We start from the raw sequence: 72,089 nt of genomic DNA on the forward strand, positions 1-72,089 counted from the left end.
TTGCCTCCCAGAAACATTTTTGTTGGTGAATTTTTTGATGCCCACATAACATAAAAAAGGGAAATATGATGTTAACAAGGTATGTATAAACACCTTTGTTTAAAAACAATATAGACACTATAAGCATCTGATTCACTTTATAAAATGTCCAATACTAAATAATAAAATTAAAAAAGCACATGTCCTTATAATGATGCTGTCATTTTGCCTCATTAAAAATTAGACCAGATTATAAATTCATTTATAATGATTGCTGATTACATGAAAATGCATGTAGCATTACTGTGATGCTATAATATTATAGAATTAAAAATTAGTACAGTGTTATTGTCATTTATAATGAACGCCATTATTGCCGCATGAGGTACACTGCTGTACTGACTACAACAATGTGCTTAGTGTTCTTAGTATTCTAAAGTTAGTTAAAGGGACACTATAGTCACCAGAACAACTACAGCTTATTGAATTTGTTCTGGTGAGTAGAATCATTACCTTCAGGCTTTTTGCTGTAAACACTGTCTTTTCAGAGAAAATGCAGTGTTTACATGACAGCCTAGTGATAGCTTCACTGGCCACTCCGTAGATGGCTGTTAGAGAGCCTTCCTGGGTCATAGCTGCCTAAATTGCATCCAAACATTCAGTGCATGCAGACACTGAACTTTCCTCATAGAGATGCATTGATTCAATTCATCTCTATGAGGAGATGCTGATTGGCCAGGGCTGTGTTTGAATTGTGCTGGCTCTGCCCCTGATCTGCCTCTTTGTCAGTCTCAGCCAATCCTATGGGGAAGCATTGTGATTGGGTCAAGCTACCACTTCTGATGATGTCAGCAGGCAGTGGGCAGGTCTAAAGGAAACAGGGACAAAGTAAGCATCTGCAGACTTGAATACAAGTAAGATTTTACTATATCTAGGGAGGCATGAGGAGGACAGGGGGGCTAGATGGGGGTTTTAACCCTATAGTGTCAGGAATACATGTTTGTGTACCTGACCCAATAGTGCTTCTTTAAGCTGAATTTTAATAATTGCTTTATTTGCTTTATCTAATAATGGCATTGATTTACTAATACAGTAATGTCAAAATATGATGAACTGTTTAGTGTATCTAAACTGTGTCACCAAATGAAGCATGCAGTAAAGCATACAAACCACGTCTGTGGTTCCCATTCACTAGTTATGGTAAAAAAAACTTCACAAGTTTCTGAGTGGTTTTCAAAGGGAGAAGATGATGCATGGCCAAATCTGACATCTCAAAATGATTTAACCCCCTCAAAATAAAACAATAAGACAAGATAAGTATAATATAAATTTTCTGTGGGAAAAGCAAGTCTTATGGCTGGTGTGTGTATTTGTGTTTAGCAATGTATTAACTATATATATATATATATATATATATATATATATATATATATATATATATATATATATATATAATTTGGAATGATGGTCCCAGACACCTGGAACCCCAGGACCGTCGGGCCTGTGACAACTGGCATGGTTGTCTTGTCAGGTTCTGATAGTGGCCCTGTATACAACCCTACATTCAAACACAAAAACAAATCTGCATTTATTACCAACACTACACATAAACTCACCCCGGCATTCACACACACATGTTCAATAAAAAAACAAGTCTGCATTCAAGCAAACAGACCCTGCACACATATACAACATGGCAAGGATGGTAAACAAAAGATACTCAACATCTACCCACATGCCTACACATAACCCGATATTTAACCGAGAGACACCGATCACACCTAACCAGAACCTGAAAAAACAGAAGTTTATAGGCGCTCTCTATAATACAACAAATAAGTGAGGGCTGCTGTATACAGTACAAGGATTCCAAAAACCTTGTGTAATAGTGAAACAGAAAAAGAATATGGCGTATACTGTGCCCAAAATCATAAGTACATACACCTGGAGAAGGCAGGGCTGGTAAATACCTCAAAATAATAAAACAGAAAAACAATAATAGTGCAATACAATTTGATAAAGTGGGAAATATTAGCTAAATAGCTGTAGGAAAACCACTCACGTTGGATAGAGCTATATAAGAGCTCTGCTGTATTGCGCGTGGAAGGTATGATCCACGTCTAAGGATATAGGATGATAGAGATGGTACTGATCCTCCAAATGCGAGTGCAAATAAAATATGAAAGTAGAAGAGAGAAAACTCTGATAGTATAGTAAGTACTATAAACTGGGATGTTTTTTTAAAAAAGTAATGTACTTACAATTTATAGAGCAAGACCTGCTCTAGTTTTCACAGCATGGGTGGTACTATCCCCACCTAAGGATATGGTGGCACCAGGTAGCAAACAGGATACAAAGTGGAATACAAAATAGTTAAAAAGTATTAAAATGAACTATTTATTATAAAAAACATATATAACATAAAAAATATGTATAGGTACAAATAAATGTCCAAAAAAGTCCCACTTGCCGCGTTTGACGTGAGTGGTTTTCCTACAGCTATTTAGATAATATCTCGCACTTTATCAAATTGTATTGCACTATTATTGTTTTTCTGTTTATTATTTTGAGGTATTTACCAGCCCTCCCTTCTCCAGGTGTATGTACGTATGAATTTGGGCGCAGTATATGCCATATTCTATTTCTCTAACCCAAACCTGACTGATAAAGAACATCCAGGTGACACATTGAAACAGACCACTTGACTGAGTAACTGAACACGGTTAACCGAAACAATACAGAATACACATTGATTAAACAGAACCTGGTGAGAGTCATTAAACAAACAAAAACGACTGACTCTGCAAAAAGGCAAGAATCTAAAACTTCCAGAAACGAAAATGCATAGCGCAAACTAACCAGGTTGGACACCACAGTTAACCCCGTTATCTTCCTTTCTGTATACCAAGTAAATTGCAAATATACTCGTATAAGCAAATGCGATTTCACATGTATGTACAAAATTATAAACCAGGCTAATGAATATGCAATTTCCCCCTAACCCTCCTTACCTTTTGTCTGTACCATAAACACAATAAAAATTGTCAAATTAAAAAAACAAAAACAAAAAAAAAAAGATACTCAGTGGGCAAAGTATTATGGTATTAAGTATTAAGTACAACATTTGAAAATATAGTTTTTGGCCACCCCTGTAATAGAGTAGGACCCCCGCCCCTCCCCCCCCCCAAAAAAAAAGTGCACTGGGGTTCTCCCTTCATTAGTTACACCCAGTGACTCCAAGCCGAATGTCACACATCAGGCAAACGTCACCCTGGTTGGTCTTCGCTGTAGTAACATTGCACAAATGTTATGACTAAAGACGTGTCTCTTATTTCAGACTTCTTGGCTTTTGATATGTAAATGAGCTAAGCTAAGTCAACACCTCCAGCTGAATTAAAAGTGGGTTTCTTGCTTTATGTAGTTTGTGTGCCAGTCATTAGCATGCCACTGCATGTTTTTTCTCAGAATAAATATTTTTTTTTAAGGTCGATCAACCTGAAAGTTTATTTTCCAATTGGTATTTAAAATGAAATTACATTTTGGAAAAAATACAAAGACTTTACAACTAACAATGTCGATTTTAATTGTTCCTGTAGCTTATCTACTATACTTTTTCTAATGTACACTCATGTCTCCTCTCTCTACTGTACTCTTTATATTCTAGAGCAGTGTTTCTCAACCAATGTGCCATAGTATATTGGTGTGTCTCAAACCACCTCAAAGTGTTCCATGAACATAATGTCTTTAGGTCAGTGACATATTATAAATGCAGTCCTTAATGTGTTTTTTTTTTGTTTGTTTGTTTTGTTTTTTAATAATGAGGTTTTTTTTTGTTTTTTTTTAAAAAGGGAATTACTTGAAACTAATTTGGATACAAGCATGCATATCTCTCAAGTAAGATTTCATATAAATTTGACATTTATGATGAATGCAAGAATAAAATAAAAGTAGATGCATCTCTCATTAAAATGTGCCTTGAACCAAAAAAAGATTTGGAAGGACTGCTTTAGCACGATAAAGAGGTTAAAGGACCACTATAGGCACCCAGACCACTTCAGCTTAATGAAGTGGTCTGGGTGCCAGGTCCATCTAGGATTAAGCCTGCCTGCTGTAAACATAGCAGTTTCAGAGAAATCCAGCCTCTAGTGGCTGTCTCATTGACAGCCGCTAGAGGCGCTTCTGCGCTTCTCACTGTGATTTTCACAGTGAGAAGACGCCAGCGTCCATAGGAAAGAATTAACAATGCTTTCCTTTGAGACTGGCTGAATGCGCACTCGGCTCTTGCCGCGCATGCGCATTCAGCCGATGACGGCAGAAGAAGGAGGAGTTTCCCCAGCGCAGAGGGAGCCCAGCGCTGGAAAAAGGTAAGCGATTAACCCCTTCCTCCCTCCCGGGCTGGCGGGAGGGGGGCCCAGAGGGTGAGGGGGACCCAAGGACCCCATAGAGCCAGGAAAATTAGTATGTTTTCCTGGCACTATAGTGGTCCTTTAACATAGGAAAGGTGTCACTTATTGACATGGATGTAGTCTAGTTTTAAGCGACTGTTAGTAATGTGTGTGTAATTTGATTGTGTACGAATTAATTGGCACTTTGGGAGAGATATATCAAAGCAAAATAGGTGTTATTTTTAATGCAAAATGCTAAGTGTTGATAGACATTTTATTGGTTTCTATAGCGAATGGGTTATATTTAGCACTTTCCCCAGAATAGCAAGTCCTTGATTTGCTGTTTTCCCTTAATCTTGCATGTGTCTTTATCAACTTGAATGTGATTTATGTTAGTGTATATAGAGCGATTCAAGTTTTCATGATTTCCACCAATACTTTAGACCTTGACCACTGAATTTTTTTCATGGCTTCTGAGCCTAACTTTTCTGATGACTTGTACAGCTTTCTACTATAGCTATTAAATTTGCCCCAAAAGGGCCACACTATTTATTTATTTTTTGTAAGAATTTTATATTGTATTTTAATTTATGCGAAGAGCATTACTTAGAATTCACCAGCTTTCTAAAATAGATGTAGAAAATATGTCTCGCCTTTACTTTGCAGTTTATATTTACTTACAGTTTAGTTTGTCTAGAGTGTACAGATACATGTTTGAATAAAAGTACCTGTAAAAATTGTTAATGTTTAACTACATGTAACTTTTTAACCATATTGTATTTTTTAATAGCCCTGTCCATATTTGAAAGCAAAGTATCCTTGTGAGCAAAACAGTAAGTAAGAAAATATATTCAGCAGAAATTCAGTGAGGACTCAACTCGCAGTAAATTTATCAAACTGTCACAGAGCTGCTGTGTTAGTGCTTCCATACTTGTAGATAAAACTCATGGTTTAGTAAATATTAAATATTTTTTTTCAATTTATAATTCAATTTTGAATTAGCTTTGTCTAAGCAAAATAACTTGTTAATCAGGCCAAAACCAGAAAACCATTGAATGACATAAAGGAATGAACGCTACGGTAGATAGAAACACAAAATAACAATGTAATTTTTCATGGAGGTTGTTCCAAGGGGTTTCTAGTAAGTAAATGATGTGCCTCGTTAAATAGGTGGGCTTTCAGTGAACATGTATTGTTAGGATGCGTGGAGGAAAATTTAGAGCAGTACAGCAGGGAATGCCATAACCAGAGTAGCATGTGAGATGGTTTAAAGATATGACTGCAAAAAATATTATGAGAGGAGAGGAAAAGAGTAGGTGAGGAACAGAACGTACAACATGTGTTAGGATGTATCTGGGGATGAGGGATGAAATGTAAGAAAGATCTACATCGTAATGCTGTTTGAAAACTAAAAAATTCTTGAAAGTAATGGAAACTATTGAACTGTCCTGCCCAGTGTGGCAGCTAATATGAAACATTATGAGACAGTTAGTGCTCTAGAAGAGATGATGGAAAGTTAGAAAAAAGTAAATATTTTTAAGTCTGATAGGCCAATCTTTTGCAGAGATCAAGTAATACCGGTATATCAAGGGTCAAGAATTATTTTTATTTTATTTTGTTCTAATTTCAGTCCCTTGTTATTTTGATATTTCATTACCTGCTTGTATATACCTCCTTTCTTTATTGTTCCTCTCCTCTTTATACCGACTCCTTCTACATTCTATATTATAGTTCTTTGTTTGAACTCATTCCACCCTTCCTTCCTGCTGGTTACCAGTCCGCTTAGTCCCTCACCTCCATGCCAGGCACTCAATAACTTCACCTTTCTCTTCCTTGTCCATTTAAAACTCAAAAATTACCTTCAACTTCTCCATTCAACTCTTTTCGCTTCTCGTATTGTTAGCACCCTATTGCCGCTATATACCATTCTTATTCCCTCCATACCGCATGCCACGTCTCCTCCACTAGTGTGGGCCTCCAAGACTTTAGTTGACTACCTTGGAGGCATGCACAAAGTATCACCTCATGGATCTCTGAACACTGATTGTAACAATGGAATAGAGTCACCATCACTTGATTACATGTAGAATTGTGAATGTGTGTGTTTTAGTTACAGGGACAGACTCAACTTTAATGTGAAGAGTGTAATACTTGCTTTGCTCATTTAAGTGATGCTTACAAGTTGCAAACGTATAGGCCATTTTTGAGTTTCTCTGATAATTTTCACCATGTCCAATTTTTTTATGCCAAATAAAACAAAACAAAGAAAAATAAAATCTATCAGAAGGTTTAATATACTCAAATATACACCATTTCTTACTAAACTTCAGTGCTACATTTAAGCAATATTAATGCTTAAATAAGATTTATGTAATTGCATATCTATACTCTTTGTTTCCTTCTCTATAAATTGTTATGTATATATTATGTGTGCTAGATTTATATATGTCTGCTGATATAATTTTTGTAATATACATACCAATTCCTTCTGTTTAATGGCTCAACTTTCATATGTAGCAAATAGAGCAACTGTTTCCAAAAATAATTAGCATTGAGTATGTGTTGTTTGATGGGATACGGTTTCATTTTCATGCCTCTGGTTTGTTCTGAACATTCTCAGCCTTGTTAAACCTTCTACAGCCGTTTTGCCAGTGTTGATAACCCCCCATTTACACTAATTTTCAACATGCAGATTGCATATTTTCCCTTTGCACACAGTCTGTAAATTAATTAGCTCACACGATAATCATGTTAATGTTTAAAGAGCAGGGACTGGAATCACAAATATTGATTTAAATATAGCTCAGCGATCCTTAAGAACGTTTAATCACTCTATTAAATATGCATCTGCTACAGAAACATATCTGAATTATGTACAAGTTATCACAATTCTTTTTGCTAAACCCCTTCATTTCCAGAATCACCGAAACACTGCTTTACTAAGATATTAGCATTAATACGGATCATGCAATGGATGTATGCATTAAATTTCTGTAAACATACTAAATTTCAAAATCTTTTCCAATGACGCACGGAAAATAGGCAACTTTAAATAAAGTTCTATCCCTATCTCCATGGAATTAACAATTGCACGGCCAGTGAGTTAATAAATTAAGTTATTCACTAAACTGCAGTTTGAGAAGAAGTTACAAAGGAATTGCAAACATTAGTACAAAAAATATAAACCAAGTCAGCACATTTTTCAGCTCATTGGGCATGTTGGGCCTAAAAAAAATTATATTCTTATCAATTCTCCATAATAGTGAATTACAACCTTTACATTATGGAACATTAAAAGATTTTTATAAGTAATTGAATCCTTCTTAAACATGTGAAAACATGGTAATGAAATCTAGGGTTTTCCTATAATAACATCTGCAATCCTGGCCAAAGAATAATTGGGAGGTCTATTCACTAAACAGTGAATTGGCAGCTGACATGTAGAACAAAATAGAAAATCAGAAAAAAAAAATAGCCAACTCGTCCATTGTGGTCTACATTTTTCAAGTCCATATTAAAATCTAGTCAGTGTTTAGTGAATAGACCCCAATTTGTTTTACGTAACAGATTTCCTAGTTATTGAAGAATGGAATGTGATGAAAATTTATTGCCAAGCTGGAGAGAGAGAGTTTACCTAACTTGTCTGAAGCAAAATTTATGGAGTGGGTTTGACTAGTAAAAGTACATAATATAGCAAGGAGTTATAGTTTTAGCTGAGACTAGTTAAACCGGATCTATCAGCAAAATAAATGTTTTATTCATTCAGGGTATTAATATTGTATACATTTGCCCAGGTCGATCTTCAATGTTAAAAAAAGATTATATGCAGATGTTATATTTTTCAATAACTAATAGTGCAGTCAATCTGCAAATGCATTTGTCCCATCGTATTTAGCACCAAAAATCTTTTTTTTTTTTTTTATTAGTGTTCTTGGTACAAATTTTCTTGTGCCTATCACTCTGTGATATGCAATGGGTAGTACAGGCATACAAGTAGCTGGTGACGTATCAAGTTTAGATATAATGGTGGAAGTCGAACAAGCATAACAGCAAAAATAACTCTACTGCACCAGATATGTTACTTATTCCATATGTTCCTAAATGTTACTAATTTGGACTCAGAGTGGATGGTTAGATTATATACATACGTGAAATCAAATCTTCAAGTGTAATGAGTTTAAATATAAGCAAGTTAAATTGAAAACAAAAAAAAGGCAATTTATATAATTCCACGAAACCATCTGTAAAATGTATTATAGTCGAGGGTATATATTTGGCCTTCTTACTCTGTATCAACCTGAGATATTTTACATTTGTTTGGTTCCTTATAGAGCGTATACATGACAAGCTGTCTTTCCTTCTAGAAAAGGAACATTATCTCTTGTGTAATGAGACCCCACTTCCACTAGATTGACAGCTCACTTCTGCAGGGCCCTTTTCACTTATTGTTTCTGTTTCTATTAACTATTTGTCACAGTTAGCTTGGTAGATTTTTTTTCTTTAAAAAAAAAAAAAAAAGAACAAGAGACAAAGAAAAACAAACAAACAAAAAAACCTTTTGTGTTCTGCTGCATATTTTGGAGCCCTATAAATAATCCAGTGTCCCTTTCCATTCTATTAAAAACACCACTACAATAGTAATATTATGCTTTCTGCATATATCTATATCTGGTATGGTGAAAAGAAAACACACACTCTCTCTCTCTCTCTCTCTCTCAAGAAAGGTAGATCATTATATGATGTATATTTACATACACAAAGACAGCCTCTACAATGGTCGCATAAAATAAAATAAAATAAAAATTGGGTACAATCAGATTTTCTTTAAAAAAAAAAAAAAGGTGCATTAGATGGCATTGTTAGTAAAAATCAATAATTTCTAACATAAACCTAAGAATAACTGCTGAATTAAAAATACAAAATAACAATAACTTTCTAGCTTGTTTTTAATTTAGAGCTTCCTCACTTGTTTGGTTAGTGTCGAAAAAGCTAGAGCTACTAAGTCAATTTTAGTATAAGTAACTATCCCTTTAATGCAAATAGTTAAACTAACCCAGTTGAAGAAAACACTTCTCAGAATACATCTCCGCACAGAAGACTATATTTACACTGTACCAGGAAACATACAGCTGGACTATATCCACTTAAAGTGACTAAGTCTTCTACGTGAAGGGGAAATTCCTAAAAACAACAAAACCAAAAAATAAAACACAAAGCTCATCATATGAGCATGTAGTTGTCGGTATTTTAAAATGGTAAATAAAAAATTATATGTATAAGCACATAAACAAGTGAATTAATAAAAATACACACATATGCATGCGTTTAATGGAAACTTGTGAAAAGCACTGAACAAGGATGACATCACACAGAACGTGTTTTATTTAACCCTTGAAAGTGAATGTTTAACTCCTTAAGGACACACGACGGAAATCTATTCCAGAAGTTGTGTCCTTAACCCCTTAAGGACCAAACTTCTGGAATAAAAGGGAATCATGACATGTCACACATGTCATGTGTCCTTAAGGGGTTAAGGGGTTAAAGTTTGTCAGTTTGAGAGCAGCTTACATATTATCTGCATGTTATGCCCAGTAACACTGATTTCTGTTTGCACACAATGATGTTAGTGTGAGCGACACATTTACATAACCGTGACAATTACATTATCCATGATTATCCTCCCTTGCACCCTTTTGCAACTTCCTGCAGAGTAGTAACATTTTGACCATGTGATGTCACAGGACATTGCTTACTGTTTCAACAATGCTTTATTAGTAAGAACAATTTCAAAATGGCAGTATGACACTTAATAAAAAAAAAGCAAAAATGTACAGCCACAGCTAAGCATTGTATTATTTTGTCTTTTATTTATAACAATAATATATGTTGTTAATTATAATTTAAAAAATATATATTAACATTTATCTTCTATTTTCTGATAATCAGAAGACACCAGTCAGTTAGAATACAACGTTGATGTAGAGACTTTTATCCAAATTCTGTCTTTTTCATTCACCTGCTTTCCACAAAATGCACTGAACATTTATAATAAAGTTTAATGCCCTAATTACTTTCAGTCCAATTCCCTCTTTCTTACTATAATAAAGAACATTAATTTACAATATTAATAGCCTTTCTCATTTGGGTCCTAGGATGATAAAAATAAAAATAGACCTGAAGCCTATTTTCTTTAATTGAAGATACAAAATGAATCTTCTTGACTATTCCTGTTCTTTTGAGTGTAGATAGCAATCTACATTTTCCATTCCTGAAGGGGCTTCAGCTAGACAAGCAATAATCTATTGATGTCAGATTCACAGCATTTAGTACTCTGGCGAAGAAATATTTTGACAGTATTTCTTTTAAGTAAATGCACCTACATATATTGAATTTGTAGCAGCTGCGGTGTGATCTTAGTAGCTAGGCCTCAAAGCGTTACAACAGCTGTAACAATAATTGTTTTGTTCCAATAGTAACTAATTACTTAATATAATTTTCACTGTATGACTGAGTTAAGTTCAGAGAGTGTGTTGTTGCATTTAGTGCTTAAGGAATCTTCTAAAAACGTTAATAGCAATTATATTTAAAATTACATTTTATGGGCTGAAATATTGAACCACAGTGCATTTGAAAGTCAATTAGGATATGTATTGAAGTGGGTTTACATAGTTATTAACTAAACCGTGAATTGTCAGTGCCAAAATAGCCAAAATAGAAAAAACAAAACAAAAAATAAAACAGTCAGCTATGTTTTCAAGTCAGCTATTTGGGGTTTCCAGTTGGAATTCCCCTCTGAATTCCTGACCATTTACACTTTAGTGAATATATGAGTAAATTTTACCACTACCAAGAACATAATGGTTTTAAAATGTATCCAAGCTGGGATTAGAGAAACAAAGTACCTTCACAGAAATGATGTCCTGACCATTGCAAACAGTTTAATGAAAAGAGAAACTGTATGCTGTCCTTTAAAATAAATAATAATATGAATAATAATTTCAGATTTAAACATAAAAAAATTCAAAACATATCACTATTATGCTTGATCAATTTTGCAAGGATATATAACACGCTACTTTTATTTTGAGTGCAGACACAATGTTCAGAGAGGAAGAAGTTAAAATGAAATGCTATAACATCAGTGATAAAGGCGTATTCCGACACCCATTTGTTTATTTATTGTTTTGCTTTAATATATATATATATATATATCAGAAAAAAAGAGATGCACTCTGCGGTCTTCAATAAGTAAAATGGTGTTTAATCCATATAAGGGGTTACATATGTATCAGATTGACGTTTCGGCCCATTCGGGTCTTCCGCAAGATCTTAAGGAAGACCCGAATGGGTCGAAACGTCGATCTGATACATATGTAACCCCTTATATTATTGAAGACCGCAGAGTGCATCTCTTTTTTCTGAGATATATATCTTCAACGTGTGGTTGCACCAGGGCAATATTTTCTAATTTTACATTGTAAGAAAGGGTGAGTGCCAAGCTATCAATATATATATATATATATATATACACACACACACACACACACACACAGTATATTTAGATGTGATAGAATAACATAGAATAGACATGAGCTCACCAGTTTGAGACATCTCCCAATAACCCTCATCCTCACTTAAAACAAATTTGACGATCAGGGTATTAGTATAGAAATATGTACTCAAGTAACCTCCAATATATACTGAAGGCAAGCAAATACTGGTGCCTGTTCATCCCTTTGTCTCATTTGCTCTGTCAAACTAAGTCTATTCTCTGGGCAGCAAGTTTTGCAGGACTGATGGACAACTTGCAACTATAGGTTAAAAATATAGTTTGATATTTTTTTTTTAAATTGTGCAGAATATGAGATCCCCTCCCCTCCCCTCCCCCTCCCAACTTTGCTATTTTAAGCCAACATGTTGCAGGTCGATCTCAGTTCTCCATAACTATTGCCTATTTTTAAGGTAAAAAGACCGCAAGGGTTTTAATTAGCATAAAATCCAAAAGAGTGATCCAGTTCTTGAAACAGAATTCACAGTATACAAAATGTTGATCCGAAAGGATTTTGCGACCCATAGAGGGCGCTCCAAACTCATACTGTATTTTTTTTGTCACTGTTTCTACCTCTTGTCCACCACTTTAATGTTATCAGATGCATCTAATACAAGTCTATTCACAGTTAAAGACCTTCTAAATAGCTCTCTCTTTAAAGAAAGCACAATAATGCAGCGTTTACAATCAATTAGCACATTGGATTGCATGATTAACTCGAACTTATTCTATAAAATGAGAGCTCTTTTTGGTTCCCATAGTTAAATGCGCTATAGGGTGGGCATTGCTGTTTAAGCTGTTTACTGTGATCATTTAATTAGTAACTGATACGTCCTCTTAAACTCTTCAAATTCTTTAATGTTTATTTTTGAAACATGTATGTAGCAGCTGTTGTCTGTGTAATCATTTAATGCCAAAAAGTATTGGATGAGCCAGAGAGATGAATAAAAAAAAAAAAAAGTACAGTATACCTGCAGGGTAATAAAAAAAAGTTAATTCAACATCTACCCCCAAAAGAACAGGTCAACAGCACAATTCTTAATTGAAGTGGCAACAATTCATTTATTAACCAAAAATATATACTTTCTTGTACAATTTTTTTTAAGACATATGTACATTTTATGCATTACTATATACACCACACATACACAGAGAGAGAAAAAAATAATAATAATAAAATTAAAATCCAAAATGAAAAAAAAAAGAAGTAACAATTAATCATCACAGGACAAAACCATGAAGTCTAAAACTAAGCAGCATGGGAGCATAGAAACAGTTTGGGTTCAGTTTTATACACAGGCATGCAACTGTCCGTGAAATATTTTACAAGCATTGCAACAATGGTTAGAAAAAAAAATAATAATAAAATAATAAAATATATATATATATAAAAAAAATAATAATAAACTGTTATGAGGAAGACAATGCCGAAAGGATCATAGCAGCATCGATTTGATTTTGAGACCTGAAAATAAATAAAGAATACATTAACATACACAATAACAGTACATAGCCACCCCTTTGTGCAAAATTTGATAATAGGGATTTGTATTATATATTAAAATATTAATCTATGACACTACACACACATAATATATATATGTATATGTGTATATATATATATATATATATATATATATATATATTATATATAATATTTATGTATTATATATACACATTTTTATTTAACCCTTGAGGCCAGAGCAACAAACCAATGCAGAATCACTTAAGCAAATGGGAGTATAGAGTAATAGATTAATATTTTACTATTTTAAGTAGCAGTATGCACACACACACTTCATTACAGTTTAAAACACACACACACCGTGTTTAAAAAAAAGTGTATATTAGCTACACGCATATTTTAAAAAATAACTAAATTCGGACTCTCAACCAAAAATAATTAAATGCTAATTGTTCTAGATTATTTAAGCATGTGATAACCTTAATAAAGATTCAATTCGGATCGTAACGTATCTGGTGTGTAGTCATGATTAAGATTTCCAAAGATATGTGAAATATACAACGATCCAGGAAAACGTCAAAACTGAAATTCACGTTTCGCATGAAATATATTTAGGATTCTTCGCACTTAACACTGTACATGCATTTGAACAGGTCCCAGATACGAGTTACAATAAAACCACTTTCTCACCTTCTCTGCACTGGTTGAAAAGCTGTAATTTTTTTTTCTAAGTCCAACGTATTCTGTCGATCTAGGTAAATAAAAAAAATAAATGTTATGATCCTGATAAAAATATATATATATTAAGATTTATTTGAATCTACCTTAAGACACTTTATAACTCACATTATTTAACATATTCTCGGCAAAGTTTGAGAAGTATCCATTTTAATTCAAATGTATTTCCTTAACGGCAAATATTTGCAAATTGTTTTTTTTTTTTGTACTTTAGTATTTAAAAAATATTTTAGAACAAATAACGCGTAAAGAGTCAAAACCTCATTTTTTTTTACTAAATTGTCATATTAAATAATAGATCTGTGCATAAATCTCCACTATTCTTTTGTATTTTTCTACAAATTGTACTATAGCAAAATAAAAATATAAAACTAGCGCGTTGTATTAAAAGGAAAAATACTTAAGAACTATTTAAAAAATAAATACTTGTGTAGAGCAACTTGACATTTCATTACAGATCGAAAAATTCAAACGAAAGTACTGGAGTGTGGAGGGTTAAAGGAATGAAAGCAAAAATCATAGCAACTAATATTTACAGATCTGTTGTTTAAAAATGCAAAAAACAATATATAACAAAAAGAAAAATGACCTAGAATAATTATCTGAAACACTATGCAATTTTGCGAGGTGTTTAACTATTGAAAAGGTGTACAGATGAACAATATATTTAGAACATATCAGTATACTATCATTTTTATTTAGAAGACAATATGTGTAATTTGAATGTAACTACTTTTTTTTTTACATTTTACATAATTATGTTCCATAATAAATCCTGGTGTAACCCCCTGATTTTATATCATACGGCTAATGTATTTTTGTGAACTTGATTGTAAAGACACACATTTACACACACAAAAATGGCATAGCAGTCACCTGTTACAGTGTCTGTGCTGTGGGTGTGCTCCCCTAGTTTCGTGAAAGCTGCATTGCCCGCACCGTTGGCTGTATTGGTGACATTTAGTCCGTGAAGAAAGTGAGCAGAGTTCAGTAAGGATAATTGCTGGGCAGAAAAGGCCCTCCCTGTCCAAGACTGGAACCTGCTACCTGGGCAGGTGATGAGTTTATGTTGTGGGATTAAGCTCTGAGTGCTCACTGTTCCACTGCTGTGGGGGGACTTGCGTGGGTTATCAGGAGCCGTGGCAGTCTCTGCCAAGGACCAGATTTTGGGTTTATGGGCCACCATTAAATTGTTCTCCTGGGATGGGCTGGGAGACACATTATCCAGTTTGATCTGTTCACAGGTAGGCTGAAGAGCTTTGGGATCAGGAGAAAGGTCACACTTGTCCTCCTCCAAAACTCTGTCCCCAACCACTGTTTTGAGGAACCTCTCCTCAGTGGTATTCAAATCCTCAAAACCATCTGAACCCTCAGAGTCACTCCTAATGTCAGTTTTGCAGTCAGAATGGATATCAGTATCCTGGTCATCAAGATCTTCTTTACTCTCAATTTCCTCAGTGTCTATGTTCTCCAGATCTATTTCCTCCTCATCCTCTCGTTTATCTTCTTCATGGTCACTTCCATAGGAGTTCCCCTCCTCGTCTGTCCTGCTCCTAGGGGTCCAGGTCATTTTATTCTCCTTTTTAAGCCTCCTCCTTGCATTGGCAAACCAGGTGGACACTTGGGTGAGAGTCATCTTGGTGATGATGGCCAGCATAATCTTCTCACCTTTGGTGGGATAAGGGTTTTTCCTGTGCTCATTGAGCCAGGCCTTCAGGGTGCTGGTGCTCTCCCTTGTGGCATTTTTTGGCCTTGAAGGATCTCCAAACTGGTATTGTCCATAGGGATAAAAAGCTGGGTGATGGTGAGAGAAAGCTGCATGTTGAACTCCTGGGCTATCCTTCACCTCATATTGGGAACCCTTAACAGAGAAATAAAAAAAAAAAGGGGGGAGATAAATAAATGCATTAAACATTGCTACAATAGACCTTGCACGTAATTCCCCACCGAATTTAGCGTAACTTGCATTTATTACTTAGACAGACACATACTTTCACGGTTTTCTCTGGTGTAAAAAAAAAAAATCAGTTTCACATTTGCTTTTCATCCCGAGCTCAGAGGAAATAAGTTAAATTCCATAACATGATGTTGTGTTTCTTTCCTTTAAAATATTTTACCCTCATCTGTTTCCTTTCACAACTTTGCTATCTGGATCTGTCAGTAAATCACAGCTAATTTTACAATGAAAACAAACTTTTTGTTTAACCCTTGAGGCCAGAGAAAACAGTCTTAAACGAATTACATATATACGCACAGCCATGCGTACATACAGACACACACACACACACAAACACAATTATACACAACAACAAATAATACACACATACAGTTCCATAACTCCTGTAACATTGTAACAGCAACATTTACAAACAGCAAAGACACAGAATTTCATTTTGGTTTCCCACAATGAACAGGAACAAAAGCAGCAACCAACCAGTCCCTGGTTCTAAAATATCCCCACACAGCTCTGGAACACACGATTCGAACACAGGGAAAGTTTTGCACAGCTAAGGAACACAAGGAAAGAAAGGGACAGGGCAAGGGATGGGTTAAGCAGGTAAAGAAGATCCAGGGAGCGTTTGAAGGGGCTCTTACCAGCTGTGGGAAGATGGGCAGCTCCGTTGTGTAGGGCAGGAAGGCTCCATAGGCTTGGGCTGCAGCAGCTGCAGCATAAGGAGCCCCATACATGGAGGATAGCACATTAGACAGAGTCCCAGCCGGGGAGAGGTCTGTGCCATTCCTGGTGCTGCTTCCCACACTCTGCCTGTCAGAGGGGTACAGGGGTCTCATATACTGGTAGCCCAACTGTGGGAAGGACATGGTGGAGGAGCAGACACAGCACAAGGGTTACTGGGTTCTGTGGACCCCCCTTCTAGGACTTTGGTCTTTCCAGGTCCCTACACATCAAGCAGGAAGAGAAGGGGGTCCAGACTTGAAGGGTCCTCTACAGGCTCCTGGTGACTCTGTCCTCTCCCTCTGGTGCTATTGATCTGAGTGGACCCAGGTCAGCTCCTAACAGATTGCTTCAGATCATTGGCAATCACCCTCTGATTGACATTTCAAGTCTAGCTCAGGCTCCTCCCCGCTCTTCCAGTCTTTCAGTGCTTTCTCTCTTTTTATCCACCACCCCTTCCTAAATTTCCTCGCTGATCTCTTATTAACCCCTGCAGTGCAAAAAGGGGGCACAGCAAAATGCTGTCAAAGTGGCGCCTGGCCACACTGTTTGGCAGTGAACGGGTTAACCTTTGTGAAGGTGCCTCAAATTTGCAAGAATGTTTTGTATTGTTCACTCAATATATTTTTCTATACGGAAGGGAGAGACATGGACAGGAACATAGAGAAGTCTCACAAAGTGCATGTGTGTGTAAGATATTAAGTTAATGAATATTCTATCTATCTATCTATCTATCTATCTAATCTATCCCTAGCTTTTACTTTGGGTGTTTAAAAAAAAAAAAAAAAATATGTTGCAAGGCTTCATTTAAAATCATTGCTGCCTTGCAAAATGATTTTTTTTTTCGATGTATCGAATTAAAGGGACAGTATGGATCTTTAATATAAGTATAACAATAAACTGATACAGCATGTCTGAGTATGCATTTAAATTATAAAAGTATTTTTTCATATCCTGTCTGCACCTTAATGCATATTTTCTTTTATCTATGCCACACTCTTTTATAAATACATAGACTGCTTCTGTTAATAATCTATTGTAGATCATTTCTCTCCTCTCCGGCCCCTTAGCTTCCATATCAAACGTTAAGGTATAAGCAAAGTAGAATTGGGAGTCACTGGATAATCTGTTCCTTTTCTGGGTTGGTCTGCATGGCATTTCACACTTTCTTTAAAAGGTAACTAGAAATTAGCTCAGGATTTAAGCTGTCAGTAGGCAAAATAGGGGGTTAATTTTCTCCTAATAGGGGACTTCAAAGACTTGGAGGTCACTATTTTACATCAAAGAGCGTAAAAAAGAGGCAAATTGAAATTTTAACAAAGGGAAGATTGGGCAGCCCTCTGGGCGGTGTGTAAATATGTAGTGAGAGGGGGGAGACAATGAGAGGCCCTGGGATTAAACCCATTAACACCTTTTTGTTTTAGTGTTAAACTGTAATTAGGACATTTATGATCGTTTCACCCTCTTTTTTTTAGTTGACACATGCAAAATACCTGCTACCAACTGCGGACATTTGATCAGGATTTGCAGGGTCAAAATGGTACAAATTTCACTTGCTGTGGCTACATATAAAATTAGGCCACTATCTTATAAAATGCAGAAAATTAATCCAGGCTAGTATTAAAAGGGGTGATTTAAAATTAACATTCAGAACAAAGATATGCAGTTTAACCCTAATGTTACAAATGTCCTGAAGTCAACTCAAAGTGTATCATCCTATTCTTTCATATGGAGAGCTAAATCAGCAGCTGTGCTGATCTATTAGCACAGCCCACATTATTAGTTTTTCAAAGAAATAGTCCATATTCATATTACATTTCTCAGAAAGCTATTCTACAAATGAATTTAGCATAACTAGTATTATAGTATTTAATGCAACGTGCCTTCATTTAATATTGTTCTCTGTAGTAGTGGAGAATTGAGAGGAGATTGTTGGTATCCCTGTGGTGGATTTATATTTAATACATCATCAAGTCTATAGCTATCACACTCTCTTATCCTCAATTTAATCAGTAAAACCTGGCCGAAGGACTTGTGTTTTATTTTTATAGAAAAAAATAAAAAAATCTGCCCTATTTTGCTCTTGTTAAGACAACCTTCATAGCAGCTTATGCTAAAGATGTTTCATCTTGTAATAGATACAGATTATAATATAACAAGTTTCAGAATTAAAATTCCCTGAATCAATATATGGAAATCTGAAAGAGACATCTCTAATCGTATTAAGTTTATCCAGCTATCAATCCCTATATGCTAATCTATCTCATAATAATTCGGGATCTAGTGGGATTTATAGCCCACTATATTGCTGTACATTGTGAACTCGAGAGCCAGATAAATTGCAGTCATTTAATTGTTTCTTGTTAAATCATCCTTCAAAAGAAGATTCTCATCGTTATAATATTTATTGGAAATTTAGATTTACATTTTTTTTAATGTCATGGACTTTGAGAGTCAGTCACAGGTGAAATTCTACATCTTACATATTGCAATCTGTGTATATGCATATAACTATACATATCATTAAAATGTGAATATTAGTTATAAATTACATTATTCACTGTCAATCTATCTATCTGTCTGTCTGTCTGTCTGTCTATCTATCTATCTATAATCTATCTATCTATCTGTGTGTATTGTATGTGCATATACATATATCTATGAGCATCTATTTATTTAATATTTAAATTAAATATATATGTATATTTATGTGTGTGTGTGTGTATACAATGCAGATTTGTTTAATAATTATCTTATCGCATGCTTTTGTTTGCTGTTGTATGTTATTGTAATGTACAGCATTATATCTGAGAAGTAAATATATACTATAATATGTACTGTACATAGTTGTTGTTGTGTATGTATATATATATATACACAACAACAACTATGTACATATTAAAAACATGTTAAAATGACCAAGTGTACAGCAAACATTGTCTGGGCACAGTTTGTGAGAATTGTGTCTGTTCATTTTTTATTAGAATGCGTCGTACTTTAATGCCCTTTGTTGTAGATTTTAATTCCTAGTCTTCTAAATTGTACATTTAGTGCACGTGATCACAGCAATTCGTACCCTAGTCCTGAACGATTGCTACATTGTCGTCATTTCATTTGCTCTCCCGTTGCGTTTGCCTTTAGAATTGTACAGTGTTTCAGTCTATGACAGTGGCAGAGATAGGCAGATAATCATATCAGGCAGTTAATGTGAGTATCATAGCATTTAATATATTCGATTATAAAAAATACTAGTTCTTGGTGGCAATGACCTTATATAGACAGTTTATCACACTTCGTTTAAATTAAGTTAGCTTATCCTGAGTAGATCTGACTCTGAGTAAAAAAAAAAAAAAATAAATCTGAGTTTACCATGCTAACAGCTAAGTTCATAAACCCCAGGTGATGAGTTCATTATCTGGGCTTGCTGTCTACTGTCATGAAGATAGATTCTTAATGAACAAACAGAATCAATAGAAAGTCACCGTTCACTTGGAACATTACAAGTGTTTACATGAGCTGAAGAGAGGATGCTGGGTACAATAGGGAAATGGGGGGTGGGGAGGGGGATTAGCTTTAGAAGAGAGCAACTTTTATATTAAAAGAAAACAGCACTAGAATTGAAAACACAACACATGAGGGATTGTACAGGTGAGGCACCATCAGAGGGTCTGTCTCAGTGAAAATGTACAAGCCAGAGAGGCTAAAGTGAGCAAGTTAGGTGAGAGAGGCTGGTCAGGAACTTTCAAAACAAGGGGGGTGATACATTTATGAGAAAGCCTGGGTTCAGGTTAGTATGAGGGTGAGTAATGGTTTATTAATGGGAAAAAAATGGACAGGAAATGCAGACAGATCTGGAGGACCAGAGGAGAGAGAGCAGAAAATAGATGTCTCTTAGCAGGAGTCAACGGAACCCTGAAGGAAATATATTTCAAACCTTTTCAAAGAGGTCTATAATGAAATAAATGTGTGGTGTGGTGTGCAGTGCAAAAATACAACTAGGTAAGTAAGTTATGGGAAGAGCTGGGGACACAGATTTAACAGGAGGTGCTGGAAACAAGGTGACAGTGAATTAGGGAAGAAAAGATAAACAGGTTTTTACATTCGAGATAGTTTGTTACCATTACCTTATTAATCCAGTGTCCATTTTAATTGGGGAAGACCATCAAAGCATCCTTAATAAAAGCAAGTACAAATATATATAGATTTCACTTTGGAACAATGCTTAAGAGTTCTGTCATTGTGTTGCCTAAGATTTTGAAAACATTTTTTTTTCACACAGGGTAAATTCACTAAACTGATCATTTATGAACAATTGACAAGAAAACGAGCCATCTCAGACCATAATAACCAAACTGAAAACAATCTTAAAATTCACCTCTTTATGCATCTCATTATTTTGCTGTAAAATAATATAATTTCCCTGGTTAATTCTGAACAATGCCCTATTGAGTTTAAATACCCTTGTTCCTTTTTTTGTGCTAAATAAAAAAAATAAAAAAATAAAAGTTTGTAGTTGCAAAATTTTCCCACTCCTGTGGGTATAATGTTTTTGTCTATAAATAACATTTAAATGTGGCAGTAATTAATTAATACACATCCCATTTCTTTCTTTTATTTCTGGATTAATGGCACCTTGACTCTTGTGCAATATTAACCATTTGTTAAGATTTTTTGAGCATTGTCCACTGTACATTATTCTTGTATACTTATTCTTGCATGCTTTAATATTTTAACATCTTGTCATTTCTCTGCTACAGAATATGTTAGTATCTTAAAATATAAATCTATTAAACCATTATATAGCAGCATTCTGTGACCGAAAAAAAACCCATAATGTGTATGATTTGCTAAACAGAGAATTGTAGTGAATTGAAAGCAGAGTTAGGATAGTCAAGCTTTTGCTGTACCTTAGTTGAAACATTTTCCCAAAAGAACAACTTTAGCCTAATTTTCTAATTCAGTTAACTACAGTTTGGTGTCTATTAAATAAACCTCTTTGTGTGTGATGAAGATATTTGTACACGTCAAACAAAAACGTTCCATACAAAGAATCTGTTTAATTTGGAAAGTTGATGCTTAAATAAGTAATACATAACACAGACAATCTGTGTTTTATAAACTTTCTAAGTTTTAGAGTTACTTTAGAATGGAGAGCTCTGTATGTAGTATATCGGTAAGGTGCTTGTGTGCCACATGAGGCTCAGCAATACATTCCAAAAAAATCCATGCATTCGTGGATTCATGGATTCTGTTCCATAATAAATGTATATTATAGTGATCTAAGAAAATACAAAATAGTGACCTTTTAAATTCAATATAGTGTTTTATTGAAGAACAGTTTTAGCCAATTTCATCAATAAATAGTATACAATGTGTATGTGATTGCACCATATGTTATCCTGGGTTCCCTGCTAATCAAGAAAGAAAACATTTGAAACAGCCTGGTCCCCTGTTCTTTGTGGGTCGCAACAAGATAATTGCTTCTATCTGTCAGTCTATCATGTCCCCACACGTATATGTACGCAGTGTACTTACATGTGTTATGTCTCTTATAAGAAAATAATGCTATGAATGGGTTTTAGAGTCTAAGAATAGGACTGATTCAGTAAAACGAGAATTCAAGGTGACTTCAAAGTGAATTTCGAATTTAAGGTCAAAATAGCCTAACCGAAAACAATTCTCTAAGTCAGCAATGCCTGCAGTTCAGCTACTCTGGCCTTAAATTTGAAATTCACTTTGATTTCTCACTTTAGTAAATCACCGTGTCAAAGCTGATTGTTTTATAGATGTCTCAAAAGCCCAGCAATTGCGTTATTTTCCTGTTTCATTGCTCTGTACATTTTGCATTACATGACTTTTTATTCATCTATTGTTTAACACACACACACACACACACACACACTCTCTCTCTCTCTCTAAAGTGAGAATTGTCAAGAATTCAAACTGAATTTCACTGTGAATTTCTGACCGTCACTTTACTGATTAACATTTACAGTGTCTCATCAATATCTGTATAACGGGCTGTTAAAATATCTGGCTATTTACCTATTCTTTCTAATTTATCTCGCTAATTTATTTCATTTATACATTGCTTTTTCCATCCATTTCGATTACTTGCTGTCGTATATGTGTGTCACTCTTTAATGAACTCTAATGCTTATAATGGCAGACAAAATTCACTTGGCATTATTCACTAAACCTTACAGTTTTTGCAGACTGACTTAAGTACAATGCAAATACAACAACAGGACGGTCTATTCCGTGTTAGATGAACATTCACAGGAAATTCACTGTTTGAAAAAAAGCTTTAACACTTGAAATGTGACTTACATAGATGTTTAACTCAAGAATGCTCACAATTTACTTGGGGGAATGGTCAGTGCAGACTACCCAGATACCTAGAAACCACAAAGTAGTACCCAAAAACTAGCTCTCGAGATGGCCTTTGACTCCATCTCATCTCCTCCTTTTAATTTAATAGAAATTAAAAAAAACCACTATATTTCAGCTCTACATCAAAAAGTCAGTATATTTCAGCTATGCAGCTCAAAGCTCTTGGGAATGAATGCTATCTTACAGGGTTATTTTAGTCAAGTGTGAAAAATCATGAATTCAAAGTGAATCTTAAATTGTAGGCCACAATAAGTGAATTGGAACCATATATGACTTTTTAAAATGTTACAATTTGTTATTTAAAAAAAAAAACATTTACATTAATTTGATTTCCCAAATATTCCCATACTGTAATGGATAACCCTATTTGATTTTTGTGTACGCAATACATTTTTGAGCAGTCCTTAGGTGGGTTTTTAGGGTCTATGCAAAGACCCCACAAGTTGGACATGCCTGCTTGTGTGGAGGTGGCAGAGAAAGAACCAGTTAGGGAGAAATACTTAAACTGTTTCTGTTCATTGGGGCTGCAATCTTCATTGTTGCTATATTTCTTTGGACGGAAGCCTTCATCATGGGATATTTTTTAAATAATATAACAAATGCAGAATAATGCACCATAGAAATCTAGTACGCAAGACTCAAGATAATACCTCTTCCCTCAGCTGTCATAATAGATGGCTGATGAAAAATTATGGCAGAAACACTGCCTTTTGCCAAACTTTCCCATCATGTATACCTTTTTTTGACTTTGTTAAAACTCCCAAGATATTAACATATATTTAAATAATAGCTGTTCAAGAAGTTGCTATCTTTATAACAAAAAAATTTAAAAGCAACAGAAGGGCATTAAAGGTAAAATTTTAAAGGGACACTCCAGGCACCCAGATCACTTCTGCTCATTGGAGTGGTCTGGGTGCCAACTCCCACTACTCCTAACCCTGCAAGTGAAATTATTGCAGTTTTTTATAAACTGCAATAATTACCTTGCAGGGTTAACTCCACCTCTAGTAGCTGTCTACTAGACAGCCACTAGAGGGAACTTCCTACTCTATAGCACAGAAAACCTGTGCTAGAGCGTTGCTGGACGTCCTCACGCTGTGTGAGGACCTCCAGCGTTGCTCATTTCCCCATATGAAAGCATTAAAATTAGTTTTCAATGCTTTCCTATGGGGAGACTTAATGCGCATGCGCGGCATTGCCACGCATGCGCATTAGGTCTCCTCGGCCGGTGGGCGGGATCAATCTCGCCCACCGGCCGACGGAAGCACAGGGAGGAGCGGCGCAGAGGAGGAGGCAGCGACGAGGGACATCGCCGCTGCCTCAGGTAAGTCACTGAAGGGGTTTTCACCCCTTCAGTAACTGGGGATTGGTGGGTGGGAGGGAGAGGGACCCTCCAGTACCAGGAAAACGGATTGTTTTCCTTGCACTGGAGTTTCCCTTTAAGCACTCAAATCACTTCATCATTTTTTTTCTACAATCTTTATTTAACATTTTACAATTCCATTGAAACAGTAAATTATAAGCAGGTGAAAAGCATTCCAAAAGCAGATGCATCCACAAATTGTACGTGTGTAACATAATAAGTTCTTGCTGTCAAATCTCTACAAAATGCTGCTCCCACCTATCTATCCTCACTAATACACAAGTATGTCCCGTCTAGGCCCTTACGCTCTGCTGAAGACTTACATCTATCTTCTGTCCGTACTCCCACCTCTGATGCTCGCCTTCAAGACTTCTCCAGGGCTGCACCCTTCCTGTGGAACTAACTTCCCTCCTCCGTTAGATGCTCACCCAGTCTCCACTCCTTCAAACAAAAATCGCTAAAAACCCACTTCTTCATAAAAACTTATCAATTAAACTGTTAATATCTCCCGACTGATTCCTCTCTTGCAACTGTCATTAGTCTAATTACTATCCTTACCTTTTGTGTCACTTTATCCCACTCCCTCTAGCATGTAAGCTCATTGAGCAGGGCCCTCAACCCTTCTGTTTCTGTGTATCCAATTTGTCTGTTCGTCCACCCACTGTAAAGTGTAATAATAATAATAATAATAATGGAAATAACAGGAATTAGGGAAAAGGGAAGTTTCAGGGAATGTGAAGGTTGAACCCTTCATCTCAATGCAACTTGGTGCCACCATGCAGAAAACAAAGTTTGCCCAACAAAACAGTAGCCAAAGCAGCTATAACTATAATCGTGCAAATGTGTGTACCCTAACAGGTCATGTGCTCAGTTACGGTACCTCCAAACTGGGTTATACAGTGTATGCCTGATCAACTAGTATGCTTCGTGGATCTCTCCAGGTGGAGCAAACCATAATAATAAAGGTAACATGGGGTGAAGGAGAGGAAACAGTCTGGGGAATAAAATAAAATGGGATTAGGTGAGCAGAAGTGGAGGGAAGGAAAGCCATGACCCCTGGTGGTCAGTCCCCCTTGGATGCAAGATACCATATTCTTTACAAGAGCGGAGTGAGTGTTCAATATCCATTCCTGTTCCACTAGAATGGGAGATCACTTCTTATTGAAGTGATTTGGGGAATAGATGCTGACCCTGGAGTATGGCAACTGAAAACTGCCATTTCTGAGAAATTGCATTGTTTACATTGTTGCAGTGTCAACAGCTACTAATAGGTGTCAGACAGAGAAACACTAGTGGGTTCCGACACAATGAGATTTAATTATAAATATTATTTGATCTCTGGCATCAGTTTGCAAAGTATGCTAATGTTGAATGCTATGCATGTCCGATGCTTCATTATGAGAAGCATTGGATTGTCATACAAGCAGGGCCGGCCTTAGGGGTGTGCGAGCTGTGCGGAAACACAGGGCGCCATGGAGCAGGGGTCGCCCTGTGGCCGGCACAGCTCGCACATGGCCGGGTGACAGGGGAGCAAAAAAATAAATGTAAAAAAAAAATCGCTTGGGCGGGGCGCACCGAGCGGCGGGGGCGGGGCATATCGCGAGACGGGGCGGGGCTTATACCTACCCGAAGTCCCTGGTAACTGCTGCACAGGAAGAGGGAAGCAGGAAGGAGTCCCTGCTTCCCCAACATCTAACTGCTGCCACTCTCCCTTAATGTAAAGAGGTAAGTCTGTGTGTGTGTCTGCCTGCCTGTGTGTGACTGTGTGTCTTTGTGTCTGCCTGCTTGTGTGTGAGACTGTGTGTGTGACTGCCTGTGTGTGTGAGACTGTCTGTCTGTGTGTGACTGTCTGACTGCCTGCTTGCGTGTGACTGCCTGTGTGTGTGTGTTTGACTGTTTGCCTGTGTGTGTCTGTGTGTGTGTGTGACTGTGCCTGTGTGTGTCTGCCTGTGTGTGTGACTGCCTGCCTGTGTGTGTGTGACTGCCTGTGTGTGTGTGTGACTGCCTGCGAGTGTGTGAGACTGTCTGTCTGTGTGACTGTCTGACTGCCTGCTTGTGTGTGACTGCCTGTGTGTGACTGTTTGCCTGTGTGTGTGTGACTGTTTGCCTGTGTGTGTGTCTGTGTGTGTGTGACTGTCTGCCTGTGTGTGTGTGACTGCCCGCCTGTGTGTGTCTGCCTGTGTGTGTGTGACTGTCTGCCTGTGTGTGTGTGACTGTCTGCCTGCCTGTGTGTGTCTGCCTGCCTGTGTGTGTGACTGTCTGTCTGACTGCCTGTGTGTGACGGTTTGCCTGTGTGTGTGTGTGACTGTCTGTGTGAGACTGTCTGCGTGTGTGTGTGTGACGGTCTGCCTGCGTCACTGTCTGTGTGTGTGACTGTCTGTCTGCTTGTGTGTGACGGTTTGCCTGTGTGTGTGTGTGACTGTCTGTGTGTGGCTGTCTGCCTGTGTGTGACTCCAATTGTGTATGTCACCGTAGCTGTGCCATTGTGTGTGCCTGTATGTGTGCCTATCAGCTTGAGTGTCTTCATGCCTGTAACCGAGTGTGTATGACTGTGTGCTTGTAAAGGAGTATGTATGACTGTTTGTGACTGTGTGTGTGACTGTCTGCCTGTAACTGTGTGTGACTGTGTGCCTGTAACTGTTCGTGATTGTGTGCCTGTAACTGTTCGTGATTGTGTGCCTGTGACTGTGTGTTTGGCTCTGTTACTGTCTGCCTGTAACTGAGCATGTGTGACTGTCTGCCTGTAACTGTGTGTGTGACTGTCTGCCTGTAACTGAGCATGTCTGGCTGTCTGCTTATAACTGAGCGTGTCTGACTGCCTGCCCTTGCCTGTGTGTGTGACTGTATATATAAGGCAACTTGTTGGGGGGGGGGGTGCCGTGAAGACTTTTCGCACAGGACGCCTTATGGCCTAAGGCCGGCCCTGCATACAAGCATCTGATTTGACAAAAATCATCAGTCTGAATGACATTAACAGAGGAAAACAAAGTGATAGTGAGGAATCTGTCTCAGCCCACACTTTTTGTGGCAGTCCAATCACAGACTTTCCAATGCAGCTCTGTGAGAAATTTGGGCATGGGAAGTGCTCTGAGCTGCCTCTTGAGTTTAGCTTCAATGGGCTAAACAACCAGGAACTCGCAGGGCTGGTTATGGGAGTGACAGCCAAGAGTTATTTAGAAAAGTGTCAATTTCTATTGAAATCAGGGAAAAGAAAATAGAGGACTCATTCTTCACACATAGAGCTTTCCGGCAAGCTAAAGTGTATTTGAGGTTTAAAGTGTCCCTTTAAAATAGATGAATTTGAAAAATATTATTCAAATGTTTTTGTTTTTTTACAGTTTTACTTTCTGACCTAAAACTTTAAATTCAATTCTTATTTATCTACAATGTCAAATATCAGACATATCTTAAATCACATGTATCTTTTAAATCCTAAGTTGTTTCGTAAAAAAACAAGAAAACTTTTTCTTGCTAAAATATCCAAACAGTTAAAAAATAACTAGTGGAAATTTTCCCAATTGTGCTAATTTGCCCAGTGTGTAGTTTGTGTTTTTCTCATCTCCTCGTTTATGAATAAACTTGTTTTTCAAATAACTTTAGAGTCATTTTGTACTTATGCCTGATCACATTTATTCACTAAACCTGTGTTACCACGAATAATCAAAAAAAGTTTTTAAGAGAAGAAAACAATATACTAACATTTTCTCTTCCATTAAGTAACACTCTGTACTGGTAAATTAACCTACAGAACAGTTTTCAAATAAATGCTACCCTTTATGTGTGTTTTTTTTTTAGACGCATTGACCAGTTAAATTTTACTTCCATACAAAACTAAAAAATCCTATGTGTCCTACTGCCTAAATCTCTATGTAAACACTGCTAAACAAATAAAAATAATTATATATATAAAAAAAAAGAAGTTCTCGTGTTTTCTCTCTTACACTTCCTCCACTCTTGCCCAATATATTTTTTTACAGAGTGCATTGGTGGGTAGTGTGGATTTAGGAAATCCTGTTGTTTTTGTTCACACTTAAAGATAACAGTTTGACACTTGAGGAGTTAAAACATAAAGACACGTATATTTACTTTACTAATTCATACATAACAACGCATCATTAATCTGACAGTTTAAGTAATGAATTGCTTTGAAGTCCAATTTCTTGTAATGCTATTGGCCCTTTACTGATTAGTGATTAAAAACGTAACTCTGTGAAAACTAAGCAGCAACAAATGATTTAGCAAACTATCTATACGTAAACGACTTTCAATGTAAAAGCAACAAAAAGGCTAGTAAAGTGTGATCATGGAAAAAAGACAATAAAAAAGGAAAGCAACACAATATACATATATATATTAACCCTATATACAAACGATATATATATATATATATATATATATATATATATATATATATATATATAAAATATACTTGAAATCCCCAGCACTCACGTGTACCATAAGCCAATGCCGGGCGCCAGACCTAAGCTCCAAAAAGATAAACCATCCAAATGAAATAGGCTGCTCTCCGGGCTTAAAAGTTCCAATCTTTATTTAAAGTTGATTAAAAAATGCGACCAACGTTTCGGTCCCCGTTAGAGACCTTCTTCAGGGTCAAATTCAACCCTGAATATATATATATATAGTTGCCTTTCTTCTTTATTTTCTCTCTCTCTCTCTCTCTCTCTCTCTCTCTCTCTCTCTCTCTCTCTCTCTCTCTATATATATATATATATATATATATATATTTTAACTTAATATATGATATAATATCTAGTAGAAAAATATGGCTGTTTAAACATAACTAAAATGAAAACAAAATGGTTTGTATATAGGGTTAATATTTTGGACTTTCCTTTTTCCCTTGAAGTAAGGATGCATATTAGTAATACATTATCACACATGGAATCAATCCCCAGCCTACAAAACCTACTAATTGCTGTGGTGTATTATATATAAATAAAACTAATTTAACCTTGTCAGTGCTGCATGGTAAGTATATATATATATATATATATATATATATATATATATATATTTATTACCAGAGGGGCCCAGATGCTGTGAGTCCTTGTAATAAATGCTTAATTTTTCCTGGCAAACTATGTCTCCACGTTTAGTTTTAAAATTTCATTGTTATTCTTTTACAAATAAAGTTGTGTGCATTTTAATGAAAACCTTCACGTCCTGTTGAAACCCCCTTTTGGTTTTTATCAGTGCTAGTTGATATCACTGAATAATAGTTAATGAGACATAATAAAACAGCCTTTCTTTTATGTGGAGTTATGTGGAGATTATCTTACTGGTGTGTTTCAGTTGATAATAAACATATACTGTGAGCCAAGCTCGTAAATTGTTGAAATGGATTTCAAAGTATGGTGTGTCATTTTGTCTATAATTTCTAATATAACTCATTAAAGAGTTGGTAGGATGACGCAAGCGAGAATTAAAGAGATAGTTTGTTCTATAGTTTTGTTCATACACAGATCGTCTCACCACAATCTCTTTGATATCTAGCTATATTCTCTCAAAGAGACAACTTTTAAACTAGAACTCGTGTCATGCTGATGAGCCCCAGAAAGTCAAAACTGCAGTCCATGGCTGGTTTCTGGTCACTTGCCCTTTTGGACAGACCATGCTTTGCTTTTGTATTTCCATTTGTAAAACAAAATAAAAACTTTAAAAATAAGTGGTGTTTAAAACATTGTCCAGTGCTAAGGGTGTCTGCAGTATGAAGTGCTCATTTGCATGTCAAGATGGGAATCCTGGGATATATATTTTTAATTCATGATCATCATACTGAGAAAATATTGCACGTTTATTTTTTCCTTTTTCCTTTTTTTTTTTTTTTACTTAAGGATTTAGGGCCATGGCCGTAAATCTAATGAACTTAGGTGAGAAAAAAATATTTTATTATTTCCATTTGTCTATGGCTTTAGTAAGAAACAGATGTCATGATTTAAGAGTTTAAGTGTACGTTACTATAAACACATTCTGCACAGCAGTTTTTGTAAAGAGATATGTGAATTTGTTCTTTTATGATAATAATCATTGTTTTCTGTGTGTACAATTTATGTTCCTAGGTCACACATCACTTACTGGAAAAAAAAATGTATATGGTAAGTTAATGTTGAAGAAATCTCAAAAGAGTGCCCCTTCACCGGAAGATTTGAACATTTCTGATACCTAAAACTCTGTCCAAGATACATAAAAACCATTCCGACACATTTTGATGCTAGAACAGTAGCAGAATCTAGTGCAAGAGCAACTAGAATGATGGATAATTGAGACCAAAAGCTGTTTTCTTTTCTGAATGCCTGTGCTTTTATTATTTGAGGCAATTGAGATATCAAAAAGGAAATATAGTTCAATTTGCAGTTACCATGGTAATTATTCAGAGTGGGCAGAAAAGACTTGTTACTTACTGACAACAATCCGTGAGGATCACAGATTTATTATATGTTTATAAACTATGGTTGATACATTGCTAATTGGGGAAACACTATTAAATTAAATACGATCTTGATCTATGGTTTGATAATGGACTTTATGGACTAAATTTAACAGCCTATACTTAGGGGACTCCTGTTTATGTATACATTATGCTTTATATACAGTGCTATATTAGTGTGGACTACAACATAGGTTTAAACAATAAAAGCAATAAACTGCGAGTCACCTGTATACTGCGTCCTTTAAGTGTTTGCAGTATGGTCAAACCCTATACCTATGATATGCTTGTTTTTAGTGGGTGCTCACCTATAATAGGCTTTGAGTGCCCAATACAGAGTAAATTGTAATCCACTGTTAATAATAATTATCAACATATTAACGTCTTAACAATGTGGAAGTAATCACAATCTCATTATTCATGTACTTTTCCCCATTTTCAGTTGATTGGAATAAGGCAGTCCACCATCAGGACATGCCAACAGTGACTTGTAACAGGCTTGGTTTTCTTGGGGACCTGGGACTGCTCAGAGAGACACAGTCTCCCTCTGGTCTTGTAATTCGCCATCACCAGCAGGGAAAATTAAGTCTCTGACAAGTTCAGTACTAGGGCCCGACCCCCGGTCATGGAGGCCCGGACTACTTGGGAAGAGTCTGATCTTCTTATCCGCCTCTATATATGTGCCTCTGAGGGCCACTGCATGTATAGTGAAGAGGAGGCACAGCACATGCAATCTCTAGCTTCTGGCAGCTCCTTTCAGGGCCAGCACAACAGCCACCTATGGCACACCAGCCTGGGGTGCGTAGTCTCTGGGTGAACGGCAGGAGGGCCCCCTCTTGTCAGTCATAGCATGTAGCATGGTCAAACTGCGAACACTGTAGAGGAACTTCTGTATCCCCTACCTGGTCTGACAGGAAGTGAGCTTCCTGCCAGATAAAGTAGAGATTACCGGAATTCCTCTACTGGTGGTTTGTGGCTTGGCCACACAACACAGGAGGAAGGAGGTGAGCTGGCACAAGGGGAAGCATCAATGGGAGGGATTGGGCAGAGGAGAGGCCCATAGAGGGCTGAAGGGAGGAAGAGGCACAGAGAGGGCTGAGGGGGAGGGGACACACAGATGGCTGAGGGGGAAGAGGCACACAGAGACATGAGGTAGGGAGGCACACAGAGGGGGGGAGAAGAGGCACACAGAAGGGCTGGTGGAGACAAAGACACACATAGGGGATGGAGGAGACAAAGAGATACACAGAGGGCTTAGGGGAAAAGAGAGACACACCAAAGGGCTGGTGGGACAAGAAACCCACAAAGGTGAAAAAAGGGGAAAAAAGTAAAAAAACTGACACACAAAGGGGTTGGGGGAATATGAGAGACACAAATAAAAGATGGGAAGAGAAAGAGACACACAAAGGGGCTAGGAGGAAGAGACCCACATCTGGCTGAGGAAGGGGACAAGAGACACACAAAATAGTTGGGGGAGAATGAGAGTTGGAGGGCCACATGTCGCTGGGCTTGCCTAGGGTGAAAAATATTATTGCATGGGCCCTGGCTTCTCTCTTAAGAGAGATCAGCAGCTGGAAGTTGAAGATCAAATGTTCTGGGCTTACATACATATGCAGCTTGCTGTCTACACAATGCCACAATGCCACTGGACCACAAGTGTGTCATATCTTCCCTCACAGGCCACAGGTGAGAGGGTGGATTAAAATTAAAATATATATTTTTTAATTATAAAAACAAAAAAACTAAAAAACGTTATGCCCACTGAATACACCCTTATCCTACCACACATATTTACACACACACACACACACACACACACACTGAATCCACTACACAAACTCACTCACTGCATTCAATACACACTGCATCCACTATCCACACTCACATATTGCATCATTGCATCCACTACACAAACACACGCACTGCATCCTCTGCACACACACACACACACACACTGCATTCATTATATACACACTGCATCATCTATCTATACACACACTCTGCATGCACTATAAACACGCTGCATCCACTACACACACAAACTGCATCTACTATACATACACATTGCATCCACTAAACACAAACAAACCTTGTTTATCAATAAAAGTAAACAAGATGTAACACTGTAATAACAATATTGCAATATTAACTAAATATATATATACATATGTGCTATACCCAATATGTCCAATTTAAAGAAACATAAAAGCATATCCAGGGGTCAAGTCCTGGGGGGAAAAGTGTGGGAACTCACCCGAGACCCCCCCCCAAAGATGCACTTGTATGCATAGACACACGCACGCACGCGCGCACGCACACACACATACTGATGACATTCATGCGCACACACTCTGACAGGCTCACATACAAATGCAATCACAGACAAATACACACACACTCACAGACACACACTCACTCACAGACACACAGACAAACAAACACTCACAGACAAACACACACTCACAGACAAAGATACATACACTCACAGACAAAGACACATACACACACTCACAGACACACACACACACACACACACACACTTCCAGACACTCACAGACAAACACACACACACACACTTCCAGACACACACACTTCCAGACACACACACTCACAGACAAACACACTAACAGCCACACACACATAAGCTCACACTCACAGACACACACACTCCCAGAGAAAGATACATACAATCACAGGCAAAGACACATACACACACTCACACTTCCAGACACTCACACACACACACACACACACTTCCAGACACACACACTCACAGACAAACACACTAACAGCCACACACACATAAGCTCACACTCACAGACACACACACTCCCAGACACACACACACTCCCAGACACACACTCCCAGACACACACTCACAAACAAAGATACATACACTCACAGACAAAGACACATACACACACACACACACAAACACACTCACAGACACACACACACAAACACACACACTTCCAGACACACACACACTCCCAGACAAACAAACACACTAACAGACACACACACATAAACTCACACTCCCAGACACACAAACACTCCCAGACACACACACTCCCAGACTCACACTCACAAACATACATTTTTACAAAATGCTTAACAAATGTCCTCCCAGCCTTCCTACCTGGAGAGCTGGCGTGGACTTGTCCGGGGTCCAGTGGGGCTAAAGCCCGGCGGGCGGCTGTGGTGCTGATACATGCGGCGAGGGAGCTGCTGGTCTGTCTCCTCTGCTCCCTCGCGGGCTGTCTATTAATGCAGTGAGCGAGGGAGCAGAGGAGACAGACCAGCAGCTCCCTCGCCGCGTGTATCAGGCACCACAGCCGCCCGCCGGGCTTTAGCCCCACTGGACCCCATAACAGGGGAAACACGAGGTTCCTGCAGGAGCAACGGGAACGGCGTTCCCACTGTAAAAAAAGTGCAGGAATGCCGTTCCCACGCGTTCCTGCAGGACTCGAGCCCTGAGCATATCTATGTTGATTTGGAATACAATATTTTAATGACACACATCACCTACTTTACCACTTAAGTTATGCCTGGTTTTAAGTCAAGAACCATTAATTTTTTTGGCAAGTTAATGGAAGAAAAAGGTTATGACATTTTGCGACTGCTATCATGTTAAAAAAATTTTTTAATACCACTCAAAATTCAGAAAATACTAAAGTTGGATTGTAATATACACTTCAGATTGATTAACCAATTACCAATTGTTGCTAATGTTAGAGATTTTCCACACACTAAAATGTAACAAATGCTGACATCTGCTAATTACAAGTTCTTAAAAATTGCATTTTGTAGCACTGAAACTGATAATAATTGATAATGTTAGCGACAGCTATTTTAGTGATTATGATCTTGATGTTAAATTATTGAGTCAAGTCTGAAAACAAACCCATACAAAGAGCCATGCTTCAGTTTCAACACCTAGCAAAAGAAAAATCCTGTCACAGTGTTATTCTACTCCAGGTTGGGACATAAAGTTGGCCTGGTAATTTTAAAATCAGAGCGGCCCAGTGGGACGAGGTGGAGCCACAGAGTAAAACAAACAGGCCACTCCAGACGCAGAGCTCTCACATGGGAATAGGCCCTTTGTTTTTATTTTTTGCAGTGCAAGGGAATTTAATGAAATGCTTGAGCTGCATTTGCTGGTGACTTGTCTTTGGTGTCTCCATAAGTGCAACCAGTGGTGTATTTTAGTTTTGCGCTGCCCTAGGCATGACTAAACCTGGGCACCCCCTAATCTAAATTTGCCCTACCCCTTCCTGTCAAGGCCACACTTCTTCCTCTTTAAACTACACCGTTTCCTACTACTTTTAAAGGGAAACTATAGTGCCAGGGAAACAAAGCTGTTTTCCTGGCACTATAGTTCCCTATAGTGCCCCCCTCGGCAATGAAGGGGCTAAAATCCCTTTGGTCACTTACCTGAATCCAGCGCCAATGTCCTTCGGCGCTGGGTCAAGCTCCCTCTCTGCGCTTGCATTAGGCTTCCCCATAGGAAAGGATTGTATCAATTCTTTCCTATGGGGATTTAGAAGATGCCCGATGTCCTCATGCACAGCGGGAGGACGTCCAGCGTCAGGTGACTTTTGGTTGCCTAACCACCATGAAGTCCCTCTAGTGGCTGTATGGTAGATAGTAACCAGAGTTGGAGTTAACCCCTCAATGTAATTATTGCAGTTTCTGAGAAGAGATTGGGATACGGCACCCAGACCACTTTACTGAGCTGAAGTGGTCTGGGATCCTATAGTGTCCCTTTAAGCACACACTCACATTCACTGACAGACACACACTGGCAGATACACACTGACAGTCACATACATGTCACTGACAGTGAGACCCACTGATTTGACACACATTTATTGACAGACACACATTGGCAGATACACACTTACAGTCATACACATACACTCAATGACAAACACAGACTCACTGATTTGACACACACACACATTCACTGACACACTCATTTATTCATTGACAGACACACATGCAGACTGACAGACACACACTGACACCCATTGTCAGACACACTGATAGTCACAGAATCAGAGACTCTCACTGATTTGACACACACACACACACACACACACACACACACACACACACACAAATGCATTAACAGACACACACATGCACTAACAGACACACATTCCGACACATACGCTCACAGACACACTCAAAGACATACACACACACTCACAGACACATACACACATTCAGACACATACACACACTCACATTTACACTCACAGACACACACACAACTTAATAATGTAATTATAACATTTCCACCCGGCCTCCCCACCTGGCGAGCTGGTGTGGACCCGTCCCCGGGGTCCAGTGGGGCTGCTGTGAGGCGGGCAGCTTCCCATCCGAGGCGGCGAGGGTGCTGTGATCTCTCTGCTCTGCTCCCTCGCGGGCTATCTACTGATGCTGGGAGCCGGAATATGACGTCATATTCCGGCTCCCACGGCATCAGTAAACGGCGCACAAGGTAGCAGAGAGATCAAAGCTCCCTCGCCGCCTCGGATGAGATGCTGCCTGATGGAGGGGAGGGAAGGAGGGAGGGGGGTCTCTATTAGCTGGCCAGCAGGACAGCTCTTGCACCCCCCTCATAACAGGGGAATCACACGGGACGCCTCAGTGTGCCTAAATAGTACTGCCCAAGGCAAATGCCTAGTTTACTTTGGGCTAAATACACCCCTGAGTGGGACACCAGAGGATAAAAGGGCCAGGAAAGGGTATTGTGCTTGCATTTGGAGGCTGCTTGTGGAATTGTGTGTTTGTGTGTAAAGTCAGTTGTGGTGTGTTGAGTAAATAGGTCTGTATCTGTTGTATTTAAATTGTTTCTCTGTGTTTTGCTTTTTTGTTCTAGTACATTTAGCTAAGGGCTATAGTGTGTGTCTGTCTAAGGCCTATAGAGAAAATGAGAGTGTGTGTGTGTGTAGGTACTGTAGTGTCTCTGTAGAGGATGAAGTGTGAATAGGAGCTGTAGATTGTGTTTGTAGGGATGTAGTGTGTTGTTTTAAGGAATGTAGTGTGTGTGAGTGTAGGGAAAGGATGTCAAACTCAAAGGCTAACATGGGCCAAATAAACAAGGTTTAAGTTTAAGTGGGCCTAAAAAAAAAGAAACTTAAATTTTCATAGAAAAGTACAGTATAAAAAACAAAACAAAACCAAGAACAATGATAAAATGAATGTGTTCTACTAAACTCCAGTCTCCCTTCTACAAAACCCAAGCCTCCACCTCTACTAAATCCCGGCACCCCCTGTCAGGATTACAGAATGATCCAGCATGTAGAATTGTGTAACACAGAGGGCTGATAGGTAACATATACCGCACCTTAGAATGGCTGGACTAACGTACCAAAGAATAGTCAGGAATAGCCACGGTCAAGGGATACAAGGGATACAGAAAGAGACACCATGATAAGGAAAAGCCAGGAGTCAGGGATACCAGAAAAGAAGGAAGTCAAAAAACAATGCCAAAGTCAAATAACCAGAATTACCAGAATAAATAACGCGTTTTTGGACAAGCACGGGGGAAACCATGACAGGGCACTGAGCAGGATGAGAACTGGGCCTAAACACCCCTCCTCCATCTGATAGGCTGTAACCGGCCTTTGACCCCAAAGTCAGTTACCAGGTTTCCATTTGCATAATTGCTGCTCAGCATTACCCTTCTGTGGATTAGGTTGCTGCTCGGAACAACTTTTCCTGTGTGGACAGTAAATGTCATTAACCACATTTTTATAAGCGGATGAATACGTAACACCCCCTTCTACTAAACCCCACAACCCCCTCTACTAAACCCCAGCACCCCCCTCTACTAAACTCCAGCACCGCCCCTCTACTAACTCCAGCACCCCCCTCTACTAAACCACAGCACTTCTAAACTCCAGCCCCCTCCTCTACTAAACCCCCATCCCCCCCTCTACTAAACCCCAGCACCCCCTCTACTAAACCCTATCCACCCCTCTACTAAATTCCAGCCCCTGTTTTAAAAAAATATTAGCCTCAAGACTGACTCCACTCACATTATGTATCTGAATCTGGCATCCTGCATCTAAACCCCCAATGACGCCGTCCACACCCTGTGCTAGAGCTGAAACCCCTTGAAGGCAGAGCATGTATATGTCACGTTGGAACGTGACGATGCGCACCTCTGCACGCCTCTGCCCGCCTCCATCTGCCTGCCTCTAGGCGCCTCTGTCCCCCTCCGTGTCCCCTTAGCAATGAATTTCTTTGCTGGGCCGCAAATATTTTCATTGTGGGCCGCAAGTTTGACATCCGTGGTGTAGGGGATCCTGTGTGTATGTAGGTGCTCCATCGTGTGTGGGTGTGTTTGTATAGTGACTGAAGTGTGTGCATCTCTAGGGTATCCAGTGTGTGTGTGAATGTTTGGGCTGAGATAGGGGCTGTATTGGGGGTGAGATGGGAGCATGTTTTTTCATATTTGTTTTTATTATTCTTATTAACAAACAAACAAACAAACAAAAAGTGTATTTCCCCCTCCCTGTTTCTTACCTTGTACCAGGGAAGGGGGACATTCAAAATCCCACTTGTCCAGTGGTTAGATACTCCAGTCGGCACGGATATCATGGCTCACCGGCTTGTTTGCCTAATGGCCAATCTGGGCCTGTTCCCCTCTATGCAATCCTGTTGTACAATAATGGGGCAGACTAAGAACCAAAAACTGGAGGACCTAATGGCTTCCAGCTTACTTAGTGCTGCCAGTGGCTGAACTGTATACATACAATGATAAGGAAGTCATTTTCTGGATGAGATGGTGTGGCTAAGGAGGTTGGCTTATCATGCATCATTCTGCAAGGCATTTTTGGGCAAAATCTATCTAAAGATTTGAGCATGCAAAAATAAATAAATACAGCAAGTTAATGAAGTCAAAGCCAACCAAATGGATAAAAGTAACACTAATACCCAGAGTGTCACAAGTCCTGCATTCGTATGCTTAATTCACATATGCTTAAATTCACTTACGTGGAAATATTGGCATAGATATTATTATTGGTATTTACATACTGCCAACTTATCCTACAACACTTTACAATATTCTGAACAGGGGGAAATTTAACAATAAATGAGACATTTACAAAATTAGACAGGAACAATATAATCTCTAGGTACTTTTTGCAGACTAGAGATATAATTCATAGCAAAGGATGCTTATATTCATTGAGTGCAATAGGTATATTTATTAAACCAGTCATTGGAATCTCAAAATACTGAAGTGCCTTTATACCCCAGAAGTCAGCTGTTCTCCAGACTTTCAAAACCTGCATTAATTCCATGGTCACTCACTTAGGCCACAGGTTTTCCCTAATTCTAAGCTTTGGGCGAACAATAACTAAACCTCTTGAACATGTCTGCATGCTTTATATATTTAGATGCAGCATATGTGCCTAATCATATTGTAGCCACTGAGTGTTTATATATAGTGCAGTGGTGAGATCTCAGAAAGCTGCTGTGTAGTTGTTACTTTGAGCTACAGGATAGCTGAGGAGATCACAAAACCATGTATGACCAACATAGCATTGAGCATTGCAAAGGAACACCTGATCGGTGCCTCTTCTGTTAACAAAAGGCCATTCTTGCTGATTTGTCATACAAGAGGTGATAAGAACCAAATATCTTTTAGTGCAATAAATATATAAAGTGCAAGAGATAATTGCCACCCAAGTGAATATATTACTACTCATACAGATGTAAAGAATATTTTTTTGCCGATGTCCATCATACAAGGCATATATAGAACAAACAGAATAAAATATAATATAGTGTAGTAATTTTATTTTAAAGGGGCACTATAGTCACCAGAACAACTACAGCTTATTGAATTTGTTCTGGTGAGCAGAATCATTACCTTCAGGCTTTTTGCTTTAAACACTGTCTTTTCAGAGAAAATGCCGTGTTTACATTACAGCTTAGTGATAACTTCACTGGCCACTCCTAAGATGTCTGTTAGAGATCCTTCCTGGGTCATTGCTGCCTAAAATGCATCCAAACATTCAGTGTCTCCTCCCTCTGCATGCAGACACTGAATTTTCCTCATATAGATTAATTGATTCAATTAATCTCTATGAGGAGATGCTGATTGGTCAAGGCTGTGTTTGAATTGTGCTGGCTCTGCCCCTGATCTGCCTCTTTGTCAGTCTCAGCCAATCCTATGGGGAAGCATTGTGATCAGAGGCTACCACTTCTGCTGATGTCAGCAGGCAGTGGGCAGGTCTAAAGGAAACAGGGACAAAGTTAGCAGATGCAGACTTGAATACAAGTATGTTTTTACTATTTTTAGGGAGGCATGAGGGGACCAGGGCAGCTAGATAGTGGTTTTTACCCTATAGGGTCAGGAATACATGTTTGTGTTAATGACCCTATAGTGCTCCTTTAAAGGGACACTCCAGGCACCCAGACCACTTCTGCTCATTGGAGTGGTCTGGGTGCCAACTCCCACTACCCTTAACCCTGCAAGTGTAATTATTGCAGTTTTTCATAAACTGCAATAATTACATTGCAGGGTTAACTCCACCTCTAGTGGCTGTCTACTAGACAGCCACTAGAGGTCACTTCCTAGTTTCTAGCACAGGTTTCCTGTGCTAGAGCGTCGCTGGACGTCCTCACGCTGTGTGAGGACCTCCAGCGTCACTCAAAACCCCATAGGAAAGCATTGAAATGATTTTTCAATGCTTTCCTATGGGGAGACGTAATGCGCATGCACGGCATTTCCGCGCATGCGCATTAGGTCTCCTCGGCCGGTGGGCAAGATTACTCTCGCCCACTGGCCGACGTAATCACAAGGAGGAGCGTCGCGGAGGCAGAGACAGCGGCGAGGGACATCGCCGCTGTCCCAGGTAAGTCACTGAAGGGGTTTTCACCCCTTCAGTAACCGGGGATTGGGGGGTGGGAGGGAGAGGGATCCTCCAGTGCCAGAAAAACAGATAGTTTTTCTGGCACTGGAGTTTCCCTTTAACAATTTAAAACTACAAGAATAAAAACCACTCACAAATGTACATGCACACAGATGACAAAAATGTTCCTAAAACATTCTTTAACTGTACTGCAGGTTCTGAAACAGGTACTTTGGTTTCTTGGTAAGCGGTATCCAGACTAGATTGGAGGTTTACTGTCCCAATATCGACAAAGGATACTTTAGGAACACTTTTTTCCCTCTGTGTACTCGGGAGTGTTTTTCATTTCTATGGTTTTAAATCGTAATAATAAAATTATTACAATATATTATATTTTAATCTGTTTTTTTTTCCTATTTATTCCATGAATGATGGACACCGGCAAAAATAATATCTTTACATCAATATGACTGGTAATATATTCAGTTGGGTGGGAGTTATCAGTTACAATCTATATTTCAATTGCACTTTATATATTCATTGCACTAAAAGATATTAGTAATGTCAGTACCTCTTCTTGGTTGATGTATTGTTTTGTGGTACTATTTGGCGAAAGTATAGTAGGTGGTTTTGAGATTCACTTTTCCTTATTTTTTTATTTATATAAAGAGGCCAATGGTAAGCATAAGGATTGCGATCAGAACAGATTTATCACTTGACCTCCAACATTTTTTATAGTGAAAGGAGAACTATTCAAAGTATAATAAAGAGGGAAAGATAAGAGAAGAGAGGGAAGAAGGGGAAAAGTAATGTGTTGCTGTGATTGAATCCCATCCCAATCTACACCACATCCTTATGACCTATTTGAGATAGATTCTTTCCACAGTTCCCATACCTTGAAAAGGAAGTGTATGTATGTCTTATTTTGGACATTAACTCATCCACAATGTAGTTTTCCTCAATTTTGAGTAAATCTTCTTCAAGGGATTGCGCCTCTATTTCCAACCAACATGCCAGCAAAACCCTTGTAGCTGCTAAAGAAATCAGGTCCAATAGGTTTTGAGTGTGTTTAGGTATTTTGTCAATCGGGCAAGAAAGTAGGAACACCCAGGGAGAAAGTAAACAGGCTTATGGAGGATCTTTGCTGCTAAGTCTCTAATCCTTTTCCGAAACCCATGCAGTTTGGGACAGTCCCACCACATAAATGCCAACAGAGGTCGGTTGGATTCCTTCCAATTTTTTTGTAAGAAAACTGGTGCTACATGCCATCAAAAAAAGATTTTAAACATTTGTTCTTGGGAGAGAACGCAATTTAGATGCAGCCTACAAAATTTCCTCTCAATCTATATCCAAATCCACCTCCCAGTGATCTATGTATCTCATTGGTCCCCAAACTGAGGGTTCTGCACATAAATGTGTGTAGAAAAGGGAAATAAGGCCTTTTTTAATATACATCTTCATTACAGATGTGCGTAAATGTTACGACCATGGACATTGCTACCTCCGTAATGTCTGTTAAGTAAGCAAAATTTCATATCTGGAGATAGAGAAAAAAGTCAGTCGTCGTTAAATAAGTTTCTTTTTAAGTTGTTTAAAACTTACATGTTCTGATTTGTTTTAATTCTTGCGATCTCCAGATTCCTAAAACCATGTGGTCTCATTCCTGGAATGAACTGTCTAATGCCCAGGACTGGTGTCAGAACTATATCATATTTGGCTCTAACTGTAAGGGCTTACCTTGGTTGGAGTCCGAAGTGCAGAGATGTACGCTCACCCTTGCAGATAAACACAGTCCAAGGTGACCAGGTAAGAAGCCACCTGGGTTGTGAATCTGTGCACGGGTGCTTTGCAGGAAAAGTGCTCCAATTCGCAGTACAGGCAAGGGCACAAGCTGAAGAATAGTTGAGGAATAGCTGTAGTCAGAGGAAGCCAGAGGTCAGGATAAATGAGTTGTGGAGCCAAGGTCAGAAGCCGGGTTCAGTCTGGAGAACAAGCTCAGGAGACAAGATAGCAGGAACTAAATATGTCAACGAGGAACAATTAACTGACCCTGTCCTCAGGGAGAGGCAGGCTTAAATACCTTGCTAAATGAGCAATCTGCCTCAGGTGGACAATGAGTGACAGGAGTTCCTTCAGGTAAAGTCCAGCCCCCTAATGCTGCAGACAAGGCAAGATTGGACATCAGGCTGAATAATAATCACATTTGACCGACCGCAAGCATGGCTTTCATGCCCAAAACAGTTCCACAGATTTAGGCTGTGCGGACAGTTTATCTTCTCCTCTATCCTGGAGATAATTGGCTTAAGTGGTTGTGGTAACTTAATTATCTCCAGTAACAGGAAATATCAGTCAAAAAACTGTTACAAAAACCACATCAAAATACATAACTCTTATAATACAATGTTTATCCTATATGTCCAACATATCCCCAGATAGCTTGGATCTAAGCGCTCAATATGTACGAAAAGCGATCAGATCTCACAAATACAGTTGGATCGCCATGGGGTTAAACAATAGCAAGGACTGAGAGATTGAGGAGGGACAAAGCAGCCAGTTTCAACTGGTCTGGCAGTGTCCCTGGGACAATGCCCTGCTGGAGAAACAATACGACAGGAAAAAGGGGTAGGGGAAGAGGCACACATTCCCATGGATTAAAAGGGGTAGAAAGGAGTGTATTAAAACCCCATAAGCCCAAATAGGGTTTTTAAACGGCAATACTCCCAGGGGCCATAGTCACATGGCAGGAAGCTGGCAATTAGTCCTCTCCAAAAACTCATGGCAAACTACCTGAAAAAGGGGAGTTTGTCACAGTACTCAAAGAGACATTTGCTTTAGTAGTTCTCGCAGGGGAGGCAGTTGCAGCTTTCAATGTTTTCTCAAACATCTCAAGATCCTGCTTAGGTACAACAGTGCCATTAGAAGCATATGTGCAGTCAGGTGAAAGAACATCTTTGGCATAGCAGGAAGTGGTGATGGTGCTTTCTTGAACAGGTGCTTTGTCAGGTAGTAGTGAAGGCTTCTCTGGAGCAAGAGATGGAGATTTCTCAGAGATACCGGATGCGTGTTCTTGAGGGACACTGGTAACGTTGATTACCGTAGTCTGGGTACCTTTTTGCATCACGGAACGTGGACAGGTCTGACAACATCCTTGGTAGTTTACAAGCTGTGTAGTAGGGATGACAGGGTGGATCCGAACAGTACCTACTTGAAGAGCCTTGGGCCAAGGTGGGCGAGTAGGGCAGAGGCAGATAAAGTGCCCTCTTTCTCCACAATAGAAACAAAGGCCACTGCCTCTCCATCAGTCTCGTTCTTCAGACGACAACCTAGTGCAGGTGAAGCCGATCTCCATGGGTTCCTCGGTGTCCTCTGGAGTGTCAAGGCTTACTTGGGTAAAGTCAGGGTGACAAGGCAGGTCCCTGAAGGTAGGCTTGCGCTGTAACAGGATGGAGTCGTTGTATTCGTGTAGGCTTTTCTTTTCTCTAGGTACCCGAGATCCACGGGAAAATAGAGCAAGGGTCCCTGGGTGAAAACAGGCAAGGGAAGCGTCCCCTTTCGGGATACGAATGCTCCCCTTTGCTGCCGCTCATCTATGTGAACGGCGGCCACCCTGGGAAGCACTAATTAATTACTTCCCTTGCGGTTTCACACTTATGTTGCAAGTTGCCGACGTTCTAATTGATTGGTGCAAACATTCCAAGGGGCACTTGGGAGGGCCTCGTTTGGGAACCAAATGAGACGAGAAGCAATCCGCGAATACTCCCCCTGGATGGCGTTCGGCTAATGAACAGGTCGCCACCCAGGGTTCGCACGCGTCGAGGCTTCCCTTGCGGTTCGTTAGCGAGGTGTGAACGTTCTAACAAAACATTCTAAATGGGATCTTAGGGTGGTGCCCGTTCGGGAGACAAACGGAACCAGTTCGTATGAGCTCTCTCGAATGGAGAACAGGTAAAACATTCATAGACTCACGAATACATGGGGGAAATACAGGCAATCGCATTAAGACAATTCATGGACGGGCAACGGTCCCGCCACAGATAATATTCAGGAATTCCTTGGGAAGAGCTTTGTTATTAGCATTAATCAGCATGGTTTTATGAAACATAGGTCATGTCAAACTAACCTAATTGCATTCTACGAAGAAGTAAGAAGAAGTATAGATCAGGGTGTTGCAGTGGATGTGATCTACTTGGATTTTGCCAAGGCATTTGATACGGTTCCTCACAATAGGCTAGTCTTCAAACTAAAAGAAATTGGTCTAGATGAATATTCTTGTTCTTGGGTAGAACATTGGCTTAAGAATTGAGTACAACAAGTTGACATTAATGGTAAATTTTCAAGCTGGTCAAAAGTGGCAAGCGGTGTCCCTCAGGGTTCTGTTTTGGGACCGCTTCTATTTAACATATTTATAAATGATCTTGAAATAGTCATTGAAAGTCATGTTTTAGTGTTTGCAGATGACACAAAACTTTGTAAAGTAATACAATGTGACTGGGCACTAAAATGGCATATGAAATTTAATGTAGAGAAAGTTATGCACTTCAGGTTCAAGAATGCACAAGCAACTTACACCCTAAATGGTAGTGAATTAGGGATAAGAACACACAAGGATTTGAGAATTGTTATAGACCACAAATTAGGCAGCAATATGCAAAATGTCAATATATAGTTGCTAAGGCCAGTAAGGTTTTGCCATGTATAAATAGGGGCATAAATTCTCAGAATGAAAATATAATTTTGCCTCTTTATAAATCACTGGTAAGATCACATCTTGAATATGCTGTGCAATTTTGGGCACCTGTTCTAAAGAAGGATATCATGGCACTAGAAAACGTGCAGAGACGAGCTACAAAATTGATAAAAGAAATAGAGCATTTTAGTTTCCTCAGAGGGGATATGATAACATTATACAAATATATTTGGGCCAGTACAAATCATTATCTGCAAATCTATTCATAAACAGGACTATATATAGGACACAAGGTTGTGCGTTTAGGCTGGAAGAAAGAAGATTTAATCTAAGGCAAAGAAATAATTTTTTTTGTTTTTACAGTAAGAACAATATGGATGTGGAATTCTCTCCTTAAGAGGTGGTTTTATCAGAGTCCATACAGATGTTTAAACAGCAATTGGATAAATACTTGCAAAAACATAACGTACAGGGATACAATTTCTAATTAGTGGGGTAATAGCTGCTTGATCCAAAGAGATATCTGACTGCCATTTTGGGGTCAAGAAGGAATTTTTTCCTAGTTTGTTGCAAAATTGGAAGCGTTTCAGACTGGGTTTTTTTTGCTTTCTTTTGGATCAACATCAAAAACATATGAGAGGAAGGCTGAACTTGATGGACGAAAGTCTCTTTTCAGCTATGTAGCTATGTAACTATGTAATTCTGTGAGAGACTAAAACTGCATCCTGACAAAAAGTTTAAGGTTCAAACTTTCACATACCCCATTTACAGTTTTTTAATCCACGAGGAGGCAAACACAAACAATGCTGTCATGAAATAATTTTATATTGTCTCAAAATCAGGTAACATATTCCTTCTTAACTGCTGATTTCCTTCTTCGATTATGAAACATTCACTGTTAATTAAACACTAGCTGCATTGATAACAATTTGCTTTTATAACATTTGTGGTCTAATTTGGATTATTGTATTTCCATACATGTCCCTCCTTGTGAAAATATCTAGAGAGACGATCTCAATCAATCAAATGCTTCTCCATAGAGCAGCACTGGTGGCCCTTCAACTCATTCAATTGGTATTCTTTTTATAGAGAAGCATTACAATACTTCTGTGCAAAGATTTCCCTGCACACATGAAGCCTGTACATTTTTTAAAGTCTTCCCAAGGAAGTGCTTCTAACGGCTGTCCGATTGACAGCCACTAGAGGTATGCTGACTGGAAACTGTGAAAAATGGAAATGCTTACAATTACTAGCCTGCTGGGACAGCATCTAGGCACCAAGGACATTACATTAAGCTGCAGGGGTTTGGGTGAAAGTCTTTATTTAAAGTGTCACTGTCAGTGCTCAGTATTTCAATAAATGTAATCTTTATGAAATTCTGATGCTGACTGCATTGAAATATCATTGACATTCCAATGTACTATAATGATACCATAAAATAAAGTAGGGACTGCTTAGTCTTATGGACAAGCTTGAGGTTGGCAAAAGATGGCATATGGTGGAGTTCCATGATCACAAGGGATGGCTGTGGAATTCACACATGGTGCATCACATCATGAGATGTAATCTATGCAGGCACCCACAACCTTGCAGGATCCTCTAAAGATTGTGCTTCATGCTCATGGGTGAAAGTACAGCACTGACACAGTTCCTGGCACATTAAGTAACAGGAATTGAAGAAGACCTCCATAAAGAAGTTGACAAACCCAAACCGGAGATGTCACCTTCAGAGGTCTTTGCAAAATATACAAAAACCCAGAAAGTGACAGATCCACTTTAATATCCTTACCTAGGATAAACTTGGAATCTATATGATAATACCATCAGGAACCATCAGATATGTAAATATATTTCAGATCCTGAACAACATTTGCAAATGTTTATTTGTAAAAAAAATAAAAAAAAAAAATATATATATATAACATTCCTCCCAAGATTGATATGAGAGTGGTATAAGGAGGGAGATGGCCCAGAAGAGAATTTACCAGGGATGCAATATCAATGACTGGTGATAGGGGAAGGTTATGTCATCTTGGTGTACACACATGGCAAACTGACAAGCAGATGTGATGGCCAAGCTCCATAAGGGTAGCCCATGTGCTAAGTGCAACACATTTGCATGGGATTGTAGGACAGTGGTTTGAAATTAACACTCATGCATATTTTGCTGTATCTAAGCACATGCTTGAAAATTGTATCACATTGTTACTTAATAGGAAACAGCTCCACCAGCTTACATGTAACATTTGTCAGTTGAGTGAAAAGATAGCAATTATGATGTGTAAATGAGTTTGATTCCCTCTCTCTATATATAGGTATGTGTATGTAAATAGGTGTTACTAGGGGTCAGAATGTTCATAAAACAAAGTAGTCTTTCTAGAATTTAGAATTATTGAGTTCCCAAACTCTTTGATCCGAATTGTGGTTTTACACTGCCTCTCTTGTTCTTTAAAAAAGGAACAGGTGATTTATTGGCATTGGCTACTTTATAGGTAACCCCAGTATATGTGTATACATGAGAATGCACGTGGTTTCTATTATCAGAGTAGTATTTTTAGCACTGACTATAGCTTCTAATATTTTAAGAAACTATGGACGCCCTTGAAAACAAATATAGCTTGTTACACATATCAATAACAAATGGTGTGTGTTGTAATTCCTGTTATCTTTTTTATATTTTAGGTGTTGTCAGCTCTGCAAATCTTCAAGTCCTTTTAGATTTGTGAGCACCCTTTATCACTGTTCGCACATACTCTCTTAACATTTTCATTCTAATGCTGTTGGTGCTGGCATACTTTTAGTTCGGTTTATGTTTTTGAATTTTGGTATATAATTTAAAGAAACATGATAAAAACCTCAAACACTCTGAAATAAATTAAAAATGCAATGTCTTTCTATCTCACTTTTTGTGTGCCTTTACCTGGACGGGTTAGATCATTTCACCTGTGTGGCTTTCGGTACATTCCTTAATAAATATAATAAAATAAAACTAGTGTAAAATACAATGAACCTGTGAGTAATTTGCTCAGTGAAAATGTGTATATAAAATAATTACAATTGGCATCCATCATTTTTCTAGAGGTGATCCTCTTCATAAGTGTTATAATTGATACTACATTATATGGTATAGTTTATATTATGTAAATATATTATGCACATAATTATTGATTAATTACTATTGTCAATTTCTTAACAGGGTACTCCACCTATGAACCGTCATATAATAAAACATTGTTTGGGCTATGTCATACATTGCTGGCATGTTCCTCCCTTTACAGTGGAAAAAGTAATGAACAATACAACTAATCTGTGATCTTACTTCGAGGTCAAGTTCTCCCTGCATCCCAACCCTCCTCCACTGCAGGGGTGGGATGTCCCGGAGAAAGAGCTGGTGGCAGAACTTTTTCTGCCCTGCCAATGGTCATCTGTTTCCAGCACACTCTGCGTGCTGCTGATGGATGCAAAATATGCACAGATTTAAGATTATCTGGTCCAGAACTCTCTTTGCACTCAAAGTCTCATGATTAATTCACACCAAAACCACTGTGTAAATTGTAACACATATAACTTTACAGTCTTTATCTGAACAAATTACCCTGATGTTTATGTTAAAGTGCATTTATGGTATATATTGTATCATTCATCATTGTGTACATTGTACAATTAAATTTTCTAGCTAATTGGATTTGAACTACGAACTACTCCTATAAATTTAAGTTTTTATTTTTAATATACAGCTTAAAGCCATCTTGGGTACTGTACCATCAAAATGTTTTATCTGAATTATTAGAGCTCAAGACTATGTGAGTGTATAATCTGTTATTGTCATCATTGTCATTTGATTGAGTCCTAATGGGGATTATATGACAAAAAAACATATAATTAGAGCAATGGGTTGCTCTTATGCATGTGAGTGTGAGCAATATGAGTGTGTTATTTTTGTAAAATGTTTCAGAACTATTATAGTATTGTGGTGAATTTGTATCCTCTATATCTGAATACTACTATTAACATTTCTACTTGACCTCTTTTATTTCTTTACATGGATCTATATATCCATGTACAGGTACATATTTTCTTTTTAGTATATATTATATAGTGCCACTATTTCAGTTTTTTTTATATAAAATAAGTAAAGGGGGAAATTAAAAATACATTTTTAATATATATCTATATATCCATGTACATATATTCTTTTTAGTATATATTATATAGTGCCACTATGTCAGTTTTTTATATAAAATATGAAAAAAGGGAAATTAAAAAAATATATCTTTATATAATAATTTCTTCACAACAAGAAAAATAACTCAAATTAAGTTTAAATATATGAGTCCTGACTGTGAAAATGCCTCATTTTATTTAGCATAATATGTATTTAAAGCAAGAGCAGAGTTGCATATAAACGTATAACACATCAATTTTATGTATAGATTGCTTTGCAAACAGACTTAAATATCACTTATTTTTTTTTAAAGATATAGGACAATTATGGTAAGTAGTAAATATGTTTTTTTTTTTAATTCTTTTTTTTTAATTCAGATGTCGGCTCCGCCCCCCCAGTAAATATGTTTTAAAAGTAAACTTTTGCCAAATCTGGTATACTGAAAAACTAACTTTAAGAGCAGCAGCAGCAGAATCCACAGACACAACACAAAAAGGAATTAGTAGAAAGTAGACAACTCATAATATTTAACTAATGTAACCATTTTAGAACCAACCTCTGCATATCCTGCTGGTTTTATATTTCTATGCATTTTTCAAATATACAGATTTATGTGTAATTCCACTTGTGTCGCACCCAGGACTTGTGTTCTGCTACTGCTGCTAAGTCCTGAAATCCCCCATAGTTACATGGTCAAATTTCATAATGTCAGCTTCATATTTTAAAATTCTAATTTTCACTGTTCGATTCATTGAGCTCATAGCATCCCGTAAAACATTTTTTTTTTTTACAGGATATTTAATGTATGATATTTAAAGACTGTTCATCAGATCATTTCATCATCTGTTTCAGACACATTTTTTTCTTTTCAAATACGGATTGAAGTTTAATGGTGAATGTCATACACCTTGTGTGTTCCACTAGTACAACTATCTCAGATGTGTGCTCTGATTCATCTCTCGAGTAGAGCAATGCCCTATTTGCATACATTTCACAAACATTTGCATAATTTTAACAACAAAATGTAAGTGTTATTGTTGCTATTAATTCATTGACCCTTTTGTGTTTTTCCTGGTAAATGCTGTTTTCATTAGATCTCCATGTCATGTTTTTGGCTTTGTATTGGCTATGTATTTAGGCAGATAAATAATATACTCATTGCTGTTGTGAGAGTTTGAGCACCGGCCTACTTTCTGTGTTTTTAAAATAGATCTCAATTACCTGGCATAACTCACAATTAAATAGTGGTTAAACACACTTGAGCTTATTTGTGTGCCAATAACACGTCTTAAACAAGTGTTTACTTGCTCACTGCCTTTGTATGAGTGCGTATTTGTTGAATAAGGCTGAATGTACTTGAGAGTTATTTAACCAATGCAATTGAACATATAATTAGACAATTAACTTTGTGTATCACTAAGCAATGTTCAGATTATTATATTGTAAACATTCATATTTGGCCATTAAGAATGGAGTTACATTAAGATAGCTTAATCTCTGCATTGTGCTTCATTCTTAATTCACTGAATCCTTATCTTGGATGGAAGATTTAGCATAGTTCAAAGCAAAGACAATGTAATTTGGCAAGAGGAGGTCTACACAAAAGAAACCCTATGCCTTTTGTGCACCATTACAATGAATAAAGGATACACTTCTGATTAAAATATGTGATATTCCTTACAACTGTAGGTGCCTCTACCAAAACTATTTACATGCAGCCTGTAGGGAGACTTGAGCATACCTCTCAAGTATCCCTATTTAGGAGGGACAGTCCCTATTTTGAGCCCAAATTCCTCTGTCCCATCTTTCTACCCAGTGTCCATCTTTTGTGGAAGCTCGTCATTCTTGGTGCGTCTGGGTTCATAACAGAACACCACAACAATAATAGTCACAGCAATGTGTTTTAAACTACAATAAATGTGTTTAGAAACTAGTCTGTATCAGTAAGATACACCACTCTTGTTCTAAATTACTTTTTGTTACATAAATTGTTATTAGTAAGTCACCTAAAATTAATCAGAACATCCTAACCACTGGTCACCCCCCAATTACACCCCTAAAGATAAAGTCTACCTCTATTTCAAAATGTTGAGATTTATGAAAATATGAAAATAAAAATACAGTTCCCTCCTTCACCCTGGCAACCATCTGCTAGCTCTGCTAAGTGTACATTCAATGTACAGTTTGACCAGTGGTAGGTCCGGTTAATGGTATATTAAGCCACAACAATTTCTAAATGAGGACTTCAAACTTGATAATCAATGCTCCTCCTGTCTGCTCTCATGTGTTATATTTTCTAAAGGTGTTTCTCAAGGATTTTATTGAACTCGGGCCAAAAAAGGGTCACGGGTCTACCAACAAGAGTCATATTTGAAGATCTTCAGGTAACACACAGATATGTACTGGAAACACCCAAACCAGAAGAGTTTTTACACTAACTTATCATCTCCAATCTGTAACTTGACAAGGATGGTACCGGGGACTGCAGGTGTAAAAATTTGTGTTGGAATGAAATGATGATGAAATAGACTACATGCCTAGGTTTCACAAGCTTTTTGGAAGTTACAGACAACAAATCAGAACATGCCCTTTGCAATAACCAGACTCCAATTTTCGTATGTTCCTTTTATGGCCTGTATTCAGCCCACCAAAGGCACTTCATTTCAGGTAAATCTGCTATTTGTTCAGTAGACCATTTTAGTGCACAAGTCTGTGAAAGGCCATTTTATTTTTTTGCTGTTTGCTTTGTACATGTTTGTCTGTTGCTTAGCATTCCTTAAAAGGAATATGCGACTCTGTAGAAGAATACAGTGAAGTATACCCATTTATATATTTAGGGCAAACCTGGGAACATGTACAGTGACATTTTAGAATGTTACAATTATTTTGTATGGTCATTCTTTAATTAACGGTTGTTTAAATCCCAATAATTCAAAACAGTGACATCATACTTTTTAGAAAGAGCCTAACTCAGGCCGCATCGCTTTTTAGATATAGACTTTGCATTGTTTTTTCTCCATCCTTTGCAAATTCGGCTGGGATATTGACAAAAGGAACTTTGCAAATGTTTGCAAAACTGGACAGAGATTGTGGTCAGGATTAGCAAGAACAGCAACTTGAAATAAGCACACAGGGCACTGGACAAAACTTGGTTAGAAAAAGGCAAAGCCAACAATATGCAATTAGATAGATTACAGCTTGCAGCTTAACCAGGAGATGTAACTTTGAAGACATCTTCAAAGGAGAAGAAAGTGATTTGCTATATATGTATGATATCATGCTCTCCCATCAGGGGAGGGCTGGCATAGGAGCAGGTGGACAATTGCATCCAGTCCACTAACATACAGATATTGTGGGCCACAACCTCACAGCACCATTCTTCTGCTCATTATAAGCAGTTGGAGGTGTAATGGGATGATGTCAGTTAGCAATATACTGCAGCGGTGAGACAGTAGGCAAGAACTGTGCAGGGCATTTGCCATCACAGCTTTGTGTGGGTTTGTGGCTTGACTGGTGGTCCAAAATCTCAATGTTCCCTATGAATGGATTGGCCCACTGGGATATTTCCCAGGAGACTGTAGTAATTGGGACTGACCAGTCTGTCACACTATGATGAATATCTTTGATGTAGCTGCGGATTGAGATTAGGCATTGGTGTCAACAGAGTCATGAGAAACACAGTTGGTTACTTAGCATGCAAACAATGCTCCCTCATGCTGCCCAGGCCATATAATAATAATAATAATAATAATAATAATAACTAGTATTTATATATTGATGGAGATTGTAGAGATATATGATGTCACTAATTGCAATTTCTGCAGCCTCCTTCTGTTAGATTCTTATATCTTTTACGCAATGTAAGTAGGTCCATGTGCAAAAAGATCCATGAGCTTTGTGTGGAAAAAAGTCAATTTTTACTTGTTTCCTAGGCCAAAAGTTGCCATCCCTCCACTGTATCCTATGAGTTGCCATTGCCTAATTATATATCTGTTCGCAAGGCAAAGATGATTTTGCTTACGGCAGTGGTAGTTGCTTCAATACTTCAGCTGCAGAACACCCAAAAAATATGGGAAACTTGTAGGTGTTCTGTAGCTTAAATATTGAAGCAATTACCAATACTTCAAGCACAATCATCTCTGCCGTGCAAACAGATAGTGAAAGATATAAATATGCAATAGCATAAAAAATTATGAATCCAACTAGTAGTAAGAACACATAAAGTGAGCATCAGGTGTCAAGGCATTATACAATTTTAAAAAATATTTTGACTATTAAAGAAGCCAGCTGGAGGTAGATAATGCAAATTCAAAACGTATTTATTTTGTGTTAAAAAAAACAAAAAAAACCAACTTTTTTTTTTACCTTTGAATTACAGTGATGGAACCCCACTGGACAGCCAGGATGAAGTATGAAATCATTAAATCTTTTTTTTTCAATGGAAAAAATATTCTAAAAAGCCCCAAAAGCACTTGTGACATCATAAGGCACTTGTGACATCACTTAATATAGCAGGACAACCAAAGACACCAGGTGAGAGTTCTGGTGATGCTACCATGTATTAAATGTAAACACAGGAGTTTAGTTTAAAATGTCTTATATATAAAGTGCTGGAAGATGTAACAGGAGCAGATCAGCACAGGATGTCCAGAAAGACAGATCTACAAAATGATTCGATCCTTTTGGCACCGATTTCCAATAGGACCTAATTGCAACCGCTACAAATGTGGGCTGTAGAACTTTGTGCTGCAATTGTAACCAAAGCCGACAAGAACACTAGCCTTTAAAGAAGGCAAACAAACAAAAACAGTTCTCTAGATCTTCCTAGTAATGTTTATCCCAGTGGTGGTAGCAGAATCAGCAGTTTGTTCAGAAATAAAAACAATTTTAAATAAATGTTTTCATTTTTCTGTTTTGGATCGCTGTTGGCCATGGGACACAGACAGTTTCCAGGGCTTTAAATTTGTGTCTTTTGATTCTGCAGGTTATATCAACTACCAATATTTCTGGAAATCTCCTGGCCAAGGATCATGTAATTAAAAAAAATAAACATCTTTTGCACAGATGGGATTAATCTTTCAATGTATATTCATGCATGGATATGAAATCTTTACTAGGAACATTAAAATACCTTACAGCTTAGACAGATTTCTTAGGTCAGCAAACTCATATCCTGCACACTTAACAAATTGTGTTAGATCAAGCTGCAAATGTAATGATTTTTCCTTAACAAGCACTATGTAAATATACACAGAGACGTTTATAGTGCTTTGGAAATCAATATGTTTAGAATTGCAAGTGATTTCTGACTATTAAAAGTAAATTGTTTTATCAACTTAATGATCTGAACAAAATAGGCAAATATTATATTTAATTGCTCAGAGCTACAGGAACGTAACGTGTACCAAAAATTGGAATTTCTATTAGACTAACATATGTGCCACACTGATAAATGAAATAACAGCGCATTAGAACCCTGAAGCTATATAGGTGATATTATTAATTATATTATTAATTTACAATTTCCCATCACAAAGAAGTTGAACCACTACAAAATGAAGGTCTATATTAATGCATGCAAGTGCTGATAGGCTGTTAAAGTCAAGAACCATAAGCCCCACACTCCTTATCCTATACATGCTGTCTTATATCAATAGCAAACAAGCATTGATTTTATAGTGAAGTCACTTTGGGATGAGAATGAGTAACTCCGGGCAATGCTATCACTGTATTACACGGAAATGGTCCAAGTAACAAGATGAACATTGATTCAGCATTATGTTTGATCAATAATGAAATAAGTAACTTCAGGGCCAAATTAAAATGCAAGCTGGCTTCGCACAGCCAGAGTCCCTGCCAAATGACAGAGCAAATTCAACAGGGATGGCTATATTTGCACTGAAGGCTGCATCTGCTCTGTAATGGAAGCACTGCCGGAAGGTCTTCCATGAATCGCAGTCGCATCCGGAAGGCGAAGTTTATTCGTATGCTGCGAGCAATTGCTTTATCAGTTAGCGCTCTCCAGTGATTAATTTGTACCTGTGTGATGATTCTATGCAAGTATGTCATTGCTTTTGTCTTACAGACGATAGATGAAACAATGGAGAAAAAATTAATATTGGTATGATTCTTTTCTTTTCTTTTATTTATTTTTCTTTTCTTTAAATTATGACACCAGCATGTTTTACATCAATGTACATAAGAGACTAGGGATTCGAGTTGAGATGGGAAATGTGCAAAGAGGCTTACATTTGTAAGAACAAGGGGAAAAGTTACACAAACGGTAACGTGCAATCCATTCACAAAAGAAAATAAGCAGGTATTCAGTTTTCATGACTTATGTACGCTGATGGTTGAAAGGTTGTTGCCTGTTTTGAATGAATGCTGGGACAGTTTGAAAATCTTTCTCTTTATCTAGATTTTATTTAAATAATGTGAAAACATTAACAAAGATATAACGTATGAAAGTGTAGTATAGTCAGCGGGAGCGCAAGTTGTATGAATCATGGATAGGCCATGGAGTGTTAGCATTTCGTTCTTCTTAAGAAGTGGGTTTTTACAGATTTTTTAAGGATTAAAAAAAAAAATCAAGGAAATTCATTAAAGCAATTTATGATATAGCAGAAGAATGGGGTAGCACAAGTGGACACAGAACAGGTAAAGGTAATTTGCAAAGTGGAGGGACTGAGATGCACTGTTCATGCTTATCAGAACAAATATTTTGTATGGGAAACAGCTGTATAAAATTTATCGTTAAATCCTAGGCAGAAAGGATGCCATGATGACGATTGACAAACAGATATGTTCTTAGAAGAGTGTTCTTAAGGAAGTAAGCTTGGCAGCATTGATCATTTTAAACTGTAAGGAGCGATATGATTGATATTGAGCTTGTTGTTTTAATGAAGATGGGAGATAATTAAAGCTCACACAATAGTGTTGGTTTCATCATACATTAGAGATGTGTAAATATGAGTAATATTTTTTTTTTAAAATAAAAGTGACTTTAAACCCCTAAGGAGACATGACATGTGTGACATGTCATGATTCCCTTTATTCCAGAAGTTTGGTCCTTAAGGGGTTAAATTAACTAAAAGAAATGGTAGAGTCAACTATAGCTCCATGATGATGGATTTTTTTATGTAGGGTTAAAGGTTGTACCAGGGGTACTCTTTATATAGAAAAGACAGAGAAGGCAAGAAAGGGGAGGGGTGGTCCTGTATGTGAAGGATAGTAAAATCTAGCCTAATAAACGTTAGTGAGGCGAACATAGAGTCCGTTTGGGTTACGTTAGAATTTGGTAATCACACAATAACTCATGTAGGTGTGATTTACAGGCCCCCTGGACAAATAAAAAAGTTAGATACTCTACTAGTTGAGGAAATAGCTAAAATGACAACAAAGGGGGAAGTTATCATCATGGGTGACTTTAATCTTCCTGATGTTGACTGGAAATCCAAAATAGATGCTTGTGCCAGGAGCACACATATTCTAAACTCCCTACTGGGATTGTCTCTAAAACAACTCGTTGAGGAACCAACTCGTAAGGAGGCTATACTAGATTTAGTGTTTACAAATGGAGATTTGGTATCAGATATTACTGTAGGTGAAAGTTTAGGATCCAGTGATCACCAGTCAGTGTGGTTTAATATAAGAACAGTGACTGAGTCACACCACACAAAAACAAAAGTTTTATACTTTAGAAAAACAGACGTTTCTAAAATTAGAATATCTGTAAAGGAGTCCTTGTCAGACTGGAGCAGTTTAAATGGAGTCCAGGAGAAATGGGATTATTTAAAAGTTGCACTGCTGAAGGCAACAGACAATTGCATTAGGCTTGTCAGTAAAAGCAAAAAATTTAAGAAACCACTGTGGATCTCCGCTGATGTGGCCAAAATAGTAAAAAAACTGTTAGCAATTATAAAAAAAATCTCAGATCTAGGAAGACAGACAGTTCTATAAGATTAGGCAGAAAGAGGCTTTGCAAGTTATATGAGCCTCCAAAGCACACACAGAAGAGAAAATAGCACAGTCAGTAATAAAGGGGGATAAAACATTCTTTAAATGAGAAAATGAAAGTAAAACAAGGATTAGTTAGATTAAAAACAAAATAAGGAATGTATGCAGAAGATGATAAAAGTCTAGCTGATTGCCTCAATGAATATTTTTTTCATTATTTACAGATGAAAATGAAGGAAAGGGGCCTCAGTTAGGAAAAAAAGACAAATGAGTAATTTGTTACATGTGAGTTTACAGAGGTAGAGGTTCTATTTCAACTGTCAAAAGTAAAGACAAATAAGTCGATGGGGCCTGATGCGATACAACAAAGTTATTAAAAGAACTTAGTGGTGTACTAGCAAAAGCATTAACGGATTTATTTAACCAATCATTGTTAACAGGAGTAGTCCCAGAAGACTGGAAATTAGCGAATGTTGTCCCTATTCCCAAGAAAGTTAGTAGGGAGGAGTCGGGCAACTATAGCCCAGTAAGCCTTACTTCAGTAGTTAGGAAAGTGATGGAAACCATGTTAAAGGTTAGGATTGTTGAACATCTAAAATCACATGGATTTTAATATCAGAAACAACATGGGTTTACTTCAGGGAGATCATGCCAAATTAAACTAACTGATTATTTTGATTGGGTTACTAAAATAATAGATCAGGGTGGTGCAGTAGACATTGCTTACCTAGATTTCATTAAGGCTTTTGACACTGTTCCACATAGAAGGCTCATCGATAAACTGCAATCTTTGGATTCCAATATTGTTGAATGGGTTAGGCAATGGCTAAATGACAGGCAACAGAGAGTAGTAGTCAACAGAATATATTCAAAGCAAGGTCAAAGCAAAGCAAGTTACCAGTGGGGTAACCTCAGGGATCTGTACTTGGACCCATTCTCTTTAATATTTTTTATTAGTGATATTGCAGAAGTTCTTGATGGTAAGGTATGTTTTATACTAAAATTTGCAACAGGGTTGATGTTCCAGGAGGGATAAGCCAAATGGCAAATGATTTAGAAAAATTAGAAAAATGGTCAGAGCTGTGGCAGCTGACATTTAAGTGCAAGATAATGCACCTTGGACGTAAAAACCCAAGGGCAGAGTATAAGATATTTGATAACCTACTAAACTCAACATCTAAGGAAAGGGATTTAGGAGTAATTATTTCAGATGACTTAAAGGTAGGCAGACAATGTAATAGAGCAGCTGGAAATGCTCGCAGAATGCTTGGTTGTATAGGGAGAGGTATTAGCAGTACAAACAGGGAAGTGCTCATGCCATGGTACAGAACACTGGTGAGACCTCACTTGGAGTATTGTACGCAGTACTGGAGACCGTATCTTCAGAAGGATATTGATACTTTAGAGAGAGTTCAGAGAAGGGCTACTAAACTGGTTCATGGATTGCAGGATAAAATGAGACGGGGGCGGGAGATATGATAGAAACATTTAAATACATAAAGGGAATCAACACAGTAAAGGAGGAGACTGTATTTAAAAGAAGGAGAACTACCACAACAAGAGGACATAGTCTTAAATTAGAGGGGCAAAGGTTTCAAAATAATTTCAGAAAGTATTACTTTACTGAGAGGGTAGTGGATGCATGGAATAGCCTTCCAGCTGAAGTGGTAGAGGTTAACACAGTGAGGGGGTTTAAGCATGGGTGGGACAGGCATAAGGCTATCCTAGCCTTAAGACAAGGCCAGGGACTAATTAAAAGTATTTTGAAATATTGGGCAGACTAGATGGGCCGAATGGCTCTTATCTGCCGTCACATTCTGTTTCTATGTTTCTATATTGTACCAAAGTTCTGAAATACCAAATGAAGGTTAGTGTAGAGAAGCTGATATGCACAACTGTTGGGTGAATTTAAACCACCAGGGTTTTGCCTGGTACAGGCCTCTGCAGTAACTCTGTAAGAGACATAATAGGACGTGCACAATTGGCCATCAAGAGGATTATTGCTCTAGGTAGAATAAAAATGTACTGGAAGAATAAACAGGGTAATACAGTTTGTGAACAAAATAAAGGTCTTAGCATAAGGTAGTAAATAAACTAATAATTGCCATAACATGCATTGTTGTTGTGTTCATAACTCGTCATAGGACATGCCAGTTTATTTATTTTGCAGTTGGTTACTCATGTGGACAAATGCATTTCCTAGTATGGAATTTATAGCTTTTGCTTCTTGATTCCAACCCCTCCTTTCATTTTATTAGTGTTCAAGACCTATGACTGTTTCTGGGATCAAACAGCTTTGGTGTTGACAGAACAGATTTATAGAAATTCTACATCCGTCTGTCTGTCTGTCTATCTATCTATCTATCTATCTATCTATCTATCTATCTATCTATCTACATGGGATTTATTTACTGTAGGGCATTCCATGTATGTAAGTGAAATACATTTAATGTAGCAACTGAAATTTCTGATTGTCTGTCTGTTTTGTCTGTCTATCTATCTTGTAGGTGCTTGTATTTGTGTGTGCACAATACGTTCAGGAGTTTCCTGGACATGAGGGGGTGTAGGATAAGATACTGTTTTTAGCTCATTAAATATGGCCACCATGGAAATTTCTTTTGCTCATATATTCTCCTTTCTTGCTAAGCTGTTTTCCTTGAGATGGCAATGAGGATTCATCGCTCTCCAATCTCAAACAAGGGAGTTCTTAGCAAAAGATAATAGAGTTGTATGTGACACTGAGGAATGACCTATGGCTAAATACATATCCTTCAGCAGTTTAACAGACATACGATGGAAACCACTCAGGCATCATCACACATCATCAGCATTAATATGCCTCTGAAAAATGAGACAATCCCCATATTAAAAAATCAATCACAGGGTCTGTTGTGAGTGATGCTCTTGGAAGGAATCACAACAAAGCAGATAGAGAATTTTAGTGGTGAGTGTGAAAAGGATCTGAGTTCCCATGATGCTGGCCTTTGGCCCAGTTTATATGTTGTTTTGTCCATGGATAGGTTTATAGCTTAACCATTATTATTCTAACAGTTACATTGGTTTTCAATACAGACACTCTGCTTGTACTGCACTGCGCAGTCCTGAGGTTAGTAAGTGTAAAACCTTTTCAACAGGGACAGTACCAAAGGGCGTGACCAGACCCAAAAAGAGTAATAGGGAATTGACAAATTATATGGGAGGCTCCAATATGTAATTGCAACGAAACAAATTGCAGCTGTACTGTTATCATTGGAAATTATCTATTTTACAGCTACTGATTTAGAAGATTCCGAGTGTCTTGTATCCTTTTCAGAGGTAACCACCCCCTCCCCACATAAATAAATAAAGTAATAAATCAAGTAAGTATATTTAGGTAGTCTTTATTATTTGTTCTTGCATTGATATGAAGAAATACGCAAATTAAAATATAATAAAATAACAGTAAAATATGAACAAGAATGATAATAGATTAGTTTGAAATTAGCATATACTGGAAATGTCTCTGCTGTAGACTGAAAGGTGAACTTTAATATTTATGAAATACTGAAAACACAAATACAGATTTATTTCCATATTCCATAGCTCTGTACAGCTGGGAACTGCCAATAGCATGGGAAATAGCATTTGTCTATAGGAAGATTCATAAATATCCATATATGCAATGCTATTGCTGTTTGTGGATTCAATGCACATCCAACTTTAATAATACACACTGAAAACATTAAACAAATATTTACTTTATCAATCCTGTCAATTTGTTTCCAGTCTGTGGCTTTTTTAATTTTTTTTTTTTAATTCTTATTATTATTTTTATTGCTCACAAAAATGCACACAGGTTTTTTTTATAATTTGTGTCTCTAGGAATATATGCATGAAATTCTTGTGCAGCTGCTTATACCCATGGTGACAAACATGCACACGCCATATTTTTGTCTGCAATTATGTGTAAGCAAAATGGAACATACGAGTCATGTATGAATAATTAAACTATGCAATTCATCATATCAAATACTAATAAAAAAAAAATATACAAACCACACTACATTTGGCTCTCTATTAAAAATATACCATACTAAGAATTTAATTTAATAAACTTTCCTAATTGTTATTATTGTTATTTATAAAGAGCCAACAAATTCTGCAGCGCTGTACAATGGGTGGATTAACAGACAAGTATTTGTAAACACCAAAGAAAAACAAGTTACCTGCGCTCTCTCCTTAATCCCTATGTATTTTTAAACAAATGGAGTTTTTTTAGTTACCTCCAATGGCCATGAGAGGATGAGCCCACCTGCCAACGTCAAGGCAGACCCCCCCTAGGTGGGTCCTAACTCTAACCATTCACCTTGCTTCCTTGAGCCTCTGGCAAAAATCTCTAATGAGACAGAAAGGGGTATTTTTTACATACACCCCTATACATTATTAACCCTTAATAGGGAACACATGGGATGGGCGGCTGCATTGTAACAAGGCTGAGTAATACAAAAAATGGATACAAATGCAGAAAGAAAAGTCCTGCGCTCACTCCCATCACTGGGCGGCAGCAAATGACTACAGTACACATCAGCCCCAATATATAGTAAAAAACAAAGAAAAACAAGTTACCTGCGCTCTCTCTTTAATCCCTATGTATTTTTAAACAAATGGAGGTTTTTTAGTTACCTCCAATGGCCATGGCAGGGGTGTATATAAAAAATACTCCTTTCTGTCTCAGTAGAGATTTTTGCCAGAGGCTCAAGGAAGCAAGGTAAATGGTTAGAGTTAGGACCCACCTAGGGGGGTCTGCCTTGACGTTGGCAGACTTTTATCATATCCCTTGTATGTTTCTTTTTTTTTTTTGTAGTGTAGACAAAGATTTACAAAAGCATGAAATATTACTTGGAAATTTAATTTGGTCTGAACTGCAATTTGTCAGAATTTGGGCCGATTTGGTGAATTCCCTAATTCAGAGCTGAAAAGTCCCTGAACCATGAACCAATCAAAATGCGCAGTAGAGAAGCATGTAAATTTTTAGTTGTTTGCTTCTGAATTTAACGCACGCCCCAGAAAAAAAAAATTATTGAAGGCAAAAAATGTTGATTGATGGTTAGGAGGCAGTCACTAAATTTCGATTTTTTTCACAGATCAAGTAAGAAGCAAGCAATAGAGGGTAACAAAAAGGAGGCGCAGTAAAAATAATCTATATAAAACTAAATATTTAATGAATATATAATATATATATTTGTGGTTGAGGCAAAGAAGTAGTACGTAAGTTGGAAGTGGTGTCTTGAAAATTACTTACCAGTAGGCCTGTAAAAAAAAGAGGGCTGAACTGAGAAACGGTGTTTAGAAATGGGAAGTGGAAGAATGACGTGATACGCAGATCACAATGTGTTGCCTGGAAAGAAGAAGGGAGTCCTGTAAGTAGCTTGACTTGCTCCTCCCACAACTCCAGGCTCCCACGTTTACGTTTGTGGTTGGGGTATAAAGACCCCAACATAAAAGTAGTACGTAAATTGATTGTGATGTGCCGAAACTGAAATACCGGTAGGCCTGTAAAATAAAGAGGGAATTTTTTTAAAATGCAAATACTCTTATTATTACAACCAAGAGAATACAATAATACAATAACGGACAACTTACACTACTTAATCTTGAAATGCCTTTCTGAGGGAAATCATAATAGTGTACAGCAAAAATATATATAATATTCTATAATGTATATATTTTGCAGTACTCTTATTGGCGTATTTTCACATCCTTTTGGTACTTTTGGTTTGGTTACCAAATCAGTTTCTTGATACCAATATTCAAACTTATGTGTGGCTAAAATTTGTGAGTCCCCCCAAATTTTCCATTTTTGGGAAAAATAGTTTGGTCGGGACACATTTTCTCGCCATGCACAAGTCTAGCTGGTATATTAAAAATAAGATGAAAAGGAAAAAAAACGGATTATGGTAAAAATATTAAAATCGACTAGTCACCTTGTCCATATTTGTACCCTTATCTCTTTAAAGAGACACAAAAATATATAGTAACATAGTAACCAGGGTTGAAAAAAGGCACAAATCCATCAATTTCTACCTTCTAGATTTTGTGTTTTTATCAAGTCAATGTTGTTTCGTATGTTTGCATCTATAGGACCAATTGCTTAAACAGAGTGACTGTACACTCGGTATTCTGTTATACACAATTCACTTTGTGTGTAATTTATGCAACTTCAGAGATCACAGAGTGATAATGATAATCATAAAGGCCCACGAATTCTGTCTAGCCCATGTTTAGTCTGCAGATGGGGAAAAGCTTATTTTCCTTTTTTTGGCTGGTCATACTTCCTTAACAAAGAAAACATTGTAGCCACTAACTTTCTTATCCCATCAATGCTATAATAACATTCTGAAAAAGATGCAAGCTGCTAAACAAATCCTACCACCCCGTATCATAGAGTCATATATTTTGCTTTCCGTAGCTGTTGCTGTGATGTCACTGACATCATGAAATTCATTTACTAAACTAAAAATAAATATAACGTAACATGCACCTATTTCACTTTAGGAAATAGTTTTTATAGGTTCTTTATTCAGTAATGGCAATTGATTGCGCCAAAAAAGTTTTCAAAGATTTTTTTCTAAGTTATCCATTTTCTCTTTGTAAAAATAACACAGGTGTAGAAGAGAAACGTTTTATTTGCGGTTTACGTAAATTTATTTAAAATAGGAAATGGATTTTCATATATTTTTATGTATGCTTATGTACTATTTTATTGCATTATCTTCCACCATATGTGACTTGATTAAGGCGAGAGAAAAAAAACATTGGACTGTAGGTCTGAAAGGCATTGATGTTAACATTTAATATATGTTATAGAAAAGTTGCTTACATGCTTGAAAAAGTACACCGAAGATCATTATTGGGTTTTTTTTCTTCACGTTTTTAATTTACCATCAAAAGTGGGGAGCATTCTGTCAGCATTGTTCACTAAAGTGAGAATTGTCTGGAATTCAAAGTGAATCATAGTGAAATATAAAACAGCTGAACTGTGTACATCTGACTTAGATATTTTTTTTTCAGTTTGATTATTTTGACCTTAAAAGAACACTATAGGGTCAGGCACATAAACATGTATTCCTGACCCTATAGTAATAAAAACACTATCTAGCTCCCCTTTCCCCCTAAATACAGTAAAATCTCACCTATTATTATTTCAGTCGGCTGGTGTTGGCTCTGCTTCTGATCTGCCTGCTTGGCTGACATCATCAGAAGTGATGATCTCAGCCAACCACAATGATTTCCCATAGGAAAGCTTTGGATTGGCTCAGATTGCCAATTCTGATGATTGCAGCCAAGGAGGTGGGCCAGGGGGACTCCATGCAGAGGGTGGGACAATGAATGTCAGTGCTGCACAGTGTGTAGTGTGCAACACAGCCTGAGTAACCACCTCTAGTAGCCATTTGAGGAGCAGTCACTGGAGGTGTCCCTAGGCTGTAATGTAAACATTCCCTGTTCTCTTAAAATGTAGTGATTACTGCAAAAAGTCTACAGGGATTGACTATATCACTACATTAAGTTGTAGTTGTTCTGCTGACTATAGTGTTCCTTTAAATGTCACAATAATTTTAGTTTTAGTGAATAACCCTAATTGCTTCCCTTTCGGAAATGATAGGCTGGATTTAATATGCATTATTCAATACTGTTAGAAAAACCTTCCAAATAATTTATCTATAGAAACCAACATTAACGTCTAGGAGAATTTTTGTAGATAAATCATTTGGAAAGCTTATTAATTTGAGGCCTATTATGTCAGTAACATGTGGGGCAGACTCAGTGTCAGATCAACACATGGGCTAAAGCTGATACATTCCCTGGCCCATACCAATGGAAATGGCCCATTGATCCTGACAGAAAAAACAGACAGAGCAAAATATTGAAACACAGGAGGATACAGGGAAAAATATGTAGTGGACAGTAGGCAATAAAATACTTATAAGAACACTATAGGTTCAGGTACTCAAAGAACGCTTAGAAAGGGTTAAAACGTACCTTTTTTCCAATGCCACACAGATCTGCCGGCACTGGTCCCGCTCCTGATCTGCCTCTTTGGCTGGCATCATCAGAGCTGATGATCTCAGCCAAATCAATGCTTTCCAATACGGAAAGCATTGATTTGGCTGAGATGGCCAAGGAGGCGGGGTGGGGGCAGGGCCAAATGCCAGCTAGACCAATCAGCATCTCCTCATAGTATCTGCATGTGTGTCAGTGTGTATATGTACATGCATCTCAGAATCTCGCCAACACTACACACAAATACACCCCTGCATTTCAACATCAACACTACAAACAAACCTCAGCATTATATATAACCACACCACTACATTCAAATACCACACTACACACAAATGCATACTTGCATTTAAACGCCAACACTACATACAAACACAACCCTATATGCACTCAAACATACTCCATACAAAAACATGCTAACATTCAAACACACAAACACTGCTCAGTGCTAAATACATTTAAAAAAAAATAGCGATTGTTTTTTACATTTTAAAGTGGGAGGTGCCAAAAATAGGACCTCCCCAGGTGCCAAATGCTCTAGGTACGCCCCTGACTAGAAGTGGGAATTATGCCACTCTCCATTATTTAAGCCAGAGCTGGATTTAGCTCTGGTAAATGTGAGTAATAGCAACCTCATTAATATCTCAATGGATTTTATATACATACTGTATCATTGGAATCCTTTTCTCTGCTTTTTTACATGTTCTACCGGATCCCAAGTTATGTTTGATCTAGGACAGGGGTAGGCAACCTTTCAGCAGCACTGTGCTGATATAGGATTGTGATGTCCCGTAGCGTGCCGATCCTATTTTTTTTAAATTGAGGTGTGTATGCTGCCGTATTCTGCTTGTTATTTATACTGTAATTGCTTTGTATCATTGTATTTGTGCGTATATGAGCTATTATATTGTATATGTCCATTAGTAGTTTATGGTATCGTGTATGATACATATGAATGTGGGCTGTGTTTGAGGGCTGCTTGTGGAATTGTGTGTGGGTGGATATGTCACATTGTGTGTTTGGTAGTGTGTGGGGGCTGTTTGGGGTATTGCATGTGGGATTGTGTGTATATATGTGGATTGTTAGTGGTGTTGCATTTGTGGGGATTGAGTGTATGTTTGTGTGTGGGCTGTTTGTATTATTTGTATGAGGGGAGACTAATTCTGCAGGTCTGTGTAAATCTAGCACTCTGGGTGGATTCCCTGGGTGTTAGTGGGGACCAGGCTGGCCAGGTACAGGTCAAGGACAGGAGCTGCAACAGCAGCTGCGGGCTGCTCTACTACAGTGTGGATTTCCATTCACAAGTGCTGGGAGGAAGTGATCTGAGATCACTTCCTCTTTGTGCTGCAATGCATAAATTGAGGATTGTCCTTCACCACCTTTTTGTATTAGCAGATATCTGAAGTTTCACTGAGACTCCTGATAGGCCAGAGCCTGTTTGACTCTAGCAGCCTTGAGTGCTGTGCAAAGACACCTCGAGTGCTGTGCATGGCACTAGTGCCGTAGGTTGCCTACCCCTGATCTAGGAACTACTATCAACAGTTTGCTGGTTTTTTTTTCAAGTCTATTTGGATTATTTTATCTGGACATTTATAATTACATTTTTAAATTGTAATATTTTTTACATATAGTCACTACCTTCTCCTCTCACTTTGAATAAGTTTTTATATTTCTCTAAAACAACACACATATATATATATATATATATATATATATATATATATGTATATATATATATATATATATATATATATATACATACATATTTTTCTGAATCAGAATCCTATGCATTCTGATTGTCTGATTGTATAGTGCATATGTAAATTAACTAAGTTGTAAATTAATTAAAAAATCAGAAATATAATCTAATACCGGTAAACATTCATTACGAGTTTGCTTATGGAGACTAAGCTAGAATTATTTCCTTTTCTTTTCCAATAATGCACTATAGATTGCTTTGTGGAATACACCAGCAATGCAGATGACAGTATCCTGAAACAAGCATTGCTAGGCACTTCTACATGGCAACTCAAAGGTTAAACTCACCCGCAATGTTACAATGTGCCAATCACTGCACATTGCTGAATCACTCTGAAATATTGGAAAGAGGAAATAAATAATGATGTGAGCTATTAGCAAGTGTGGAACCCCCGAAATCATTAGCCATACCCCAGCTCTGCACTTTCTGTCTGATTTGTGTGATAAATGAGCAGAGAGAATAACCCATGCATTAAGGAAATGAAAGTGGATTTTTCATGGATTTCTTGCAGAAAAGATTTTATTTTTCTTAACATGTTAATGACCAGTCACAAATTTATATTATCATAACAATGTAGTGTATAGGGGACCACTGACAGTCAATGTTATCTACAGTTACTGTCAGTAGGGCTCCATAGAATGTCTATGGATAAATAAACAGAATGTTCTATGCTGGCATATGATCTTTAAGTATCAGATTGTGCTAATGTCACTGCTCCGCATAGGTTACGTTTGATTTTACCAAAGCCTATATTAATACTGTTATTGATAATTATAATTTCTATAAAAATTATTACTATCCATTTTTCTGTGAATTATAACATCTTAAATTATAGTCTTCTGGGCAGAGAAAAATACTGGGTTCAATTATTTGGATCCTAATTCTCGGTGTATTTTATGGTTTACATTAACATTTTCTATCCCAGGACCCACTGCCCATCATTGCAGAGTTTATGTAGATGAATTAGTTAATTTTTGGCAAAGATCTACAGTGGCTGCTGCAGAACTGGCTAGAGGGCATTCAAACAGGATATAAAAAAAAATCAATTGAAATTGTTCCCCCTTGTCAGCAATAAGAAGCTGAATAGATTTTGTGCAAGATAGAATAATTTACTAAAAACATCTCTTAACGTCAAGCCTGCCTTTCTCAGGGCTGTGAAATGACTCATCGACACAGTAGGTTATTTAATGCACCGTGTGTGTCTATAACCATGTATATATACACGTTATTATATATTGAAAAACTGTCTCCTTAACTCCCTTGCCTCTAATAATCCACAGTGAAGGGACACACAGGGGTTCCCTTGTGGAAATTTAGCAAAGAAAAATCAGTAATGCTCTTAGCATCAAACAATAAATCCTGAACTTATTTGCCAGCACATTTAATTAAATATTTTGAAAAGAAAACCCCAGGTGATTGATTTGCCTACCGTATTGATCCGCTATCGATTCTTACTACCCCAGCTGTGGTATGTGTTAAACAGCAGAATTTCTTCCAGGTACCTCGCTCAGAATATTCATTTAACATGTTCGCTTTACAAATAGAAATCCAATTGGCTTCATATATATGTTAGCTTTAAATATTTGCAAGCACAGGTAACTGTTACATTATTTAATATTCATAGTTTCATATCTGCAGATATATGTTGGGCGATGATGGCATAAAAAAGGAAACATTTTGCTTACATCAAATAAAAACTCACTTGTCAGTTGTAGGCGTCATATGCACATGTATGTTGAACCCCCTTTTTTAGAACACAAGTCAAACAAATTCCTTTAGATTTAAAATTTTAGAATTGTGTTATCAGTTCTTCCGAGCAATTATTTAGGTTACGTTATTTTGAAATACAATAACATATTTGGCATCAAACATTGTAAAAGGGGATTGGAAAGACGACAACCTTATGTTCTGTCAGCCATATGTGAAGTCACTAAACAGGAAATTCAAAGCATTTAGCGAAAGGTTGGATAATGGTTTTAAAAATACCCGAAGAATAGTCAGTTTAACCTCCTTTGTTCTGTACACATTGCACTATAATCGGAAAAGCAGCACAGTCCTCTGTTTATTAGAATATATTGGGCTTCCAGTGGTATAAATGGAGAATAAATCAAATAACGGATTAACCCCATTGCACAATCTCTGTTTTAGAGATTAACTATTTCAGTTCCAGAAAGGCAATTATCACGTTTTATTCTAGCTTTTAGCATCAGTAGGGTTAGAGTCTATTGTGTAGAATTTTTTTTTTTTTTTTTTTTTGCCAAGACCCTTTTTTTTCTATTTACAGAATAAAAACCATGGTAAACTTGGTGGCTTCGGGGATTCAGATTCCTATCAAGGTTTTATCAATCCTATTTTAGTGCTGCATTGATCCTTACTGAGAATCTAATCTAAACTACGAAGACCAAATAACAACTTCATTACCTGTGCACTTCTGATTGGAGATCCCTAATGCCAAGATTAGTGGCAGTCAGCCTAACCTGCCAACATTGATTTGCTCTGTGAAATCACTTGTTTAAAAAAAAAAAAAAGAAGAAAAATCATGTTTGCTTGGTAATTGAACATTTTTTTTTTCATTTTTTTCACTCTTGCTCTCTCTTTGCGCTCATCAGCCCATTGATTAAATGCCTGCATCTGAGAGGGTTAGTTAGTGGAAAAATGTTTGGATTTTTCTTTCTTCTTTTTTTTCTTCTATTTGTATTATTATTTCAAATGTTATGTATAATCAGTGATCTAAAATCAATGACTCTCCCCCCCCTTGTTTTATTCCTGAAAAATGGTACTCATTGCAAGCACGAAATGATGGTTTCACAGCTAGTTAGCTTTAAGTAAAAGATACATTGAGCCTATCCTGCAAGAATAGACAGCTCATTTATATAGTTTTTCAGTACAGATTACCCAGGTTAAATAAATGAAACAGACTCTTATACTCAGCCATCACAAACAGGCAGAGAAATGGATGAACCCATTTTGCTTAATGCATACATGAATGTTACACCAGTTCCCCCCATGGTAAGGTGAGAGGTTAATGAAATGCTCGTTTCAGTGAGCCATATTGTTTTGTTTTCCTGCAAAGTTCTGATAAGTAGCTAACCAACCAAGCTTGTAATTACAATCTTACAGAAACCAGGCAGATCTGTATATAAATCTTACCATCCAATTACAAGATGTAATAATTTTGCACTCAAGCTGGTAATGAGGTCTAATACGCGAGCATTTGATAATCCCTACTGGATGCAGCCTTGATCAGATGTTGGCTTTGTAATTAGACTGGCAGAAAATCATTATTTCATGTTCAAATAGAAAATGAGGTTGGTGGGAAGTTAATTTCTCTACGCTCTGTGAAGCGTAGACAAGAATTTAATGATTTAATTACAATTGTAAGCTCTTTGCATGAGACTTAAATTGAGCTAAGATTTTTTTTTTCACACTGTGTCATGTTAGTAAGTGGCCGTATGAAAGCTTTTGACATCGTATTGTAATGACAGGACTGCCCAGTGTTTTTGATTTGATGAAAAAAAAAATACTTTTTTTGTGTAAGGGAGTATTCTGCGATTTGCATGAACCATAAACTCATTACAATGAATAACGTTAAGTGTCTGGTAGCGGGTAAATCTGTCTATGTTCAAATATTATGGAATCTTTTTTACTCTACCTTATTATTTTTATACATTTTTAGGATACTTAAAATTGTATAGCTAGTTCTGGTCCTGCAGTGTTGTTTTAACATACTTTGTACAATTGCATTTAGTTGAGGGCCTGCATATAAAATATAGGCCTTAATACCGTTGTGGGAATTTTTCTCAAACTCAACTAATTTAGCTCTAAATTTGTAGCTTAACAAAACGTGTTGTTTAGTAAATAATCCCCTAGGTAAACATGATTTTTAATATATGTGATTTTGTGATTTTATTTTTGTCAAAAATATTTCAGTTAAAAAAAAGAGATTATTTAGTTGACTTCAAAACCAAATACAAAATGTAGGCCAATATAAAAAAAATTTGAATAACAAAAATCTTTGTCTGAAATGGCTTTTTAATTTTTTTAACAAAGCTATTGTGGTGTTAATTGTGAATCAGTTACCAACTCAACACAAACAACGAGGAATTGAAAAGAAATTAAAACAGTGAAGCTTTGAAAAAAAAAAAAAACAGCATACAAAAATTGAGCTGGAGAATTTCAGCTTAAAATGAGAAATAACCTAACCAAAATTTCACATTGATGTTGGCTGAATCAAGAGTTTCCAAAGCTTCATTCATCACCTCCACGCTGGTATTAATCACCTGTAAAATTATAGCGCATGAATAATCAGAAAAAAATGTTGCGGCTTCAGAAAATACATTTTATTCCACCATTTTTTTTTAAATTAAATATTTTTTACACTGTTATTTTGACACATTCAGCTTCCTTTCTGCTGTTGGTTCAGATGATCTGTTGTCTTGGTTATGTACGAGAAGAAATGTAGATTTTATACATTTAATGTACGTTTGTACATCACTGCAGAATTTTTGTTTTTTTATAAATAATACCATATGATATAATGTTTAGTTTTGTCTGTTAATATTCTCACACATTCTAATGAAGTCATCAGCTTTTCAAAATGAATAGAGTTT

General features: G+C 37.4%; 1 protein-coding gene across 1 annotated transcript; it reads right to left on the reverse strand.

The window, feature by feature from the left end:
• Positions 1 to 13,280: 13,280 nt before the first annotated feature.
• Positions 13,281 to 17,131, reverse strand: IRX3 (iroquois homeobox 3). Its single transcript, XM_063438626.1, has 4 exons — positions 16,712 to 17,131; positions 14,993 to 15,977; positions 14,069 to 14,129; positions 13,281 to 13,378 (listed from the first exon to the last, which is right to left on the reverse strand). Exons 1-4 carry the CDS (start codon positions 16,934 to 16,936, stop codon positions 13,324 to 13,326), a joined length of 1,326 nt encoding a protein of 441 aa, XP_063294696.1. The 5' UTR covers positions 16,937 to 17,131; the 3' UTR covers positions 13,281 to 13,323.
• Positions 17,132 to 72,089: the final 54,958 nt, after the last annotated feature.

The sequence above is a fragment of the Pelobates fuscus genome, chromosome 12 (genome assembly GCF_036172605.1).
Source record: "Pelobates fuscus isolate aPelFus1 chromosome 12, aPelFus1.pri, whole genome shotgun sequence".
NCBI classification, from domain to species: Eukaryota; Metazoa; Chordata; class Amphibia; order Anura; family Pelobatidae; genus Pelobates; species Pelobates fuscus.

Coding starts and splice junctions, on each gene's coding strand:
- IRX3 (XM_063438626.1), bottom strand. CDS start 16,936: ATGTCCTTCCCACAGTTGGGCTACCAGTATATGAGACCCCTGTACCCC. Junction 14,130..14,992: donor CAGCACAGACACTGTAACAG/GTGACTGCTATG, acceptor TTATTTACCTAG/ATCGACAGAATACGTTGGAC. Junction 13,379..14,068: donor TTTCAACCAGTGCAGAGAAG/GTGAGAAAGTGG, acceptor ATTTATTTTCAG/GTCTCAAAATCAAATCGATG.